This window comes from Tinamus guttatus, unplaced genomic scaffold, assembly GCF_059628265.1.
Source record: "Tinamus guttatus ecotype Peru unplaced genomic scaffold, ASM5962826v1 Tinamus_guttatus_pri_ptg000067l, whole genome shotgun sequence".
In the NCBI taxonomy this organism is placed as follows: Eukaryota; Metazoa; Chordata; class Aves; order Tinamiformes; family Tinamidae; genus Tinamus; species Tinamus guttatus.
In genome coordinates, this window is record NW_028288601.1 from 176,601 (window position 1) to 248,689 (window position 72,089).

The following is a 72,089-nucleotide window of genomic DNA, read 5'->3' on the forward strand; positions in this document are numbered from 1 at the left end:
AATGGCTAAGCTGGGAGAGCTGGATATGTTCAGTCTAGGGAAGAGAAGGCCAACAGGGGGAGTAATTGACTGTCTTCAACAACCTAAGAGTCATTATGTAGAAGACGGATCCAAGTCTTCTTGTCTGTGACCAATTAGGATGTCAAGCACTGGATCAGGTTGCCCAGAAGTTCCCTATTGTTGGAGATACAAAAACAGCAACAGATAGTCTCCAAAAGTTTATCTGACTTAAGTTATTCTCTGATTCTAGATTGACAGCGTCATTATAAAAATAGTAATAATAATAAAGGGAGTGATATAAAACAGGGCTGTAATAGTATTTTATGTTCCAGTTCATACCAGTGAAAACTGAAGAAATTTGTGCAGGTATGATTGTATCCTAGAGTAGCCATAAATCTTTCCTATGGGCTGACAAACTATTTATGTATCTGTATGGCAACCATCAGCAGAAGTATCCTGGATGCCTCAGGGAGTGTTCAGAAAGTTCTACCAGCGCTGCTAGTATAGGCTAGACATCACTATACTCCTGCTCTGGGGCCGAGTACAGGCCCCGGCTCCTTTGGGCCCATTTGGCTCCCTCGTGGAGTGTGACATATCCTGACACCCTCATAGCTGTTCTCATTTTCTGTGCACTAGGAATGGAGGTCTGCATTACGTGATCTCTTCATGGTTAAGCTCTCTGCATAGCTGTTAACTTCTAGCAGCTCCAAGCTTTTGTACCCTCCTTGTTCATAACTAACATGTTTACTCAGCACAACACCAGCGTAATGCACTGTTGTACCTTGCAAAGTCATAAATCTACAGACAGCTTGGTTGAATTGTGCAATTAGAATAATTTGCACTTACCTCACAGGCACCATCCATATTTTATACATTGTAAGTATTTATATTAGCATGTTTGCGTGGCTTTAGAGATACATGGTTTTGTTTTGTTTAATTAAATGGATTTCTTGTAAATATGTCCAGCTATTTCTGATAAAGTCCTCACATCAATGAAGAAACTCAAGTATGCTGAAAGAATATGATCTGATTTCCTGAAATATATCAATGAAATGTGTTTTTTGTTTTGTTTTGTTATGTTTTGTCATTACTGGAAAGGTATTAAGTAGCTTAAGGATATAACGGCCTATTGATCTGTTGGGGCAAAAAATCCTAAAAGTTCTGACTTCTAATGGTAAAAAGCAATACATTGCTGCTGTTAAAACACTTTCTTCTGTTGCCATAGAAGAGTTTCTCAGAATGCTATCACTCTGTGGAAATACAATTTTTGTCTTCTCTTTAATTATGAATTGATAGAGTTCCCAATACTACTTTTGTAAGCCTGACTTTGTATTTATGTTGACTTGTTTATAATGCATGTTGCCTAATGGTTAAAGTTAAATAAGAAATTTGGTTCTTTCACTTGTCTCTGCTAGCGACTCTCAGGGAAGGGCAGGCACCGCTTCATATAGGAAGGCAGGACTGGAGCCTGAGCGTCATGGCCAGGCAAATGGGACTGGGACCTCCCTGACAAGGATGCAAGTCCACAGTATGTGACCAGGAAGAGCAAAGCAGGTCCATGACAGTAACCGGGGTCAGCAGAGGTCCTCTATGAATGCAACAGATCCATAGTGATGAGGCAGGTCTAATGTCAAACTAGAAGGTCAAGTCGCCAGGTCAGAGTCTGATTCAGAATGAGGAATATAAGAGACCAGGCAGACACATACCTGCAGGAGGGACCTCAGGTGAGTGCTTCAGCCTAACTGCATCTCCCAAGAAAAAGGCAGAGCTCCTGGAAGGGCTTCTTGCAGCTTTTCCTCAAAGAGCTCTTTGTTGATTACAGTTTCAAGGCTTGGCAGATGCTTATCAAGGCTGGGGTATAGCCCCCTAGTAAGAGGGAATACACTCAGGGCCCTAACAGTATTAGAATATTTGACTTTGAGACCGTTTACTTTACTGTATTTCTTTTGGTTCAGATTACCTATCTATCTGGTACAATAATATCAACTTAATACACAACGTTGTAGAAATTAATCGATCTTTAAGTACATTGAGGTTGTAGAGGAAACATATTTTGCCACGTCACAATATTTGTCTAGCTTCTGCCTAAACCTTGATGGTATCCAAACTCTGAGCAGAACAGGTCTTGAAGGCCCTAATCTGTGGTGTGCGATGACAGTTGCTGTAACACACACTGCCAGGATCAGCTGTCCAAGCCCTGGAAACATTTGCAGCTTTTCAGATGCAGGTGGGTGACAAGCTCTTCCTTGAGTAAGACAGGCAGTGGGAGATTGCTGCTTCAATTCCCTTCTTGTCTGGAGGAGACGCACACCCTCAGTATCAGTGCTGTAACAACCCAGCCGCATGCCTGGAAGAGGACAGGGAAAGGGGTGGGTTGAAACTGAGCTTCCCTGCAGCTGCAGAAGAGGCACATGGCCCTGGGCTAATGCTGATATTGTTTTCAGTCATCTACTTCTGCTTTCAGTTTTGTTTAAATAGTCATTAAGAATAGAACCAATTCAATCCCCACGCCCCAAAACCCAACCCTGAAACAAATATTGTGACAAGCTGTCAGAAAAACTCAGAGCTTGTATCAGACTGTCCTAATGAGCAGTTCACAGGCCCATGCTGATTTTTATCCTCTTTGACAGAAGAGGGCCTCCCAGCTTAACCTTTAACGAGACACCACATTTCTTGAGAAATGGGGATAGGAACTTGAATGCGTTCAGACCAAGAAAAATGGGCTCTCGCTATTGAGAAGTAATTCAAAAGCCAGAGTCATGAATATAAAAAGAGTGAGTCAACTAATCTGGGCTAAAACACTGTTGCTGTCATGCTCAGTGAGTAGTATCTGCTTTTGCAATCTGCCTCCTTGTGATCTTTGGGACTGTTAATGTGGTAAAACACTGCTGACTGTGTCGAGGGAGCTGGAGTCTGAAATGTAAAGGTGCTTTCAAGCTGTGTCTGGGAGCAGAAGGCAAGGTGCCTACATAAACACACTTTGTGCACACTACATCTTCGGGCAATCTCCACAAGATAATTGCAGACAGAAGGAACCAAATAGCTCCTGCCTGCCTGGCTACAGGCAGACTGTCAGGTAGTGGCATCTCTTGGTCTTCCTTACATTTGGATAATTTTAAACTCAGCTGAGCACAGTGGGTACTCCTAAGAGGAAAAGATCTCAATATTTTTCACCACAACTCTATTCCAGTGAACCTGTGTGATATTCCAAAATACAATGTAATTTTTCTGGGAAGGTTATGCCCTTTCATCCTTAGGGAATATTTATTTATTTACTTTTACTGAGTATATGTATTTGTAATTATGCCTGGATTGATACTTCATTTTGGATGACCTGCCTTGCATTGATTTATAGGTTGAAAATAATTGAACTTCTTGGCTATCACACACTTTTGGTAGGATATATTACCCATGTTTACATGGAAGAGGATTTGAAGTATTTATAAATTGAACATGAGACTGCCAAGTTATGATTTTTTTTTTTTGGAAGTAAAGTTTGTACCTAATTGTTCCTAAGACATTTGTATAAACACTGAAATGTAAATGCCAAAGATGTGAATGTTGCCAAAGATTTAAATTGAGGTCAATAATTACAAATAAAAATGCTGTTTTAACAAACCCTCTTCTCCTTGCCAATAAGCTTTTGGGGGATCTGTTACATTTCCTTTCCTGACAGACCCAAAGAATGTTCTGGAAGTCTGCAGAATGTACATTTATTTGAAATTAAAAGTAAATTCTTCCAAAAAAACCCTTCAGAGTTCATGCACGACCCTTTTGAGAGGTTAAAAGCAGTGCAATGGGAAACCATTTCAGGCTGTAGGTGTGGGTGCTGTGCGGGAACGAAGGGGCCTGCACACTGCCTTGGGGTGCGTGCGCGTGGCAGCTGGGCTTGCATTGACACATGCCAGCATGCACATTTCACCACTAGTTGCAAGTAGTGAGGAGAAGGGCATAGAAATCCCCTCGCTTATTCCTTGCCTTTTCCCTCTTGTGATTCTGTACTTAGAAAATTTGCTCATTCTCACTGATCGGTTCTGTGCCTTCAATCTGCTCTTCTAGTTGCTATTTTTGCAGGATTTGGGGTGTTGCAGATTAAGGGCCTTGTCACAGATTAAGGGTTTGTCACATTTATACTGCAAACCAAGAGTAATTATGGAAGTCCTTGGGCTCATCTCAATCTTGGGCTCGCATTTACGAAAGAATTCTCTGAGATGGTTGTATAGTCTTAGCTTTAAACATAAGGCGAAGTCCCACTGCTCTTGGTGGATAATTAAGCAGGTCCTTAAGCACATGTGTCCTGTTTAAGACAGTTTGAGAAGTTAGTTAGTTTGAGAAGTTAGTCCCCAAGGCACATTTATAGATTATCCTTTTTACATATAGTACAAATAGCTACTTTAAAATTCTTTTTTTTTTATATGCTTGGGATTTTCACAGCAAAATATTTTTGAATGTAATATTCTACAGCTTAAGAAAGTCCTAAACATATAAAATAAAATAATATTCAAACACTTAGAATTTTGTTAAAATTTAGAGAATTTTAAAGTATATTTAATAAACAATAGAAAACATTGGATATATAGCAGGTCATGGTTTCTGGTCTCAGTTGCACCATTTCATACATCTCAGACTAGCTATTTCTAGTGAGATTGTAATGAGAGACCTCCTACCTCTTTTTAAATCTGTACATGCTTGCTTAGGGGTGCAAGGAGAAGCTATGTTTACTCATAGCTTTTCTACTATATACCTGAGGAATTATATGCAACCCTTTAGTGAGGATTGCAGTTCAAGGCTCTTTCAGTTGTCCCTTTGATACCTTTTCCTGCCTTCCTTTGTAGCGTGTTCCCACCGCACATTATGCCAGTTGATCAAAACCATTAATTAGTTTAATGGACACCGAGTTATTTTGAAATCATGTGCCTGGGCAACCTGTTCAACGTACCATAAGTGCACGATATTTTTGCAAGGACCCATATTGCAGCTGATGAAAGGATTAAAACCAGATTTCAGAAAAGATCTCTTTAAAAAAATCAACAACAAAAAAGAAAGCCTTCTAACGATTACAAAGCAAAATTAGAATGATGTGAAAATCATTAAGGCAGCCTGCTGTGACTCAGTGGTAAATGGACATAAAAGATACCTTACAGCGAATCAAATATATTATAAGGGGGAAAAAACAAACAAGCTGCCTTCTTCCTGTGTGCTTAGGGCTCATTAGAGGGATTCACAGAGCAATTGTGAGGCTGCTCTGCTCAACTTACTATTGGTTCCCCAGCAGAAGTAGCTATTTCTATCCTGTGCCTAGTCATCTTTTTGACTCCTTCAGAGATGTGTTGAGAGAAACCTTGGTGAAGCCCTGTGGACTTTTGACCCACGTCAAAGCTGCTTTTTTTCTGAAGCAGAACCATGCTTTCCCAGCCAAACAAACCTCTCCAGACACATAACTTTCTCCTCAAATTCCAGCTACTGATTCTTTCCACATAGTTCACTCTTTTCCCTAAGAATACTTGATGGGTCTTTCCTTAACTTTATAATTGGGAGAAAAGGCCTTCCTGAACTGTCTTTCCAAGTTCAGCCAGAGTTCCTCAGACTGCTGATATTAAACTAGCGTGTGCTTAGCACGTTCATTGCAATCATATTATGTTTTACAAAAAAACATTCTGCATTTCTTTTCCTGGAAATTTGAATCTGTCTGGCTAATCTTTGTCCAAATTCTGAAAGTATTTTTCAAGATCTGTGTCCAGATACGTGTTTGACAATCTTAAAAATCTTGTTGGAGGTTTGCAGTGTAACTAAAGATGTTACTTACTTTAATACAGGAAGTGAAAACTAGATAGAAACATTTTAGACAGAAGACTTACGTGGTAATATGTAGAATGGTTGGGTACTCTGAAAGTTGTGTGCCTTTAGGTATCTTTAACCTGTCAAACTATAAAAGCACCCTTTTACCTCCTTAAATTGCCTTAAATTTAAAAGATTAAACTGGAATCTGGAATGATTAACAATGACTGAAACCACTTTAGTTCCTTTTCCATCTATCTTCAAAATTCCTGTCTCAAGGCGAATTTTGTTATACAGATACAGTATCTGTAATCACAGTTTGTGATTGTAACTTACTGCATGTAAATTTGGTGTTGCATTTGATCAGCCCCACTCTCCTTCATACTCTCAATTCCTGTGTCTCAAATGCAATATATACATATAGTGAAGACTGAACAAAACAAATGTTTTAAATGTGTTATATGCACTGATATGCTCCTGTTTCTCCACAGCTGGCGATAAGAACTGTTGACTCTCATAAATTCGAAACATGTCCGGGTTTCTCAGGTGGGGCAAGTTATATGGAATGCCAAGTCTGGCCTAAAATATAGCCTAAAATGTTGAAATACCCATTAAGGACTTAAGTCCCCCACACAAGTTTCAATAACCCTCTTCAGAGTGTTCGGTGGTGCGACCTCATCAACACCAGCTGAATATTTCTGAGAGAATCTAAGCCTAAAACTACTTTTATAGCAGCAGCAACCAGAAATAACAGTATCAACATCAATACATACTTCATCTTCTTTAGATTAAAAAATATTTTGGTGCCCAACCTTCAAAAACCTAGCATAAATATGTTGGATGGCTTAATTCTGAATATCAAAGGCTTTGTTGTTGGTACAGTGTTGGATAAGTGCAGTGAATATCCTTTCAACAGCACTAGTAATGAAAACATTCAAAAATATTTCCATTGCAGTTGAACTCTGCATGCAATTATGAAATGAAACTTCATTAAATGTTGAAGCAAAAAGCTTCCTAGGAGAGATTTTCCCCTAGCACATCCATATATTATGGTAATTTGCTTTGATTATAAAAATGTTGATCCTCTTTGTCAGGCTCAGGGAACTGCAGCTTTTTCTATCACATGTTTATTACATGGATCTCCTCAACTCCAGCTTTGCATTTTCAAAGCTTTTATTAATGCAGGGACCAGCCAGATTTTCTGCAGGCTTGGCAGAAAATGAATAAATGAAACAATTGAATCTTTTGTTTTCTGTGGCCCAGACCTCTCCTTTTCTCTCCCTCCTTCCAACAGGCCCTCAAAAGTAGCAGGAGTGGTGTCATCGTGTTTCTTAAGTTATAGCCAAGCTTCAAACATGTGTGACCTCTGAAACTGTATCCTCTTTTCCTTTCCAAAGCACGAGAACACAGCTGATGTGCTGTAGTACTATGCTGTGAGTACATATTTTTACCACTGTACTGGGAAATGAAGTGTTTGTGATTTTTAAACACGTAGACGTTATGATCTGTTCTTTCATGTGCTTCATGAGCAGACTCCAAACTGCAATTCCAAGCTATTCTTTAGGGTCTAATACAACCAGTCCTAGTTCTGAGGTGTCAAGAGATACTGTACTCTATATAAACCATTTTTAAATCACAGTATTACAATTGTCCTAGAAAGCTAAAGCTGAACCCCACTCACAGATTTCTGAGGTGGATATTTGGGTCACTTTTGTTTTAATCTTTCTACTCTTCATATTGATGCGCTGATGTAGAAGGGAATCTCCCCTGATTCTATATTTGCTTTGAATTTCGGCAGACTCCACATCCCATTTAGGCTTGAATCTCATCTGGACAGAACTGCTCTCCTGCCAGCATGCAAAACTTCAGTAAAAGTGCCCCCAGAAACTGGGGGACACAGTAAAAAAGAGCTACAGTAAAAGTGCTCCCAGTATGCTGGGATATGGACCATGTTTCCTGCTGAAAAAGAGATACATCAGGCTGAAGAAGCAATAGTGCCTGAAAAGAGCCCAGACAGTGAGGAGTGTTTTAAGGGAGACAGTATAAAGACTGATACAAACTGGGGAAGGGAGCACTTTCGTTGAAGATGTCTTAGCATCAAAGTATGTTGATCTTGCTGTATATGGATACATATGTCTATGGATATGCTTTATGAATTTGAACAATCCTATTAGCAGCTATCAATATACACAGTACATATTAGAATCTCAGGGACTTAAGGAAGATTCAAAAGCCCTGTTTGACAATAGAGAACTGAAGAGGCAACTTTTAAGATGAACCTTGTTTTTTTTTTTTTTTTATTGTCTGGCTTAGACACCCAAGATAACTAATTTGCATGAAGTCAAGTGAGAGCCTTAAATCATAATTAAGATGTTTGTTTCCTATGTTGTAATGGAATGTGAAATTCCATTTAAGTCCTCAAATACCTGAAGATAATTGAACTGAAAAATATTTTATATGATGTAAATTCACAAAACATCTTAATTTCTAAATTTTTTGTGGCATGACTTGCCACCCTCAATAATCTGGATGGGATAATAAACAAAAACCTGGATGGAATAATAAAGGAATATATTTTACAACCGTAATGTCTAAAAAAGACCCTTCAGAAGTTCCTTAACCAGCCTTTGCAACACAGGTGCTCTAAACAGGTTGTCTAGGAAGGTGGGTTTAAATAATCTTCTGAATATCTCTATTCATTAGTCATATTCACATCTTGAACTTGTGTGGAAGTACTGAGCTTTACAGAAAACCATATACTAACTATGTAATATGAGCGATTTATATGAATATTTTATATGTATATTGTGTTATATATGTTTTGATGAAGATTTTTTCATGACTACAGGAGTCAAAAGGTCCCGCAGTAGTATCTGGGGTGAGTTAAAGCTCCTGCTGTTTTCTCTGACCCCAGAATCTATTATGGGTGTGTATGATTGTAAGCATGTCCTTCCTTTGGCCTCTGTTCAACCTTCCTTTTTCTCCTTTCTAAGCTCGTTTCGCCCCTTTTAGAAACCTTTCAGCGTGTTCTACAAGACTCCAAGCATGATGGTTCAGCTTTGCAAAAAAACACAAAGGATCTCTTTGAAATCTCTGGTTTAGATTTAATTTTATTTGTCATCTTCTATGAACAAATTACGAAATATACTTCATTCACAAATTGGAAATATTTACAGTTTCTTTACAACAAGGCATTGTTGAGGTTTTGATTTATGGCATTCTTAGAGCATTCTGTCTTTCAAAACAAAGACATTGGTGTTGTTTTCAGCACACTGTTCATTTACTCTCTGCATGTGAAATGGAAGCCTTTTAGAAGAGTAATTAGCACTCTCTTTTGATACAATCTACCGAGCAAACTGGGGCTTGGATGCAATTGCAATGCGGGAAAGAGGCTGTGTAGATGCGTTGCTGGTACCATGCCGTGTGATCTGAAGCCATCATATTAGACCAGATGCTGTTAACTGGGGAGGAGAAAAACATTCCTCTGAGCCATCTTTCCTCTGTCCCCTTCCCTCTTCTTAGAAATTCTGTGATTGGACTAAATGCGGTCCATTTTAATGATTTTTTTTTTCCTACTTTTGAGTCTTCATGAGAAGACAAATCTGAAAAGTCTATTTCAAATACTATCACAATTCTGAAAAGTTATTCGAACAAAAAACAAAAAGAGAGTGGCCAGGAATTGAATAAATATTGTATATCCGCAAAATATGTAGAGACAAATTTTGAACGTTTCTAAAAGGGAAATACAACTGTGCTGTTCTGCATTTGTGACATTTGAGCCATAAAAGCTAAGATAGTTCCATTTTCTTAGTTTCATGGAGTCATTTTTTTTCTGAAGAAAATCCTAAAAATACTTCATTCCATGGAACATTTTAAATCTGTTAATATACACTTCCATTAAAAATCAGATGTGGACCACCATTGCTTAGGTTGTCTGTCATTTCCTGTAACAAGAGTAGAAAAACATTGATTAAAATTATTTTTAAAAATTATTTTATGTTATTGGATATCTATTTACCTGAGGGTGTAATAAATATTTAGCAAACTCTGCCACGTATTCAGAGCAACTTTACATTTTATTGGCTTGATAATCTCACAGTAAAATAATAAAATCACATTTATTTTCTTCCTGCATAAATTCAGTACATTTGAAAGCTGCTAGACTGATTGTCCATAAGTTTGATGTTATTGTCAGACCACATCTGCAACACCGATGGCATCAGTGTAAGTTTTCTCACGGTGTCCTCTCAATGTGCCTCAACTCAAACTTGTACGGTAACCTACAAAGGAACAAGACGGTCATTCAGCCTTCATTTACACTCTACCCTTTTCCTATGCTGACTTACTACAAACAGATGTCATTTGCTGGGATAGACATTTTGGGAGGTAGGTCTAGATCCAAGTAGGAATTAAGGCCTGTGATGCCTGAGGGGAGACTTGGGATGGGACTGATTTTGATTTTTCCTTAATATGCCAGACCTCATTTTTTTGGCTGTTCAGCAATTGCTACTCAATTAGCACATGAGTCATCCAAAGTAAGTTGACCTGCTCATGAGTCAGAATCCAAAACCACCCGAAACAAACTTTTTTTTATTTAATTTAGATTTTGTAAGTCTCAAATTTCAATCCAAAATAGTATCTACTTAGCAGCTGACCTTAGCAGCTGACTCCTCTGACCTTCAAGCCTTTATGCTCAAAACTGCCTAATTTTGAGTGTCCCTTGGCCTATCTCACACCCAAATTCAGTCAGGATGCAGAAACAAGGTACTGCTGCTTACGCTGAGTGGCCGGCCTCAGAGTATATCCAACTAGACCACCACTGCACATAATACTGCAGTTTCAACTACTCTTCTCAAATTCAGGTAGGTGAGGTGGGCTTGCCAAAGTTATGCTGTTGGTAAAATATTTGTTCAAGAACTAGTAGGTCTTCAATGTCTGAGCAAATTAAAATTCACCTCTTCCACCTCCTAGGTGCAAGTGAAATGAGAAAGAACAGCAATTTATGTGTCACCCTCCGTGCTGACATTTCTATGAGGACAGTAGAGTAAGATTTATTTGGATAAACACAAGGAAATCGGAACAGAGACAGAAAGCAAGAAAGAATGAGAAAGAAAGAACAAAAGGAAGAAAGGAGGAAAGAAAGAAAGAGATTGACTCTGGGCTGGAGGTACTGTCTGGGTTCTTCATAGCAAAAGAAAAATTCTGGGGCCTAGTCCTTATTTACAGCTTGTCTCTTCTCTTTCTGCTTTTATTCTATTAATCTTATTTGACAGTTAATCTAATTAAACAGTTCTGGAGGCAAAGACCACAGCTTAAAGTTTCACGTAAAATGGAGAAACTGGTGCCTCCTCTCTCAAGTAATACCATCTACTTTTTAAAGCAGATTTATTTGTTTGCTGCACGTTTTCAGAAAGAAGGGGTGTGCTGCTTTTCTTTACAAAGTAGACCTTAGGTCATCAAACCAAGTGGACTTGTCAATAGTGCTGGATTAAGTGTAAGCTTCAGAGAAGAGAAGAGACATTAACTCACAGAATGTTGAGCATTTTCGGCCACCTAGGTTTCTATTTGGCAGGTGCTTGAGCTGTATGTTTTTGCATGGTGCCTAATTCTCTTCATGTACTAAACTGTAAAAATCATGCCTAAAACTGGACTTTGCATCCAAATCCAAGGGCTGCCTGCTCTGAAACTAGGTGCTACAGCTGCCTACTTGTAGGTGATTAAGTCCTTTATTGGATCTCACCTGAATATACTAGGCATCTGGGGAATGAACCAACAACTCCAAAGCCATTTAACATCAATCAATCAACTACAAATTGATAGTAATGTTCTATCAGAAGATTACTCATGAGTGAGTGACCAAGAAGTATAACTTTCCTTTTCACAGTTTTATCATTTGAATCCTCTGCAGACATTAACTATTAGAATGTCATCAGAATTTCAGAAAATATTGAAAAACATTTATCTTTTCTGATATTTCTACTCTAAAGAATAAAAGTATTGTAAGCTTAAAATGATACTGAATTCAAGAAATGAAGGAGCACACAGATTTGAAGCAGAATGAATTAATGGTGGTGACATCCAAATAGGAGCATTTGGATGTTTGTAACTAGAGTGAATATTTTAAATACTCAACTTACTTCCAAACTGCAGCATTCACCACGTAGAATTATGTCAGCATCTGGAAGCACCATTCCTGATTTGGAGTGACATCACAGCATCAGCCAACTTTGATTAGCTGAAACTATGACTTCCTTTTAGAGGTGGCACTTCCTGAAGTGACATAACAACATGGCAGCTCCCTAGTGTTCAGCGTACCTTGGAGGTAACTCTGGTGTCGGGGGAACCACCGGGCAGCTGGGCAGGTCGGTTATTTCAATACCCCTCAATCTCTAATGTAAATATAACAATTATACAATAAATATAGCACAAACAAATGCACATGCAGTACATGTCTATATTACTGTATATAAGTAGAAGTATACAAAATAGCTGTAGATATAAAGCACTTTAAAACTGTTTTCTTAATTAAGTCCTATTTTAACATCACTTTTTAAGCTGCCTTCATTATTTTTAATGACATGCTTTGAGCTAGTGCATTCAGACCTGCTAGCAGCAAGAGTTTCAAAGACTGTCGGTCTACGAAGTCCCACATGGGCCCCATGCATACTTGATTCTGCAACACGTGTGCAGTGAGTCCCACATTCATGGAGCACCCGTACACAGAGTTGCTCTGCACGTGCACCATGGTCCATCCCATAGGATAAGTGGGCATCTAGCAGTCTCCATGGCTGAGTGTTTAAGCCAGCCCATTAATGGGCAGGGAAGTGGAGCTGTACACTGCTTGGTTGCCTGGCTATCTGCTGCCAGACAAGGATGGCAGGTGTGTGGATTTTGAAAGATTTTTTCTTCCCAGGCCATTTATTTTTCTGCATTTTTTTCTCTTTCTGCCTCAGTAGAGCTTCCTCTTTGTGTTTGTTGAGGCAAGAGGCTTCCTGTTTGAAAGGTAGGGCTTAATCCATCATCTACACGACCATGCCTATTTTGCTTCATTTTAAAGTAAAAGGAAAAAGCCTATGTCTTCTTTTGATTCTATTACCCTATTTTATGTTAATGTTGTAACCTATACTATTTAACTTTTAAAATCATTTAAAACTGTTTCTAAGGTGAATTCAATCTATATTTCTTCTTGGAGTCTCAGATAAGAAAGCAAAGAATAGTGACAAAACATTTTTATTTAATGGACTATTCACATCTACATCATGAATCTGAAGACATTCTGTGGCCTGAATGCATTAATCCTCACTCTGCTGTTAGAGGGCTCGATAAATATGATACAGCCCGTTGAACTTAAGTATAATTTAGACTAGAACATGTCAGTTTAGATGAACAGACCAATTGACTTCTGTTCCCTTCTCTAGTCATTTCTGAAATGAAAGGCATAGGACATTAAGCCCAAATATAAAGCCCAGGATGCTAGTGAACATTTTACCCCTTAAATATGAATCAGATCCGTAACTCCAATAAGCTAATTTGAAGAATTGTATTCAATTAATTCTTTTGTCCCTACATACTCAGTTTTGAAACCTTAAAATTAAGCACCTAAGCACCTTCATAAGCTTCCTTTTAATGGAGAAAGGTGCAGGTGCTTTGCAGGTGGCCTCTGCAAATCATGCCACTTTCATTTATATGTCTAAATATGCCTGCAGGTGCTTAGGTTTAGTTATTTAGGTTTGCAAACTCTGTTTTGTGTGTGTGTGTTTAAATAACTTACTTTATAAGCTGAGTACTTGGGAGAGGAAGAAATTGATTAAATTCTGGAAGCATGCAATGATGTGGTTACAGAAAGCATTCTGTGCTGTTTCAGAGTACATGATAATCCATATTAATAAGGCTTCCCATTATTTATGAAGTGCTATATTTAGCAGCTAAGCCCTTGAATAGCTATACAATGGAATTATGTTGAAAATGGATGTACTTCATTGAAATGAAGGTACTGCAAATACACAGTACCTAAAAATAGCTTCATACAATGCAACATAATAAAGCTCAAACAGAAAGGCAGCACTTCATTTCCCAAACTCTCATATAAGATGGAAAATACACCTATTGCCAACTGTATACATTAACATATATGATAGCTTTTTAAGAACAACAACAAATAAGGAAACACACACGACTCACTTTTTCTGCCATTTCATGGGAGTGATGCAGTGAATGCTCTCTTTCCGAGAACATTCGCCTTTGTTCATAGCTGGCTAGCCGACAAGTGAGCCATGAAGAAAGGGTGCAACCACCAATTCCAATGCATGCAAGAGACATGGAGGCGAGATGCAAAGAGTAGAGAGCAGAGGACTTCTTTGTCAGAGCACGAAGAAATTGAAAATTTAGGATTCCTCCAATTAGTCCACAAATACAACAGGCAGAAAAAAGTATCATCTGTTAGGAAAGATAAGAGAGATTATGTCACAGATGCATTTTTCAGAGACAGTCGTTCATACAAAAAAAAATCATTACCTTGGTAGCATCATGGATCATAAAGCATTTCCCCCACAGAATGGAGGAACCAGTTCCCCCCACAGCTCCCGCAGGACTCAAAGAGAATACTGTACTCTATGGTATACAAGACTTGTTAAGAACTGTGATAATTAAAATATAAGGGTAGCTAAAATGAGTTGCCAGCTTAAAACCAAGTAAATGGAAGGGCTATACTAGTACTTCTTCTGACCTCCAGTTTTCATTCATCACACTAACATGGCGGAATGTATCATAGTTTTGTATTGTGTGGTTTCTGTTGTGCAGTTTCCCACCCTCCTCAGAAGTGAATGCCTCATGAATTTGCGCTGAGTCTCTGTTACTTTGTGTGTCACCTGGCTGTGCCTGTCATTCAGTTCTAATTTGCTCAGTCAGGCAGCGATCTGGAGGGAGCTTTTGTGGGGACTTCATATATGTTCAAGGTGAATGCACTGGATAAGGAAGCAACAGAAACAACAAATCTGAAATGCAGCTCTACAGAGAGTCAGTGTGGTAACTACGTGTTTTTTACTTAGCTAAATGTTTCCATGAACCTTTGATGTTCAATATGCTATAATTGGATGTGCAATAGACTACAGTTAGTGAGACATATTTAAAGATCCCCTATCACTTTGGACATGAAGAGGTCACCTCTGGTTCAGGATGCCTCTGAGACACAAATCACAGAAGGCCAAAAGACCTTTGGACCTCATGGGCATATTGTTAAATATTTGCCCTTTTTACTTCCCCAGATGCTGCTGGCCTGTCAGGTGTTGATCTTCGTGGACATTTGATGTACGGCTTTATATACTATGTATCTACTTAAGTACTGTGGTAGAGAAAATTGTGGAGCCTCACAGATCACAGGTATCCAATAGACCACTTCCATACGCAAGTGGGATGTGAATTTTAAGAATGTGCCATTCAGACAGTGTTTGGCAGCCTGTGGGAAAATGACTGTTCCATGATGTCACTAGAACAGACAGTTATTAGAAACTCTATGTTCCACTTGGTTTAAGATATGAGAATATCATTATAACGGTGTTTAAAATATTTCCCTGATGTTCAAAAACAACCTGAGAGATGCTAGTTTTGTATGGCCTCTTTGTGCATGGCAGGATAACCAAGAGGACAGAAATCTACCACCAGACATTATAACTTATAGTAAGATCATATTTTTGATATACAGATTGAATGGCCACAGTTGTTTTTTTGTGTAATAACATTTTGCTTCAGTCAGAAAAATTACTGTACTTCTGTTTCTTATAAAGACCAGAAAACATCTGTCATCATTTAAAAAATGGCTTATTCATGACTGATTGCAAAAAGTCATCATATTAAAAACAGTAATCAGTTACAATGTTGAAAATGAATCTTGGTCAGCAACCTGACTGAAGTAGCAGCCCAATCCTGACACATTTTACAGAAATGGGCTCACTTAAAGAAAAAAAGATAAAATCCACTGACTGATTGCTACTGGCAGTCTTTCTCTTGACTTGTCATAGATTTTATGTCAAGAGGTTTTCCAGCCAGACAGGGTAAAAATAGAGGTGCACAGCTTAAATAGGCATACTCTAAATAGAATTAGAATAGAATTTAGATTTGCCTTGTTTTGCTTGATTAACCAAAAGTAACAACTGCTTTCGTTTTTGGGACTGTTGGCTTGCAATTTTCACTGGCTTTTACAAATTTGGACACAGTAAGCCCGAAGTAAAGAGTTCGAGTTAGATAAGTTTGCTTTTCAAATATTTCTGTGTTATATGTGTATGTATGTATGTAGTGAAAAAACTTACAACAAGTCCAGATTTTTTTTTGGCGCACAATATTCCACATATGCCGCAAAGCAGAAACTGCAAAGAAAAAAAAAGTATTTCATCATTTAAGTTCTTGAGTTTAAATCCTGCTGTGTTGTTGTAGGTTAGGCAATTGCTATAGTTGTGTCAGCATTTTTATTACAAACCTTATATTTCAGAAAATTGTAACTCAGCCATACACACTTATCTGAGAAAAAAAAATGGAATGCAAAGTCAGCCTAAAGATGATTACTCATAAAAATACAAGAGAAAAGAAGGCCTGTTTTTAAGCTGATTGTATAAACAAACATAAAATAATGTTACCAGCAAAAGATGCCTTTTTATCCTTCTTTTGCTCAGAAAAGAATTTTAGCAAGATGATAGTCAGTGATCCAGATCACACTTCTGGTACTTTTGAGTTTAGCTGAGATAGTTACTAGCCTTCAGTGTGAACCACTGAAACTTCATAGATTGTCCTCAAGAGGGGGGGAGCTCCGTGTGAGAATACAGTTCAGTCACCTACACAGATGCAAGTGCAAACACAGAGCACATCTGTTGACATAGCCGAAATGACCGTGCAGAACAAGCTGTTTCAGATTCTAGATAGCCCACTATACAAGAGATAGCATGAAAAATCCTTTCCTCTTTCTTTTTTTTTGTTTTATTTTTTGGTTTTCTCATTTAGTTTTCTTTCACAAATTGATCTGACAGCTGTGGCACCTACCATTAGGCAAAAACTGATTAACTAAAACAAAAGCACTCTCTATCCACTGATATGAACATGTGTTAATACCTTTTAATTTAGTCTGCTTCACCTGTGTCAATGACCAATAGTTTTCTCTGATGTCTCATTTTTCTGCTACCAAAAAACTTTCCTCAGGGAAACAGTGAACAATTCCTAAGGGAACCAACATTGTAGGAACTACAGTAGTTGTTTGAAGGTAATAAGACCTTCTCCAAGTGTTTGGAATACTATGAGAAGATTGCCTCGATACCTCCTAAACACCTTTGGTGCAAAAGCTATGCTATTTATTCTTAGTAAAGATAACTACAGTCTTATGGGAGATAATAGTATAGTTTTAAAATTGTTTTTTTTTTTTCACATGCTCTTTTTTCACTGCAGGGGGATTTCTAGCAAAAAGCTTTGCTTGATTTAGGATTAAATCACAGGGTATTCATGGCTATTACATAAAAAGTGAATTAAAAATATACAGTTTCTGTACACCATTCAGGATACATGTAGTACATTGCGTATATATCTCATTGACCCTCCAAAATTCTGCATCTGTTCATCTACCCCCTCCCAAACCCCAAAGAGTTCCTGCAGGTAGCTAGGTCTAAGCCTTGAGGCAAGGTGGTTTTGCTCAGTATTAAGTCCATTGAATCATTAGCCCACAATTAGCATATGCACTAATTTTGCATGCTATTTACCTATATACTAAGCACAGAATATGAGCTAGAATATGATACTGCTCTGTTAATGGGAAGGTCTGTATAATGTAGGCCATGGTTCTGAATGAATCGGGAGAAACACCATACCATGGGTAACTGCTACTAGTTCATTGCTTGGAATAAGTTACCTGTTGAGGTTGTCAAAAGGAAATGGGGGCAGCTCCCTCTACCCCTTTCATCCTACAGGCAGTGGATGTCAGCTCATAATTAGCGCATCTGCCTTGTAAGGCTTTACTCGGGCTTTATGTGAAATTTTAGAGTTGCACTGAAAGCTCTGTCACTGGAGATTGACTTCAATTTAAGGCATATTTCAGATTTCACATGTAGTGTTTTGTCTTTCTCAGCACTAATGCAGAAGCCTCAAACAATTCTTTGTTCAAGACATCGCTGTAATTAAGGCTTATTCATTCTGACTTGATAAAGCAAACAAAATAATGTCATTTCTCTGTAGAGATTGAATGGCAGTAAAAAAAAACTGTAGAAAGAAAGGAAATTTTTGAGTTATAGAAACATCACAGAAAATGTCTGGAAGATACCATCAAAGATAATTTCAGCTTGTAAGAAGTGTTCCTTGACCACTGTAAAAAAAAAAAAAAAAAAAAAAAAAAAAAGAAAGAGTTCTATATTTCCAAACTAGTAATTCTGATAATTCACCTTCAGAACGGAAAGGCTATTTTTTTTTCCCAAGAATGCTCTATTTCTGCTCCTGTTAAAGTCAATGTATTTTTATCACTGATTTCAGTGGAAGAAGACTCTTCACTTCCATTTTTCAATAAGGGCAAAGTAGGGCAATCTGTTTGTGATGAACAAGTTGTTTTAGCCTTGCACATGACTAGCAAGCAACAAACAAATTACAGATTTAGTCAGTATTAAAACGCACCACTGTGGGCAACTTTGCTGTCTGTTTCAGGGACAGGACACAAAACATTTCATACCGCCAATATATGTTGTTGTAGACTTATCTCATATTACTTAAGATATTTCCCAGTAGAAATCCAATACCAGTGAATAAGTCAACCTGCAAGACCTAAGGTACTTGGGTCCCCAAAACTGGGAATGATTACTTTATTCCATAAGTGTTAAAGTGTCTGAGGAATAGAGCTGAAGTTACTATGCAAAAATTTAATCAAGTACATAATTATTTAGGGTTGGTTATGGTTTCAGACTTAGTCTTACTTACTATGATTTGCCATATTTCACATCAAGGCTAGCAGAGAACGTGAGGAATAAATATATCAGATGTATATACCTCTCCTGAGCATAGGTCTTTAGAATGGATAGATCAGTAGAAGATCTAAGGAAAGATAGCGCAAAGCACAAAAGCTACTTAGTCTCTTCAGAAGATGCAATGGGCTGTGAGTGCTTCTCCTTCCTCTCAGGAAGGATTTTCTGGGGCCAGAGTGGAGTTAGAGTTCTTCTGTTAGCTCTAATGTGGTTGCAGAGTGATGCAGTAGTGCCTGTTTCACTGTGGAGCCTGTGCGATTTGCATTGTGTCTATTTTTGCTTTCCATATGCGCATTTAAAAATCTCTCCCTTGGTCTGTTGAACCAAAGACCTCCCAGAAAAGGAGATTGTTTATTCTGAGCCTGCTTGAATGAATTTTATATTAAATATATACTTGGAACAAAACCTCAGATCTAAACACACAGAAGTCTGGGGTGAGGAGGCTGAAATCTCAATTTGGGTTCAAGTTCTGTGGTTTGGGTCCAGTCCTATTTCATGTTTCCTGAAACAAAGTACATGACTTTATTTTTTTAATGCTAGAAAAAGTGCACTTTCTTACAGTCTGAACAGCCTGAAAAAAAAAGTATGTTAGGTATGTTTTTTAGTTATACTTACAAGGAATCAAAAATTTGTTTGCATCCGTTATGCAGAAGAAAAGGAATAGCTTTTATTTTTCATGTTGAACCTAGGTAACCTTTCTTCTATTATGAGGAGACAAAAGAAATGGCAAATCTAAATCCTTTGGAAAAGAAAGAGAGTGCTGTGTATGGAAAATCTTTCTGGAGAGCCTGAAAAATTTAGAGTCCTGCTTGAGTTTCTGCATGGACTCTTTGACCTCCAGTTTGTGACATGTAGCCCAAACTACATAGGTTGCATGGAAAGCCCTCTAGCCCTCCATAAATGTCTGAGGAAATACAAGAAGCAGGATCATATAATATGATCATATAATTATTATATTATAATAATATAATATAAGTTGGAATATAGCACAATAAAAATGCAAGCATATCATACCTACTTAAATAGTCTCTCCCTTGAGTGAATAAAGCATTGAAACAGAATCAATAGCTTCAACTTTATCTACTTTTATTGGGCACCAATCCATGAAACTTAAGTTTTACAATAAGAATATATGGCTTTAGGGGAAGAGAGAGAAGACTCTGGAGTCTGAAATAAGTAATGTCTAGAAAAGATCTGTTTAACAGGGATGTTGCTTCAGCTCCATCCAAATGAGAAAATGGAATGTGCTGAGCATAGATGTGACTAATTGTAAACTTTCTTTGACATAGCATTTCAGGACAAGGGTTCAGCCTTCTTAGTGCAGGTATAAAGAGCACAAAATCTAGTCAGGGAAACAAAGACAGGGAACTAGAGAGAAATGGTGACAAGCAAAGATTGAGCCTAGATAGTAGGTTTGCCTTTTACCTCTGTAGTGAAACACAATAATCTTTGCAAAAGAGGGACAGAAAGAAAAACTAATGCTGCTCCTTTGATTCTGAAGACAGGACCATCTAGCTGTCTGCAAGTCATCAAGATCCAGAACCAAGAGATACAAAGTTTTCACAGCCCACCCTTTTGTGTCACCAAATCTGCCATGTTGAGAGGGTGCCTGTGCTTTTCCAGGAAAGGGGCTGTGCTAAAACATGTCTAAAGTGAACTGGTATTTTGACCTAGAAACGCACCATGTGGCCATACCACCTCATCTGAGGCTACAGTGTCTCCTGACTTACTAGGTTCAAATCCAGATTTAGACAGTTTAAATTCCACCCAGTTTCTGTGATTAGCGTTTCCTTTCAATTCATTCTAGGCCTTCACACATTCTTTATAAATAGACCCTGACCTGAATGTCTACCTACCAGTTTAAAAAGAAAATGCTGGCTAAACACTCAAAATCTCACAAGGCACAGAAAAAACCTACCCAGAATAGCGCAAGATGCTTTATATTATTATATTGAATCAAATATTTCATTTAGAGCATAACCACTTTTCTCTCAAAAATAACAAATTAAAAATTGTTCCCTGCAGGCTAACTAAAGCCTTAGCTCAGCAGATGGTTAAATGCAGTCTGTAGTCAGCAAATCCTTTTAAAGAGAAGTCAAACACTAGAAGTCCCTTTGGATAGCCCGTCTTCCAAATTGGTCTTTCTCTCTAAGGGGTCTGAATGCTGAAGAAAGCCTACTGAATACCAAAAGGCAGATCCTTAACTGGTGTGAATTGACCAAGTTCCTGCTTTGGTACCTCCTTCCTCATCTATAGATACAGAGCTCTCTCCAGCCTCCACCAAGCTAACTGACAGTGCTGTGGTTCATTTCATCAGGAGCAGGAACCAGCTAAAAATATGGTCGGTTTGATGAAAATACAATGCACATGTTAAAATGAAGTGGGATCACATCTGTGTTTTTTCCACATGCTAAACAATAATGTGAATTTTTGGTATTCTTTTGAAAATAGTTTGACTGTTCATTGCCAAAAGAAACTTGGCAGCAGTAATAATGCAGTAATGCTGCAAAAATTAATGTTTTAAAATTTTAGACCACCAGCATTGATTCAACAATCCAACATCATATTCTTGCTCTGGGAAACTTTCATACAGACTGAACCTTCAAATCTTGGATGGAGCAGTCATTGAAATCAAGTATTTTAAGTGCCAGCTTGGAGAAAATGTCTGTTGCCAAACTATAAATGCAGATTTCTAATGGGTAGGCAGACTTCCACTGTGCTACAACCACAAATCATGGAAACAATAACTATGCCTCTACAGCCAGCCAGACCGACATCTAGAGAATGCATATTGCTGATGCAGTTAGGCATTTGTCTTCATGAAGGAAGAAACTATAGTTCTTGAGCTGCTTAGTGAGCAATCATGTATCTTCCTTGTAAGTGAAGATAAATATCACATTTGACTAAAGATGTATTTTTTTCTTCTCATTCTCTCTATCTCTGTGTGGGAGTCTTATTTATAAAAAGTTGTTCATTTCTGCACATTAAATAAGGATTAGGGCCATGTGTATTTATATGTTTGTGAGTATACAATCACGAATCATAGTTATACTGATACAATCATGAAATCATGCCTTCAATGGAGATTATTTAACAATTTTTAAAAATCTGAATACTGTTTAAAAGATTATGTTCCTTTTTTTTTCTTTTTTTTTTAATTTGGCCAAAAGCCTTTGCTGTCACTCATACCATGTTGGTGTTTTGATGTTAATGGTTCAGTGGGCCAGGCTCTTTGGTTAGATATGTGCTATAGCACATCACATGATTGAATTGGAATGGTGGACCTAAGAAATAAACCTTGATTTCTGGTTAGTGGGAGATACTAAGTCTAGCCAGTGAAGTAGATTATATCAACACAATCATAATAAACATAAATAAAAACTAGAAATTGATAACACATTCATTTTCATTTATGGGATTATTTTACTTTTTATATCTAATAACTTGTGGCCTGTTTTTTGAAAGAACAGATGAGATATAATGTAAAATAATAAGAAAGCCATCTCACTTACTCAAGATAATTTGAGAAATGCATGACACTCGCTTGTTTTCTTCTGGCTATTAAATAACTCTTACTACCTCAGTCCAGGTCAACTTCAGTGAGAACAACAGATTTAGAATCTGCTTTCCCAATTTCCATGCAATTTTGATGTAGACATTCGCTAGGCTTTCCACTTCTCCACTGCTGTCTATTCTATTTTCTCTGGCTTGCTCATACATAATGCATAAGAGCACTTCAGCCCATGCTTAGCTTCACTTGCATCTCTAATCCCATGGGAGAGTTTCACATGCTTAAAGTTAGGTGTGTTGGTAAATTATTTGGGTGAATGGAGACTGTGAACAAAAAGAACAACCCTTTCTTTAAATAAGAAAGCTAATGTACTTCAAATGGACACCTCATAGGAACACAAGTAGTGCATGATTTTAAGATGGGAGAACTGAAGTTAAGGTTTCCATGGTGATGCTATCTTCATCCATTTCCTTATGAACTTGGGCTTCTGCTGAGTTCCACCCATATAAGTAAGGACAGAACAAGGTCAAAGGTTTTCAGTCGATTCCACATAAATTACTAGAGGAGTCATGGCATTTCTGGACTTTACTGTTTTACATCTTGGCTTATTAGAGTAGTAGTTTCTCCTCTAAGGTCACTGTCTATTTCTCGTTCGTTTCTCAAAGGAAGACCTTGATTCAACAGCTGTGAATCAGAAAAAAAAAAAAAGAAAAAAAAAAAAAAAGAAAAAAAAAAAAAGCCTTCTGCAAGACAAATCCTTTAATGTAGCCAACACGAGCCCAGTGTAAGATCCAGTGCATGAGCCCAGTGTAAGATCCAGTGCACGAGCCCAGTGTAAGATTCAGTGGGCAGAAAGGAGGTCTGTGCCGCTTTCGCATTATCACGATTGTGAAGATTAAGTGAGTTTAGGTTGTTTTAACTTGGGTCTAGTTACCCATGGCCCTAAGCATCCTTGGAGAACAGTAGGTCTCTGGCCCCTTTCTTGCCCTGTCTGACCTACGAGTCCTCTAGGGCCAAAGAACACAGTCTAATAGACAACTTGAATTGCTAGAGTGGTACAAAGAGGATGCTGTAATTGCTACCATTTTGACCAAAGATCTCTAGTTCAAGGCAAAATAAGTAAACCCTTATAGCCTTGTCACCCCACTCTGCATACTCGTGTGATTTCCCATCTCGTCTTCTGCATGAAACATAAGCATCTTGCTTTCACTTTCCAGTTGCTTTGCAGCCTCTCTCTGCTGTGTTTGCTCTGTTTCTAGCAAATGATTCCTGCCTCTGGCTGGCTCTAGGTGCAGGCATCCTTCACCTACCTGTTACATAACCAAACAAGTCCCCTTGGATTTCCTGCTGTGCTTTTGCCCTCACACTTGGGAGACAATTTCCTATAAATATCTGCAAAATCATTTCATTATCCTCTGTCTTATTCCTCTCTAAAACTTTACTAAAAAAATCTTAAATCAGTCAGACTGCTGGTATGTTAATGCAACCACCTGTTATATCAATCAGTTTTAGTGTGTTGTTTCTCTATGCTGTCTCACTTCCTTGTATCCTACTTCTGTACCTTGTTTTATATATTGATTATAAGATCATAGGAGCCAACATCTAATGTAATAGGATCTTAATCTGTGGCTATTTAGTACAAACTCTAGGGCAAACAGAAAAAATAAGAATGAATGGGACAGTTGTGCAGGAAATATGCATCATCATGAGATGGTATCAGCTGTGATTGCACTGTCACAAAATGCAACTGCTGCATAAAATACTATTATCACTGAATAGCCAGAACTTGGATTTCAGTGAAACCCAAGATACTACCCTCTGTAATTAAAACTTCAGACAGATGTATGCTTTTTGAGTAACCTTTTTTCTTCATCAGCAATCACCATAAATCTCACTTCTAAGAAGTGATTTTGATAGCTTTGTTATCTCTTAGCCAGAGTCCAGTATTATTTTGTCTTGATTGTCTTATCTTACCCGTCCTGCAGTGCAGAATTATGCCTGTACTTATATACTGCCACAGATACTTATGACACTACAGTTGTCAATAATTAATAATTATTGACAATGGGAACATTACATGGACCACTTTGTCAGAATGATCTATAAATTACATGAGATTCCACTGCTGAATAACCAAGAGGATTTTTTTGTGCGTGTTTGGCATCATATCTCAAGCAAAGCAAATAATCCTTTTAGAAATTCTGCTGTTGAATCCAAGCTGGCCAAAACAGCTTTAGAGTTCAAAAATGCCCACTCATGTTTAGGCTGAATATTCAATATTTCGTACTCCTGTTTCAAGAATATAAATAAACATTTGGAGGAAAACACTTCCTAAAAACATGTATATATTGAACTGAAAAAAAAAAAAAAAAGGATTTTGAGAAGTGAGAAATGGTCTCTACGATCATCTAGTCTCTATGACCAGAACAGTTCTTTTGTTAACCCACTATTGGTGTTTGATTTTTCTGACCAATTTACCGGAGGCTCAGGGTGCCTAGATCACGAGAACATATCTTTCCTTTGCTTGACCATTTCCTCTCTTTCCTCCGAAGAGCTCAGAACTCAGCTAACATATCCTTGGCATTACTTGAAGCACCTTTTGGCAGTCTTGTCATAAGGGACAAGGCTGTTGTTTCTAAAAGCAAAACTCATAGTCAATTCAAAGACTGCGAGCTACGGTCCGAGCTCCTTAATACACGAAACGCTCAAGGCATCAGGCTTCCCCAGGTGAGGAAATCGGTTTGCACAAAGTTCAATTGTTTACAGCAAAAATGAGAAAAGAAAAGGAGGGAGAAGAGAAGGGCCCCCCACCCCCACCCCAACACACACACACAGCTCTCCCTCCCCACGAGGATGCAGACTCTACCCCATGCACGTCGGAAATGGACCTGGTGCGGCTCCCGGCGCAGCATGCACGCGCGGAAGGGAAGGGAGGGGATGCCTTAGCACGAGCTGATCATCACCATAAAGAGTTAAAGAGAGAGTGAAATGGCTAACGTACACACACCCCGCTCCATACCGGAGAAGAGTCTCCCAGCTGCGGTTTATGCTCTGTGAGGACCAGGCTGAAACTGACCGCCCCCACGGCCACGCTGGACACCCCTAACCCTATCTCCAGCACGGAGAGCACCAGGAGGCTCCCGATGATCTGGCTGCTGGTGCACATCCTCCTCGGTCATCCTTCCTTCCCGATCAGCCGGGGAAACCGCGCATCCGCCTTCTCCTCCGGCGCCTCCGACGCCCCAAGTCGCCCCCAAACTTTTCTTCCTCCGTCGGCAGCCGGGGCGAGGCGCCGCATCCGCGGGCGGCGGGCGCTGCGCAGGGGCGCGGGGCGGCGGCGAGCGCGGCGCCCCGGGCGCGGAGCCCCGAGCGCGGAGCTCTCCAAGGTGCCGCCGCCGCCGCGGCGGGGACAGCGCGCCCGGCGCAGGCGGCTGCAGCGCCGCGCGCCGCTCAGCGGCGGCGCCTCCTCCGCGAAAGGCGACCTTGCCTGCTCGCCTCCTGCGCTCTCATTGGAATGACCTCACGGGGATTTTTTCTTCTTCTTCTGCTGCTGCTGCTGCTTCTTTTTTATTATTATTGTTATTATTTCCTTCCCCCCTCCTCCTCTCTCTTCTTGGGTTGGGGGGGGTGGGGTGGGAGAGAGAAATGTGGCGAGCCCGCTCTGGCTATATTTATGTGTGAATCTTGATGCAATGCACAGGCAAGGCCCCACGGCAGCTCCGCCCCAGAGCCACAAGGCACAGCACCTTCCTCCAGCTCCCTGCCTCCGGCCTCCCAGCTCCCCCCGACTCCATGCGGCGCCCACCGGCCCGGCGGCAGGAAGGGGACACTAGTAGCAGGGCCAACTGCAGCATGTGCTGCCAAGGCAGGTGAGAGGTGAGTCTCCTTCCGTGGGGAAGAGGCCTCCCTCCTTCCATGTGCTGCTCTCAAAACACAGGACAAAGTCCATTCTCCTCCTGTATTAGCAAAAGAGCCAGAATCTACCATTTCTCAGTACTGCAAAACTCTGTCTGCTCTTCCAAAACATTATTGCTAACATAGGCAGCTACTGTAGCCATTCTGATTGTACCTACAACAGCCAGAACTATGTCAGCCCTAAAGTGAATGAGCAACAACAAAAATACAACAAAGAAATGCAGAACTGCCACTCGCACCATATTGGATTGCTTTTGGTACTAATCTTTAATTCTGTGGCACAGGTAGGGAGGATGCTTGGGCACTCTGACAGCAGTTTAACAATGGACAAGTGCTGCACAATATGGCAACCCATAAACATTCAGTTTAGCACCATAGTTCTCCTAAACATGGATCATCAACCCTCAAGTAGTTTTATTACTAGCAGGACATGATCTAGATCATGATTCAAAACCACCAACATCCTGCAAGGTGCAGCTAATTTGCTCTAGCTATGTTCTAATTTTATATTCTAAATCTAACATGTATGGAACTTATTTTTTCTTTGTATGCAAAAATCTAGAATCCTCCCCCTGTATAGATATTCTGCACACAGACATCAGAATCCAGACAAGCAATCTGGACTTGTCTGTTTTTTTTTTTTTTTTTTTTTTTTTTATGTCACAATTTGGAGTCTAGAGCATGAAATCCTCAGAGCCCTGACCAAAAAACCTTTGTCTTATGCCTGGAGAAGACAGCCCTTAAACTACAGTAATGAGAAGATATGGGATGCTAAAGTGTAAGAGAAGAATCTACATACATGTATTATATATGCTGAGAAGATTAGGTCTGCCATTAAAGGCCAGAGTCCAGGTCTCATTTCTAGTAACTCTGCATATTTCATTGTTTGAGTGGAGTTACATTGGTGTCAAAGTCTACCCTGCTAACTTGTTTATATTCTGTAGGTGTGAGAATGAATAAAGGGGTACTTAGATACCTAACTATACTTAGGATCTAACCATTTGCCACCTCAAACCTTTGCCTGCTTTATATTTTCTCACACTTTTCTCCATTCACAGAAGTAGAATGGGTGACTACTTTACATCTAAAGGAAAGCTATGTTTCAGTTAAAACTAAATTGTCCCCTTTTCATCTCTCATGTTTTAAATGGTACCTGACATCTCTTATCATTAAAAATCAAGGCACAGCATAAAAGTTCTCAAGTTACTATATTTATGTGGGAGGATGGAGAAAGCACAGATTTTCAAGTACCCACATGGGTGTAGGAAGGTGTTTCTGCAATGACAGTATCCTTATTATGTCAGATTGCTATAAACGTTGGAGTGTGCTAAGGTACGATGATTTTCCTGCTCAGAGTATTCTACCAGAACTATAAAAACCAGTGGTGATAAGAGGGGAATTGCGTAATGACAGATATAATTAATATGTTTAATACTTGAAGCTAGATAGAGCACATGCCATATCAGGATAGAGCTCATGTGACAGAAGTAAAATTTCCATAAACAGCTTGTTTTATGTAACATTTCCATTTCAGTCATAATAAGCTGTCAGAAAGATGGGGGAAAGAGACCTTGTGAAAAGTGTGTCCTAGATGGAGATTACTTGATGTGACAGTTATTAGAACAGGGATATAAAACTGGAGCCCGGTAACATAAGAAGAGATGCTCTTGGTGCCTGCTTTCTAATCTGCAGACTTCAGAGAGGTGAAAAGCTCAGCAAGACCTCAGTCACAGTTAAGAACACCGTCCAAGAGGAGCTGTGTGAGTTATCTCTGTTTTGCACCCTTTCAAATAAAGGCAGGAAGGAAATGTAATATTCTCATCACTATCCTTTTAAAATGAAAAGATACAGTCTTTGCCCATGTAATCACTTTAGTTTATTTGTACTATGGTGCTGCATCATCATTACGTGCTGATCTAGGCAATTAACTTTACACATGGGACTATTCATGCATACATTCTAGCACATGCTTACATCTTTGCAGCATTAAGGCACTCTTTTTCACTTAACTACTTGCTGTCTCAACTGGCTGATTCTGAAATGTGTTTCCTATCTTCCTGTTTCCCCATAGTTAAAAGAGATATGATAAAATACTAAAAGAAAAAAAAAACAGTATGCCTGAAAGTTTTTCTTACATTGAACAAAGTTAAATACTGAAACTCCATCTCCAAAGTACAATTAACTATAGTCATGAGAGCTTTGGATTTTTAAATTTAAATTATTGGAATCATGAGCAAAAGTCATCAATTTGATTTTGTTTGATTTCTTTGAGGGAAAACTTATTTTTTCTTTCTTATTACTGGAAGCTTTAAAAATGATTCTTGACCAAAAAATATTAGTCACACAGTGAGATGAAAACTAACTGGATGTCATACTATTGACATTGAAGAAAAGAAAGTAAGTACAAAGATTCATTTATACTAAGTCCTTTTTATACAGCTCTGATGGTGGAAGGGAGTCTCTGTCGGGGAAACATGGTAGAAACACTAAGAGGGTTACAGTTTCTTGATTGGAAATGATTGATTTTATGCATATGCTTTTGAACATGTGATAGAGCTATGGTTTGCTTAGTTGAGTATTTCGTATTTAAATGGCTGAATTTATTCATTCCTTAATTCCATGTATCACTAAAACAGTGTTGTATAGTACATACATATGGTAGCAGAAAAAATATGGCACACATGTTAGCAGATCAGAATTCAGGCCGTTGATTCCAATTCAGCCTAGGTAAATTATGAATAAAATTGAAACTGCACTTCATCCCGTGGCTGCTTATAGCAAGAGAAATAAGTTGGCACAGTTTCAAAAGGAGAAGTATACTACCCCTAAACTTCAATATTACTTATGTGCTGGGATAAGGTGGCAGTCTTGGACAAATAAACAGAAATGTGAATAGCTTTAGAAGCTGGATTACTCCTTTACCTCATAGATGTTTTTTCAGTCAGTCTCAAGTAATATCAGTTGAGCTAAACGGTATTGACTAAATCACTTCTGCCACAGCACCCTTTGGGAAATGGAAAAATTCCATTGCTAACAAATCTTTTCACAGAAGAAAGTTGTTTTCACCTTTCTTTGCTGATGCCATCACTTTACACTGCTTTGTCACTTGGATCACTCCAATTAAGTTGACTGAAACAAAAACAGTGTATAGTATCACTCTAATGACAGCTTTTAAGTGTTTGAGGTGATATGCTCCCCTATGTTTTACAGAGAGATGTCCATTGATTTCATTCTAAAATCAGGTGTATTGCACCCTATTTATAGAAATGTGGACAAATAGCCTTTATAACAGTCCCTCTTTTTTTTTGTGCAAAATCATCTCGTAGCTGATTTTACTCCTTAGCTTGTTCATACTCCAAATTACCATGTACTGTTGCTCTAAAACAGAAAGCAAAGCCCATCAGACTCTTAGGGAGCAGAAGACAAGAATGGACTGGCAGTGATTTTGTCTGTTTAGAATTCAATAGCCAGAAAAACTTTTTATGCTGAATGGGTATCTCAGTTCCAGCAAAGCTAGGATCTGTGGCACTTACGTAGCTGTTAAGACTAAGGTCACAATTGCTTTTCTCAGATTAAGTCCTTCAGGTATTGGTTTATGACACAGACACAAACACACACAAAATTTGATGACCTAGCCTAAAACTACTGAGTTTAGGTTTCCATTTGAGAGGAGTCAGGTGATTCGTGACAGTCATTGAGTATTGATGGACCATTTTACATATTTTTAGTCCCAGGTTGCTTAGTAGAAATTGCATAGACTCTATGTAGCCATAATTAAAAGTGGATAAATTACTCTTGCTTATATTTGTTGTTACCTATATGCTAGTGACAGCAGAAGAACTGTCTACAATTACGAGAAAATCTTGTTCCTTTAAGGAATTTGATTAGATAGGAGAAGAATCATTCAGTAGAAGAGATCAGAAATCTGCACATAAATTCTAACTCTTCTTCTACTCATCAAGGCACAAATACTGATTCGAGTCAACAATAAGTGATCAACTTGCAGATGGTGGGTATATTAACCCCACCACAGACCACCCTACCACACAGATAGGGTGCATGTGAAATTATTTATGCTCATGTTACATACAAAGATATGAGTCGCAGCACCTTTAAAGTAACTTGTATAATGTTAGCTAGAAAGTCTGCAACTGAACCAGGAAGGTCTCTTTTATTCAACATCAGCGTCCCGTTAAAAAAAAATGCTCACCGTATGTTAATACCTTTCCTGTGAAAACAACAGGAAAGGGTAATTATCAGAGAAGACTAAAGTTTTCCCAGGAACTGTGACTCCCTGACTCCTCAGCAGATAAATTCCTGACCATGAAGATCTTCAGAAGTATCTGCAGGAGTTGGAGGCCTGTGTTGCCCCCAGAAGCTCTTTTCACAACTATGATATACAGTGCTGAAATGCTCATCTCTTACTAACATGAATTTAATACTTGTAAAATAGGTCCTGTCCATTTCTTGGCATAATATCACTGTGCTAAACAGGCTGTCACAGAGATATGGGGAACATTAACTAGATTAAATGACATTAGGCAACCTGGAGGATGAGTTTTATAGACCCTTCAACTGTGAAGGAGGCTTAAAAAGGAGATACAACACCTTTAGGAATCTGGGGCAGAATAGAAATCTGGTTGATCTGGTGTCTATTTGTTGCAGTGAACTCTTTTAGGAGGAGTTTAGGGGAACACGTGGTTGGCTTGGACAGTTCAGGCATAAAGGGAATGAGATGTGAGAGCATTTGGAAAATAATGTAGATTTTTCTCTCCTGCTTACCATTAGGGACACACAAAGACTTGTCACCACATCATGAGCTCTTGTACATGAGTGTTTTGATTATGTAAGAGGAAGAGGAGAGTCAAGTAATGCTATTCCTGCCACAGAAGGAAGAATAAGAAATAAGACGGGAAAGAGATCTTAGATACCCTTGCTGAGGAGTTTTCCTTTTGATGCCAAGAGGTTGTAAGTTAAGAAGTGTTGGAGCAAAGACTGTTCTGAACACTCTAACCTGACTTATAATATCTCTCATAGCTCCACCCCTGCAGCTTTGAAGCTATAAAAAGTTGTTAGAGAAATAGATGAAACACACACATCAACTCTTCAAGGAGAAGTCATTGCCATTCAGTGGCTCCCTATACCCAATAATCATTCACACTACTGACACAGTGAACATTTGGAGCAGACCATTTCTGAAACCTGCCTACAGGCTTGAAACTTTTGCACCTTAATGTGATGCACTGCCATCAAGAGTGTGAGCATACATGGGTTATAAGATACAGTATCACCAACTATGCTACAAGGATCTTAACTGACATTTTCTCAACACATCTCATTTTCATCTTGTCCTCTGTGATAAAACGAGCAGTTTTCAAATGACATTTATCTTGTCTCTGCTTGCTGAAAGTCTCCACCAATTTATTCTGCTAGTTGGGTTGAATACTAAGCATACTGATCTAAAATAAAAAGTAACACAAATCTTTATCCCAGATCATTCATTCAGGTGTAGTGCCCAGGAAAAAAAATCTTGACTTGGTCAAATTTTTGTTTTAATACATAAACCTAGGGTGTTCAAAATAAAACACAAGCGAGATAGCATCATTACTGTCTTGCTGTATAAACAGAATGTATAAACAGCCTCTGCAGGATAGTAAATTAAAGTGCTCTTTGAATTGCATGCCTTACATAATCCATCTGACATTCTGCCATCTTTCACTCTCTGGCTTTCACGTTGTGGGGTAAATTTCATACCCCACAGAAGTCCATTAAATCAAGATTTAATTAAACTCTTCCAATCTGAATGCAGTGAAGACATTTTCTTACAGTATAGGCTGTAATAAAGCATTCTCAAACCTAAAATGTCATTAAATCAGTGTCTAACTAGAACCTCAGTACATTATAGATTGACCATAATTTTTTTGAATCCCGTAGTGCATTCAAGTAATAAAGGTTAGCAAGATCTTTGTAATATCAGCCTTAATACAGCAGAGCGCTCAAGTGTTTGTTCAGAATTCCCCCTGTGAATGATACTTTCCTGAATGAGGATGGACCTAATGCAAGTACAGTTAAATATACACTCAAGGGCTTTGCTGAACCAGAGTCATTACATCCTCCATCATGTAGATTCACAAAGCTCATTTTTACCTAAATGGGAGCATGGCCTGCATGAGGGCTGGAACAAATCTGCATGTTAAGTGGCCTGACAGACTGTATTGCAGCTGGTGTTGCAGCCTAAGAAAAGTGCCGAGCAAGAAGGCAGAGCTTCTGAACCTCAGTTCCCATGTTTGCTCCCATTTTTGGCTTTTGACAAACTGTGGAAAAAGGCATGGCCCAGGCTCCAGCCATTCCTTTCTCGTATTCTTTTCCTTGCTCATATTCTTTGGATGAGTCAAGAAGAAGAAAAAAGCTAGGAAAGAACCCCAAAAATGTGAAACCAGTTCCAGTTCAGATAGATCTGCAGATGCAGAAAGACAGTGGCTATTTCCCCTTTGCCTACTCTTTTAGTTAGATCAGAATCTGACACCTACTGAGTAATTCTTTTCCTCTGATGAGATGCACTGTCCTGAGCAAGTTCATGAAACACGGGGGATCTGGGCCATTATACAAGGAGATTTGAAATGGGATTTTCTATTGTAACATTATACTTTTGTAAAAGAATGTTGCATTTTTATGGCTAAGGTAGGCAACAGGATAACACAAAAAACATAGTAAGAAAACTAAATTTAGAAGTTTTCAATGGCTAAACTAAACTTTAATTATTCCTATATTTTCATTTTTAGGCAAAAGATAGGAATTAAACATTCACAAAGAGCTCTTCCTTCAGTTGTACATTCCAATATCAATCCTTTTTTTTTTTTCTGCCAAACTAATCGTTTTTATAAGAAACACACCATATTGAGAAGATGGAAAAAGAATCAAATATGGTAAGCTCAGAGGGCGTAGAGTTGAAAGAGTAATTTGTCAATATGCCTGGAAATCATAATTTTTCTTGAACTGCTGCATAACAATGCTGGGTTTTATATGATATGATTTTATTAAATATCTATTAATATAATCCAGCTTCTTGTTCAGTTGCTAGAAATCTTTCTACTTCATGAAATACAGGTTAAATTGGGTATATATGCATAATGGTTATTAGTGGGTTATGGCTGAAACATCGCAGAGATTTTAGCCAGCCTAAAATCATTCTACATCAATGTATAAAACTGGGAGCATTATGGTTAAATATTTATCTGTAATGATGACTTTTCTCAATAGCAGCTAGATCTACTGGCTGTCTGGGAAGGCTGTCCAGTCACATCACAGTCATAGTATCAAGTCACGAGGACCAGTGTTAACATCAGGAAAAAATCAAACACACTTTGTTTTCTTTTTCACGTAATGAAACCACATCTGTGCATTATACTAAGATATGCTGCAGATTTTACTTTCCAATTCTGATCTTCCAGATCACGAAAAGCAAGTATATCAGAAAGAGTTACCACTAGTGAGACACCAGTAGACACACCTTGAGTTTTACCTTGTTGGTCCTCTGGATTACTGGTTGTCTTTGGTGCATTTGGCACCCAATGGGTTCAGTGAAATCAGTTCACATGTATGGGACAAAGAAAATAGATCTCATCACTAAAATCTCACCTCACTTAGGTACCACTGGTCTTGCTGCCACGAGACCTCTGCTTATACAGATGGGGACTGGACTGTGACCTACCTGCATGTAGTGGAACATGGCAGTGCACTTAGATTTGCGTCAGTGTTAATGGTCTGTGCTATCATACTGTACCATTAATCATCTCTCTGACTCTTCTGATTTAAAACGTAAAAATACCAAGGCATCAAAAAGGAAGAGCTATATTTCTTAGCCAAATTTCACCCCATTTTAACCTGGGGTGAGCATGAAAAGAATATAGCTCAGCAAAAACTACTGAGCAACATCTTAATTGCAGTTGTTTCAGAATAAAATACTGAGGGCAAAGGAAGAATTACAAATAATCATCTTAAAATTGCATCCATCTGGCAGCAATTACTGTAGTTGAGGAGCGCAAAATAACACATACCTTCCTAACTAGCAGAATAGTGAATACTAGCTAATAGTAACTGACGTAAATGACTGATTTGGTAATAATAATTTCTAACAGTTCTATTGCAAGAATATTTTCACCTTTATTTAGCACTTTCCATCTTGAAAAGGCATTCACAGAACTGTTCTTTGGCTTCTGACTCAAAGCTCATTCCCCAACACATGTTCTCGATACAGTATTTGATATTGTATAACAGTTCTCAATAAGGTATTATAAATCAAACTATTTTAAAAATGACATATTAATGCACACTGTGTGTGTGTCTGTGTGTGTGTATGTGGAGAGAAAGGAAATCAATGTACCTTAAAATAAACCAATGGGATCATAATAGAAAGGTACCTTGAAAATCTTCATAGACTGTCTCGCTCCTTCCCTGAAATGCCACTCTGAGCAATGCAGTCTCTGCCAGAACGAAGCAGCTTATCTTTGTGGAACTGACATTTTCTTTCCAAATTGGGTCTGTGTTGTTCTCAGAGGGACAGGCTTGATGAGACCATTGGTAGGGGAAAGGCAAGCAGTGCCTTAGGCCAGACACTCTGAGACATCTCTAGGAGACTTCATTCCGTTTTGCTTTTTATATTTCTTGTTTCACTAGGTCTGAACAGACTTTTTCTGAAAAACATAATTCCCCTCACTATTGCTCTTAGCCTCAGTTAAAACTTTTTTTTTTTTCTTACATACACACACACACGCACACACACACACGCACATACGCACACGCAGATATTTCTCAGAGCAGTAATACCTCAGGGAAAATCAGCACCCTGGAAGTTTGTTTCATTATTTGTAATTCATTTATAGTTCCCCTCACTGCAGATGTAGATTACAAATCAAGACAGGGAATTTGATATATATGGGGATAAAAAGGCACTTTTGTTTATAGGGGACTGTTTTTTTATATTATGTCTGTTTTAGCATTGCTTAAAAAATTTTAATGTTTCTCCTCCCAGGAACTGTTTTAGAAGGAATATATGCGCACCTTCAAAGAACTCTATTCCCCCAATTAGATGTTCAGATCATTTACATATGTGTCAACTAGATGATCTTCTTAATTGTTCAGGATGGAAACAGAGCCTTTCAAAAAATCTTCCTAGCATACAAAGACAGATATGCTATTTATCTATGGCCCTATGCATATGATATAGGGAAGCAGAAAATAGGGCACTAGAACTTGGAATACTGAGATGGCTTATTCACCGGAGTAAGTCACGCAAGTCTACTGAAATAGGCCACAGATTTACTAAGATAGATCTATAGTAACATTTAAAGTTAAATAAAATAAGCCTCAACTAAACATATTTTGCAATCTTTTGAATCACTATAAATCAAGAATATACAGCTGAAACTAGTTTTACATGCAAAAGTAACAGGGAACACTTCTGTAAAAAAGTGAGTCATATCTATGCTATGAATTCATGTATAAACTCTGCTTTTTCAGAGCAGCGGAGAAAGATCATTTTGCTGCTCATTGTCATTGATTCTATTAAAAAATAAATGATACTCCATGAAAATGACAGAAAATGGATCAATAACCATTCTCCAATAATTTAAGCTCAGAGAGCATGAAATTTCCTGTGTCTTTGAGTTGAAGGTGAGGAACGGTAGGTTCATTTTACAGATTTGCTGAAGAGATCTTATGAGGCCTCTCACAAGTCTCTTATTTTTGTATTCCATTTCCCATCTTTAAGATAGAAATAATCCTTGTGCTTTACTTTTTGTCTGATCTGATTTAGCATATGCCCTTTTCAGATGCTAGTTCTCGTTGTGCGTTTGTACTGTGCCTACTGTGGAGCAATTTGTTCTTGCAGAAGAAAGAAATAGTGCTGTCCTCCTGAACTGAGTCAGTAAAGATTTGCTGTGATGCCAGCTTAAGGCACAATATTCTATGCTTAGGGACAGACATGATTATGCTCCAGCCCAGAACCCGTCATCAAGAGAGATCCTCATTAAAAGGAAAGTTCCACAGCTGTTTATCAAACTAGCCAGAACTGCTTGTGTGATAGCTCATGATCACCATCATGCTTCTTGAGAACAAAATATGCCACTGATTTCCACACTTAATGTAAAATAAACTGCTACTATTAACTAAAGAGACAGTAAATTAGCTTTTCATTGTTTGGAAATCATAAAATCATTATGGTTGGAAAAGGCCTTTGAGATTGTCAAGTCCGACTGTAGGCCCTTCTCCTCATAAGAAATATATGATCACTTTTTGGTTCAAGTCTTTTCCCTCTCCATGAAGAGAAATTTACATTATTTCTAGAGAGTTATTTGCTTATTTTTAATATTTGCTACTGGTCAGAGAAAATGCTCTATGATCTTGAGAATTCCTAGCATTTCTTTAGGCATGCAGTTTCCTCCTCTAAATAAACAAAACACTTAGTAGCTTGATGAAAAGGGTTGAATTTATTTCTTGCTATTCATTACCCCAAACCAGCCAATTACTCAGTATATTTTAACTCCAGAACAACATTTTTCAAATTAAATTAATTCAAAGAGATCACGGAAAAATGCCTCAGGATGAGGTAAGCACAGCACAAACTCTGACACTAGCTATTTTAATAGATGTCACTGTCTTCAATCCCTTATGTTGTCATATAAGCAGGAATCACAATATCAAATTATTTGAGCAATAATACAAAAAGAAACAAACAAAAAAAGCAGTACAATATGAGAACAGTTGTTTAAGGGAAATATAAGTCACATTGGAATGGGTTTATATTAATAACATTTTTAATTGGAAAAAATGTGAAAGATTTGCTTAATTTTTCCTGGTTGTTTTGTTTTCAACTTTGTGTGGATTGATGTGGAAATTTTCTATACAAAATAATAACTATAATTTGATGTTGACATTCTGTGGTGAAAAGAAACATTTTAACTTGACTTCATTCCAGCAGGACAGAAACCAAGTTGGAAGCATCACAAAAAGAGCATTTAGGTTTCTGATACCTTCCACTTATAATCCTACTAGCCTTCTTGAAAAGCTATAGGGGTTAAGGTATAGGTCAGCTAGTTTGTCTGCTCTGTAAGCACCTTGCAATCAATGCCAGATGACGAAAGACAAATTAACATTTTCCATGTATAAAGATATATATTTCCAAGTATAGAGAATGTATTTCTATGTGTACTTTAAACTCCAGAGAAGACTTACTGAGGAGCAAGTCACTTCCTGCTCCATGGGCACCTACTGGTCTAATCCAGAAAACAAAAATACTTTCTTTTTATACTTAGAATAGCCTGATGCTGTTACCTTCTCATCATCTTCCATCTTCCACTTCTCACTCTTCAGTAGACAAAAAGGAGTCTCTCAGCAGATTCTTGGGTACTGTAGAAATGCTACCATGTTTTTTGTTCTACTTTGGATTCTTTACAGTTTCATTTTCTTTCAAAAAGTATTTTAGATGATCAGCTTCTTCCTGGGGCCTCTGCAGGTACAAGTCATTCAAAAACTTCCTACGGAGATCAAGTAGAGTGGAGTAGCTGCTGCAGTAAATCCAACTGCAAACTGTAGAAATTAAATGATAGCAACATCACAGAGTATATTCATTTTCTACTAGGCAGGAGTCCATCCCACGGACTTCATTGGGCTTCCAAACTGGCAGGGCAGATTGAGTTACACATCCACTTGCTATTCAAACACAACTGCAAAAAGCTATTATATTGGCAACCTAGAACTAAAACAGCTTTGGAAGAACAATCTGGATTTTCAGATGCCTTATGTATTAGCAGGGAAATTGCCAACTAAACCCTAATTGTGGATTCTTTATGACAGGTAATAATAGAAGATGCAGAGAAGAAAACAGCTTGTATTCCAGCTACCATGCTGAGACAAGAAAGCTGGCAGCTAAAAAATGAAACAAAACAAGCTCATGTTTTGAATTGAAAACAAAGGACATTTTATTTAGGTGTCACCAAGAATGCATGACATTGTGTTGTAGGTGGAAGCTGACTCTAAGGAAGTTAATAAGAATTTTCCCAATGACTAGTGGAACTATAATTTCATTCAATATCTATTTTTACATCACTTTCTCAATATCCTGCAGCTTTATAGGCTTATAATAAAACAAATAACACCCACAAAGAACACGGTCCTAGGAGAAAATATCTATAGAAATCTATCTTTGTTTCTTTGTCAAGCTCTCTGCCTTGCAATGTAGGTATGCTTCTCCCACTGACTTTGGCAGAAAGGGGGTATGCTCATGTGGAGAAGAATTTGGCCCATGATCTTGACACCCCCTTAGTGATTTGGCAGAGAGTCATCAAATGTTTTGGATAATAGTATAGATTTCTATGACTAAGTGTTGACTGGAATTTAACATTATGTGCACAACTAATCTAGGCCTTGATAGGCCTCCAAGTAAAGCACAATCTCAGATCATAAAGAGAACTAATTCTTTTAAATGTATATGGCCAGATGGAAATTTTGTGACTGCAGATGGTTTCTGAATTAGCTTTGCTAAATGTTAGGTAGACTATTTTGTTTTCATCAGTACAATAGAAGTCTCTCTATAGCTAGCTTTGTGCGTAACTGTTTTTTGTTGTAGTTCTTGTTGTTTAAAAAGCACAAAAAATGATGATTGAAACTGGAAATATGTGGCAGCATTTTTCAAATAATTCTTAGACGAGTTGCACAGATTATGAAGCCTGATCAAGTGAGCAGCTTTAAATATAGTCTCGCTGAGAATGACTTTTGCCCTCGCTGTCTTGTAGCCTTGTCAGTTATTCAGACAGGCATCTGACAGTCCCAAGTCTGGTGCCGCTTGTAAAATCTAATGCCTGGCAGCAGAGAAGTTGTCTTTGATCTCATTCTTTACCTCCTTGCATTCACCAAGCTCATGTTCAGTGAAAGTGTGAAGTGACTATAAAATGTCACCGAATCAGAAGTCATCTCACTTCACGAATAGGTGTCATGGCAACATAAGCTACCAAGAAGGGAGCACTGGACTCAAATGCTGCTTGCTGATGCATGATATTGTCATTCTTTCTCTATCTATTCTTTCAATAACATGGTAAAGGTTTGGGTTAAGATCTTTGTCCTCACAGGCGTCGTCTTGAAGTTTGTGTCCTCAGTCTCTCAAAGTTGCCATCGCTCTTGCCATATACATGTCAAATGGTTCAACGCTATAGTAGAGCAAATACTTTAGAGAATGAACACTATTTTCTCTATTCAAATTGTTCACTGCATGCCTAGGCTGTTCTCTATTTATTCACTATTTAAATTTATCCCCTGAGTGGCTCATGCAACTAATTCTTCATGTGTAAATCATCTGTGAGCTGTTCAATGTAAGCATTTATTATTTAAAATACTAGCCACGTAACGCATGTAGTGTATTTGCCATCCAAGATGGGTTCAGAATGTGTCCCGAAAGTCTTAGTCTTGGTGATATAGCTCTCTTGAATTTGAAGTTATTTAAATATTTTCTTAAAGTTCTGCTCTTACAAAAATTCCTAGACACTTACATGTTGATTTATTTACTAATAACATGTCTAGAAATAATAATTTACAATGGAAAATGAAAGGAAAAAAAAGCATTTAAAAAGGATTTATTTCATAAATAAAGGATTTATTTCAGTAAAATTATGAAAACAATTTTTTGTTTTCTTTTGTTTTGAAGTATAAATCAGTACTTTAGGATAATATAAAGGAATAGTCTGCAAAGCTGAATTAAAAAATACTTTAGAACTTTTAAATATGATGGCAATTCTCCAGAGTAGGCTCCAGGCACTTAAATGGGCTGCCAGCTACAATAAAAGGGCGCTCTTTGGTATCTGAGGATACTGGAGAAAGGAGCCATCCTCATCATGACATCTTTTCAACAGTTATAAACTGCATAGCAGGATGGAAAGAGAACTGTTCTGCATTTCTGTGTCACCAAAGCACTGTTACACACTGGAGGGTCTTCCTATAGCTGAACTTACAAATCTGCAGATTTTCCCTCACAGTACTAAATGATTTAGACCAATATACCTAATTTTTCTTCCAGGGTATTGCAAGTTAATATATGTTTAAAGACTTCTATTATGCATGGAAAAAAGAAACCAAAAAAATTATTTGTAAAACAATTTCCATTAAGTCTGTGCAAAATTTGACTTGCATACATTTATCAATGTGTGTATGCCATCTCTTTTGTTTGTTTATTTTTCTTTTTTTAAAATATTTTTCATTTAGTCTGAAAAGTACAGGGAAGTTTTCTTTCACAGCAAAATAAGAAAGTTAGATGGAAGCTGTTTTTCCTAAACTGACATCCAGTAAGAGTTACTTAAAAATATTGCCAATGTATTTTGGTGGAACTCACCTTTTCACTTCTTATTTTTAATAGGCCTATGGAAAGAAAAATCTTCTTCAGACATTGCTTCTTTTGCTTCATATCCACATTTTTTTCAGTGCTAATCCAAGACTCCTGCTGGCCTTCGGTTTTCTTTTCATTTGCTAGGTTATAAAGCATCTTCGGGAACAGGCCAAAAAGCATAGAGACAAATTCTACTCTCTCTCACCCTGATGAAGAGAGGTCATTCCATTCTCCCTTAGCTCATGGAAACCTTTTGATTTCAGTGATACTCTACTGATCACCTCACTGCCAGTTAGGGCAAGGCCTCAAGTTCTCCAACAAATTGGATGACTGAATCTTGTGAAAGAAATTCAAGTGGGGAAAAAAAAAAAAGAAATACTTAAGTTGGTTCCTTCTAATCACTTTATTTAAATTAAATTTCCTAAAATTAGTTTCTTTTTAGTCTTTTCTGCTTTAAACTCTGGAAATAGAACAGCAATGGTATCTCATTCTGGCACACACTGGCTTGGACCCACACCAAAATGCTGCCCACCCCATCCTTTGAGCAGTGGAGTAAAAAATGGCTGAGTCAATTCCCTCTGTGCCACCAACTGCACACGCTGCTCTGCTTCAACTATACTAACTCAGGGGATCCTCAAGCCTTGAGTGAATCTCTGACAATTGTCTCAAAGAGCTGAAGCTGCTAATTATTTAAACTGCTAATTACTCTTGTGGAGACTTGGTCTCTCAGCTTCTTGGAAAAGCACATATCGATCTTTTAGCACTCAGTTTTTGCACTGCGACTCATTTTAGCCAATGGGAAGTGTCTAGTGTCTGCAGAGCTGATTGCACAAGTTGGTATCAGCACAGTTTTGACAACAAACTTGTTATGAAAGTGCAGTTTGCTGGCATAAATATGCATATGCACACCTTAACAAGACTGGTAACACCAGTTTCTCTGGCAGGAAAACTCTTAAAACAGTATCAACAGCTTAGGAATTGAACTTTGCCATCTTCAGATCATCTGCAGACTTGAAGTTCCTATACATTGTGTTTGAATATCAGAAGGGAACAGAAAGCCACTCACCATGAAACTCCGTGAGGCTTTCTGGGTCTATTTGCCAGCCTGCTCTAGAGCTCCTTAGAGCACTTAGAGTCTCTAGCTTCATTAAGATCCAGCTCCTTTCCTTGAGTTCAGGCCCTCATGGACTATGAGGCCAACGCTGAAGACTGGTTCTCTGCATAAGACCTAGCTAGGTGCAAAAATAGTCAGGACTCAAGTACTGGCACAATGTCCCCCTAGGTTATGCCTTATTCATAAGGAAGACATCAGTGAGGCAAGAAACCACTCCAATGCATTTTTTCACAAACTGTTAAATAGCTTTCCAAAGAGCAAATGAATACATGTTCTGCAATAATGTTGCTAATGCTACTTCCAAAAAGAACTGACTGGTTGTTTTTTAAATACTTCTTGTATATTGGGTATATTTTTAACTCTTTTTAAAATGCAAGCAAATAGATTTGAGATCCTCCAAGGAAACAAGAAGAAAATAGTTTGTTAGCTCTAATATACCAGCAAGTATGTGAATGCAATTAATGACTAGCATCACATAAGAAATGGACACATATTTGGAGTGTTTAAACTCTGAGATGAAGCTTAAGCACTTAAAGACACATCCATACAGATGAAAATTCATAGAAGTACAAACATGTTTGTACATAGAAGTACAAGCATAAAAAAAAAAAAGGTGAACCTGCCTCTCTACTCAGCCCTGGTGAGGCCACATCTGGAGTATTGTGTCCAGTTCTGAGCCCCACAGTATAAGAGGGATGTGGAGCTGCTGGAGAGAGTCCAGCGCAGGGCCACAAGGATGATCAGAGGCCTGGAACATCTGCCCTATGAGGAGAGGCTGAGGGAGCTGGGCCTGTTCAGCCTGGAGAAGAGAAGGCTGAGAGGGGATCTGATCAGTGTATATAAGTACCTCAAGGGAGGCAGTGAGGAGGATGGTGCTGGCCTCTTGTCACTGGTGGCCACTGACAGATCTAGGGGAAACGGCCAGAAACTAAAGCATCAAAAGTTCCACAGGAACTTAATGAAAAAATTCTTAACAGTGAGGGTGACAGAGCCCTGGAACAGGCTGCCCAGAGAGGTTGTGGAGTCTCCTTCTCTGGAGATCTTCAAAACCCACTTGGATGCAGTCCTGTGCCACGTGCTTTAGGTAACCCTGCGTGTGCAGGGGGGTTGGACTAGATGATCTCTAGAGGTCCCTTCCAACCTTAAGCATTCTATGATTCTATGATTTGTTCCCTGATAGCATTTTATTGTTTATTGTTTGGTTCCATACATTTTAAGATTTTACTGGCTATATATAATTTTTATTCTAGTTCAGTATTAACTGTTGGGTTTAGTTTCTTCCAAGTATACAGAAATCTCTTCTTTGAAGAAGGCCACTAACTGCGGACATGCAGGGAGCAAACTATCAACATCAAGGTCAAACATTTGTGTTTCCATCCATTTCAAAATATATCCAGACCTTCCTTTTGCCTATGCAGAAATAACAGTATAATTCCTGCAAGCACAAGTTATGATGTCTTGCTTGTTTTTTATCTAGGCACTGTATGTGTTTATTTATAAGTAGTCTCTTTCCCTTTCACCTTAGATAAAACTCAGTATAGACAAACTTGCTGCAGCTCATCTGTGCCAGTCATCCAGAACAGCCTTTAAACTCCTCTGCTTCTTTGTATCCCTACATCTTTATCTCATTTCAAATATGAAAGAAAATACATTTTCTCTTCTGTCTTCTGTTCCCGTTTCTACTCCCCCTTTAGTTATTCCATTCTATAGCTGCACATTGTTTATTCAGAGGATTGCATAACATCTTTATTATTTAAGGAAAGGTGCTCTGAAAGCAAGAATGTTAGTATTTTATTAAATAGAAGATGCAACATTTTACTAAATACAAATACAAAGGTTATTAACTTTACTAAAAATAAATCCTGACCAGAGGAGTTCTGAGTAAAAAGAATGTAACTTGCTGTTAGACTTGGTAAACCCTATACAGTGCAGATTTTTGGAAGACTTCCTTCAGCTTTCAATTTTCAATTTCAATTTTTATTTCTTTTTAGAGTTGACTAGTATGAGCCTTACATAAGCCTTACACAAGCAACTGTCCAACTGAAGAAGCTGTTGTGTTGATGTTTCCGAAGTTCAGAAAAGCATCCCAAGAAATAAAGCTATCTATATATTTCAGATAGTGTTTCATATCACTAAGAGTCTATACAGATGAGCTACGTGAGAGAAATCTAAGGAAAAAGGAGAGATGCATACCACTGTAAAAATCTCTTCTGGAAATAGTGGTAAAGTTAGAAAGTACTTGAGGAAATGAGGCGGTTAGTTATGAAAAGAACTAACCTCTCCCTAAAAAGTGGAAAGTATGTGAAGAATGGTTTTTAAGTTTTTGTTTGTTTGTTTATCTTAGTACCTCATTTTTCCATTCCATTATTAAATCTGTGTCAATACACATGGGCTTCAGGCACCTAATAATAATGATGAGAAAGTGTTTTGCTATATGTGATATGTATAGCAAAACATTTGAACATATAGCGAAACGTATTAGGGTCCCACAGCATTACTTTGGGAAAACCTTAAATAAACCAAACTAAATTAGAAGTTATATATACTTAATAAGATTAAACTGGTTTAAGCACACTAAGAAGGAATACTTACATAATTTTTCTCTCCTCAGCATCTTAGGCCAAGGTGGTTTGCCTCAAAGCATCCAAAGTGTGCACAGGAAGAGAGAAGGTCAAGATGGTTGTCATGGATTCAGATAGCGCCATATTCATTCTTAATCTGATCATATAATAATAAGTGATTCCTGAGTTCTGTACTGAGTTAGTAAGCACCTTCAGGCTCTCCTTTTCAGTAAAATTCAGTCTTCATTCATCCCTGAATATTGCCTAGACTATTCAGATCAGTTCAACAGTTTTCTCATTGCCAGATTTAGTAAAATGGCCAAATGTCAACTACCAGTTACTCATTTACTCTTTGTAGAAGAATGAATCATATCAACAACACAATTTGTTTTTCTGCCAGGTAATAAAATGAGAAGAAAACTGCATTTTCTTATGGTCAATTTTTAATCAAAGAAAAAAAAAAGCTCAAATAATCATAGTTACCAGCATTCACATCATACAATAGGCTTCTAGTCATTTTGAGTTTTGTCTGCCATGTTTTGTACAAAATACACATTAAAAATTAATGAAATCAGCATGAAGTGACACAGTAAATCATTTCTTTGTCTGGCCACATACTTTTGTAGACCTTTCCTCTGTTCCTTTAATGCAATAAATTCCTTTAATGCAAGAAGAAAAACATTCATAATATTAGTCCTACGTGGTTGTGGGGGCAGGTGGTTTCTCTATTTTTTAATGACAGCGGAGGTTTATAACCAGACTTTGAGTATTTCATTCATACACAAATACAGGGCCGTAAGTACTTTGTGAGAGTATAAAATTCAAAATGAAAGACAATGGAAATTTACAATACAAAATGTCAACCCAGTACAGGGTATTTATATATACTGGGCATGGATAAATATTCTACAGCTGTAGCATAAGTAAATGCTCTGGGTCAAGGGATCTGCATGAAATTTTGATGATACTAAGCCAGTGACAAAATAGAAGGAGGTCCTTCAACACAGACTTTATGGGGGTGTAGGCATAACAAGGCATATTTCGAATGCTATTAAAATATAAATAAAAACATAGATAGTGGTCAGCCTTACCTGCTGTTGTAGCCCAGGGCAATCAGATGGCTAGCAGAAGATGAGATTTTTCTGGAGCAATTCTTTCAGAGACTCACTGTGATCCCATTGGCCTTAAAGCGAGGACTGTTTGATCAGTGCTGAGTGTTTTAGCATCCCCAGCTGAGGCGGCCATGAAAAGTTTTAGATGTGGTATAATAACGGCGCTACAAGAGTTTGTACTGCAAAAAAAGAAAAGGTTAGATTGAATAAAGGAAACAGAGGCCTTTCTTCTGTATTACTCAGGAGACCAAGTATCTGTCTGTATAGCCAGATTGGGCTGTAAATCACAATGCACTGCTTGCCTTAGGAAAAAAAAATCTTTCTAAATAATACTGGAGACAAACCAGAGGGATTGGTTTTTGTAGGATGGCCTGAGAAATAATCAGTTCTCTGTGCTGGTTCACAGAAAATGACAGAATGCATTCTCTAAGTGTTTGCTTATTTCAAAGAAGTTCTCTCTCTCAAATGCTGACGAAACAAAGCTACTTTTTTAGCTCCTCCATCTCTGTGGACCATCAAGGTATTATTGCAATTATTATTATTATTATTATTATTGTGTAATTATAATAAATTTTAATAAATTATTATCATCATCATCCTGAGAATGGCTGCATAAAGCAGAGGTGTGGCTTATGCAAAACACAGTGAGGAATTGCCGCTATCCTGTGAGCTCTGCTACACATCATGCAAGAGTTCAAAATATGCAAGAAGCCAAAAAAAATTGGTCATCTATAATGAGCCCAGGTAGCACTGCAGATTAATCAGTCATACAGAAACAATAAATTAAGCAGTCATCTGAACACATAAAAATTAATATTAAATTTCTCCTATGATTCAATCCGTGGGGAAATATTTGAACTTGCTTTCCAAATATCCTGCTAAAGCAATCAACCTGGACAGCTCAGCCCCCACAATAGACTTGCCTCAGGAAGGGATGTGAATGATCCCTTATGCAACATTTTGTTGTTCAGCAGAGAGAGAAAACAAAACAAAACAAAAACAAATGAACAACAACAAAAAACTCTTTCCTGAAGTCCTCTCTCTTAAAATCATCCTTGCTAGGAAGATTTTGTACAAGGTGCAACTAAATGGACTCAGTTTTTAAAGTCTTTGTCTTGACAAATCCTAATCATGCAGAAAAAGTGGAGAGAAACTGTTATTTAATAATGATAATAATAATAATAATAAAAACTGAAAATGCAATGTGGGAAATTTTTCCTTTTCAAAATGAATAAATAAAAATAACTGCTGCGCTCTAGGCCAATCAACATCCTCTTCATTTGTGTTTTTTTTTTTTTTTTTTTTTTTTTGTGCCACAAAGGAATCAATAGAGTTGTTATGTTGGAAAAACTGGATGTATAGTACAAGCTGTGTTATGCTTTCCAAAACAAGAAAATAATTGTTAGAAGCTCAAAAAATGCAGCATTTCTTTGATTACCAAGGACATTCCACAGCTTGTTAAGTCTGTCAAGAAAGCTACAAAACACCTTTGAGGAAGAAAAATAAAGCAATGGAAGACTCCTAATTTTAAGAGGAAGAGGGAAGAAGAGAGGAAGGCTATAGTCTCTAGCAGGTGACTTCCTGGTAGCATAATTTATTGATCAATGCAAAACTTTAAACAGGAAAATGAACTCTCTTAATAAAATACAATCTAAAATAATATTTAGGTCCCTCAATCTTGAAATACAGTACAATGCACTTGAAAAAGTATTTCTGGTTTCATCTCTCCAAAAACATAAAGCCACAAATTCAATCCATCGCATACATTTTTGTGCAATCTTGTAGGCTGAGAGACTTCATCTGAAATAAGGCTGAATTATAGATTAAGGGGTTTTCATAATATAAGTTGACTCTGGAGAAATGTTCCTTTCAAATCTGAGCTGGCACCGTTACAAATACCTGTTTGCACATACAGATATATGTGCATAGTAAGTCATTGAGTATGTAGCATACACATAGAAATATTGACAAGGATCATGTCTAACAAGCTAAAAAGAAATAAGGGAAAAGATGCATTGAAGTCACAGCTAGTATAACTCTATTATTGTCTGTGAAATTATACCACTTAATGCTACCATTGAGCTTCCAGCTATCAAAGTAACACAATGTCTAAGTTACTGAGAGCTTAAGAAGTGAATGTGCAGACATGTTAAACCTAAGGCTACCTACTTAAAAGAGACTGAGAGAGAGACACATAATAACCCATTAATGTCTCTACCTAACAATAGAATGTTATGTATTTTGAACTGATGTTTGAGCTAGCACAAGTGTCAATTTACACCAAATAAGGTTCTCTGCTTTTATTTATCACTGATGCCAAAAAAACAATTCAACAGATTGTTTTGTAGCTCAAGTATTTAAGATTGATTCTGTTCTGGTCTTTACTGAAGACATGTCACTGAAGTGAATGTAAAATGTGCTTCTTGGAGTATCTATGACTGGATTTGTGAATGGAGAAAGAACAGTGAATGTCATTTGCCCCAATTTTAGCAAGGCTTTTGACATTGTCTCCTACAATATTCTTGTATCCAAGTTGGGATCAGTGAGTGGTCTTGATCAGTGAAAACTAGATGGGTAAAAAATGATTGGATGGTTGTGCTCACAGGACAGTGACTAATGGGACATACCCAACCTCAAAGCTGGTAACATGGGTGATACTACAGGGGTAGTTGTCTTGTTTTAATATCTTTAACATGTTGACCTGGAAGGAACAATTTGCTGCTTGCAGATGAAACCAAGCTGAGGGATGGGAGACAGGACTGGTCTATATGTCTGAAGGCAGGGCTGCCATCCAGAGGGACCTAGACAAGCTAGTGCTGCCTAACAAGGACTTAATGAACTTTAGTGAGGATAAGTCTTTAGTTCTGCACTGGTGGAAGTACTAAGCCCTTGCACTGATATGGGCTGAGGAGCAGCTCTGCTGAAAAGACCCTAGGGATCGATGGTGATGTGAGAATGAGCCAGGAGGACCTCCTGGCAGCAAAGAAGGTGAACAGCATCGAGGGTTGCGTTAGGAGGAAAACTCGAAGGAAGTGTTTATCCCCCTTCGCCTGGTGCTTGTTAGACTACATCCTGACACAGCAGCCACTTTTGGAACCCTCTGTACAAGAAAGACATTGATGAACTGGGATGAGTTCAGCAAAATACCATCAAAATGGTCAGTGCCTAAATCATTGTCCAGTGAGGGGAGGCTGAGGGGGCTGGGTTTGTTCATCCTGGAGAAGAGGTGTCTTCAAGGAGACCTAAAATCAGCCAGGAAGGGTCTAAAGGGAAGAAGATAGAGAATAACATGTCAAGAAGTTGGAGACAGGATCTTCAGTGGTGCATGGTGGAGGGGGTGAGAATCAACAGTCATGAGATTAAATGAAAGATTTCTGGGTGATGTTCAAACTAGATAAAAGGAAAGAAAATCAATGCAAGGACAGCTGAGCAGTGGAAAACGGTGCCAAAAGGAGTTTTGCCATCTTCATCCTTGGAGATTTTCAAGACTCAACTGGAAAAAAGTGCAATAACACAATCCAAACTCAAAGCTGACCTTGCTTTTAGTAAGAAGTTGCACAAGAGACTTCCTGAAGTCCTTTCCCATCTCAAAGGCCCTATATTACTAGGATGGTGTCTACTATGTATCCATGAAAATATGAGCAGCCAAATATCTCTCCTGTAATCTTACTTACCAGCACAAAGGTGCTGTATCTCTCCCAGTGTGGAGAACTAAAGAAAGCTCTACCACACAGAAAGTTAATGTCAGTAATAAAATGGACAACTGTATGAGTTCCTAAAATTGCATTAGAAGTGATTAATTTAATATTTTAAATAACTCTGAGTCTGCATTTTAAATAAATCTGAGTCTGTATATTATAACACACAAATATTCACCATGGAATAGTTAAGTTGGATAACTCAGCACATAGATCAAATGGAGTGATTCTACCTTATTCCTAAATGAGCACAGTATTGCAAGAATATTTATAGTTATGAAGGATAATTTTCCCTTAAAATATATATATGTATATAATTTCTCCTTATTAGCTGTTTCCTTACAAGTTTTGGCAAGTTTTTCAGGAACTGAATTCAATACCAGAACATTAGCAAAAAAGAGACACAAAAGGCAATTAAATATTATGCTCATTTTTTTAAAAGTCTCAGAGAATATTCACACTTAAGAGGCCTAATTTGAAAATTTCAACAATTTTAGCTGTTGTTCACTTAAAGCTGACTTCTAAACATCTAGTGAAAGGTGAATCAAAACTCATTGCTCATCTAGCTCATGAAGTTCTGATACAGACAAGGGGGGTTCTGAGAAGACAAATATAGAAGTAGCTTGCTTTTGCTTGCCTTATTATCACTTACATATATTTCATTAGAGAAAAAAAGAGCTTTTCATTTCTCAAAATTATCATAAAAAATCTAGATAAGATTTAAAATAATTTATGTAGAAAATCTTTATCAGTATTGGCCACTCTTCAAGTTTCTTATAAGCCTTTCTTTCCATTCTAATCATCACAATCATTTTAAACTCTCAAGGGTATGTGCTTATGTAATTTTCCTATAACCATTTCCTCTTAATGTTATTGAATATCTAGATTTTTTTTTTACCACAGGGAAAAAAAAGTACTACTAATTTCAAAGTAGCATAATTTAAATACAACTTGAATGCATGAAGGACTACTCCAGAGAATTTAATATGTAGGAGAGTAATCCATTGCAATGAATATTTCATTTTCAAAGTGGAAATTAAAGACTATAGTTATAAAAAATTCACATACCATTTACAAGGCTTTAGTTAGGCTAAACGAGGAATGTCATAGACATTCTGTCTTAAGTGCAATGCGCAGCTGTCCCAGGGTTTGAGGGTTTTCCTTCTGCCCCATAACCTGTTTGCCATTATACTCAAGTCATAGAAGACAATTTGAAAAGACAAGAAACATGAAAACAGATGTTTCAACTTTAAAACAAAAAGCAGGTTAGGAGGAGAGCAGAAGGAGAGAAAGAGAATTAAAATATGTCAAAAGTGAAAACATAAAGTATAAAAAGCCAAAGGTAAAGATCAGAGGAACAAGCTGGTCAGGGACAGATCAACATGGTCACTGTCAAAGTCATCTGCTCTATCTACATCTTCATTGACACTTGACCCAGAAGTCTCAGCAGATTTTTATAGAAGAGAAGGACTGTTCACAGGCTGATCACTGTCTGGAAATTAAGAGCAATAGACTTTGTCTCAATTCCATTAGGTTTTAAAATGAGAAAGTGTATGACTGGCAAATCACATCTTTCCAGAGTGAAGAAATACAGTCTATTGACATTGCAGCAATGTGAAAGGCAGCCACTAAAGACACCAAAGATAAAGAATGGGAAGTACTGCAGCTACCCAAGCTGAGTTTTTCTCATGGTTGACTCTCACAATGTGCAATATACTGAGCACCATTATCTCCTCAGCTTAAATCCACTTATTGGAGAAGAAATGATCACTGAAAGTGAACTGTAGCTAAGTTATATTGTCTGTAGATTAGTGTGCTGCTTAAAGCTGGTCCAAACATAACTTAGAGATGCTCTAATTTAGAATTAGTACTTAAGTACTGAGTGAGAATTGCTATTTGTAAAACAGTCTATTATAACTCTCTTTCCCCTTTCCTTATCAGGTGGAAATTTAGTTTTGTATGCAGCCAAAATATCCACTTTTCCAGGCTAATCTTTATATGAAATGGGCTAACCTAAACTGACTTTTTTTGCTGGAAAGAGGTAAAGGAATCTGGCCCAAGGCAGTAGAGAAAGACCAGTACAAAATACCGGAACTTAGAATTGTTTTTTGATAGGTACAGTATGAACTGAGACATTGAGTCAATATTTGTGGAACAAGAAAACAAACAAACAAACAAAGAAGCCATAACATTATTGGTATTACTTAAATTCCAATCTCTGTTAGATTGAAACAGAAAGATTTTACATCTACTGTAAGGAGGCAGCTGCCAATTTAGCCATCATTCAGGAATCCCCAGATGGCATAAGGAAGGACGAAGCTTTTGCAAAACACACTTTATAGTTCTGGGCAGAAGAATGTTCCTAGGAGAGCTCAAACAACACTTCAGTTTACGTGAGGGCTCATTCATCATAGTGCTGGAATCACCAGCAACATCAAATCAGCTGAGCTGGTGAAAATCAAAGCTATGGAGCTCTGTTGTTCGGCCCACAGCATGGGCCAGGAAGTGAGAGTGAACTGAGTCAATATGCCAAGCAGTTCAAAGGAGTCTGATCATTTTAACTTCTCAGGAGAGTAGGGAATTATTTTAAGGCAAAGATCAACTCCCCCCCTTTTTTTTGTCTATTTTTAAAACAGAAAGAAAATCCAGTTCAGTGGACTATCATTGGAAGTATGTGCTTTCTCAGTGCTTAAAGGAAAGCAATCTTCTGCCCTGACCAGGTTCCATTATTTCTTACACCAAAAAGAGTCTTCCTGAAGTAATATAACTCTCTATGATGTTATTACTCAATGACTAAATCAGTTCTGTATTGTAGAAGGTTTCTGGAAAATTACTAAAACTTTCGATTACTAAGCTCCTGCCTTAATGTATAGTTTACAGTTAATATCCTCTTATTATTGTGCTTTTGAGTCTGGGTAGCACTGTAGTTAGACAATTGCCAAAAACTTCTGAATTTTGGTATACAATGTGCTGCACATTTGCACATTTTTCTTCTGTTCATCTAATACCTTCATCCTGAGATATCTGCCTGCCTCTCTGCTTATTTAATGCAAAAGTGCAGTGTCTTGAAATGCTTTAATCGAGACTAGCAGAGTTTTGGAGGCAGCCAGCTTGCTGTCTACATCCAGAAGATATGGGCCCCCAGAGAAGGGCCCTATGCTAAGCAAGGATTTGTGAGTAATCCAGGACTTCAGAATAGCATAGAAAGAACAGTTTTATATAGTTATTTTCCTTGAAAATGTAAGGTAGAAGGTAAATGATTGCATACTTGGCTCTCCTATCTGGGATGTTGTTAATCTTCTGAACCATAAGGGGGAGGTTTTGTTTGTTTGTTTGTTTTGTTTCTTTTTTTTTTTTTTTTAGACTGCTTAAGCATTTGCATTAATGGTTCATGAAATTCAACAGGATTTGGCCTTATGTATGTATAAATGGATGGAAAACAAAAATCTGGTATCAATATCTTTAGTTTGACCTAAAACTTCTTGCATCATTTATCCAGGGCAATATCAATTACGCAGGACAGGGTTTAACCCTAGCTTAATGCTGTGATTTGCATATTATGAGATACTGAGATGATGGATATAATTTCAGAGAAGAGATATAACAATTAGCTTTCAAAGTATTTTATCTATGAGAGTAGAAATAGAAATATATATATATATAAAACACAGAAATTATGTCATCCACCTAATGTTAACTTGTGGTTCCACCAGAATCTCCATTAGTCATTTGAAAGAAACACTTCTCAAGCAACACAAGTTGGCATATGTTCTTGAAAATTTTGAGAGCTATTTTCCCTTTTGTATTTCACTTTTTTTCTTCATGAATGCTTGATTCACTCAAATCAAGAGGATTTTGTAAGGCAATACTGCAAATTCAAAACTGAAAAAAAAAGAGGTAGTGTTTAGGTTACAGGTTTTTGAGTGGAACAAGGAAGCATGTGAGTAAAATTATGTTCTTTTAGGAGGGAGTGACAGGCAAGTATGCTGAATGATGGAGAGGATATGAAAGGAGAAAAACAAGATGTTTGTTGCATGATGTTAGGCACCAACCACAAAGCATTTTTTTTCCTGTTAAACATGTGCTGTGCAATTCAATTTTTCTCTCTATTTTTACCCAAAATGGCTTACATTATAGTTGATTTTGACCAACAGACTTTATTTAAATACTAAATTAAATAAGGTAGGATTTAGCTATCTATCTATTAATGACTTCTACAATGACTACCATGGTAGTAGGGCAGCTTGAAGTATATTTACAGCTAGCATTTTAATGTGGTGATTTTGTATTTAATTCCTTTGGATTGCTTTTGTAAATTTTAGATTACCATTTCCCATTAAGCAAATGACAGCATTTTCCAATTAAGTTAAATGAAAGCTGTAAAAAAAGGTTGGTTACATAAAGGTTGGTCTTACATTTCCTGTAATGGAATGAAATTCTCACCCAATACAGAACACACAGAATCAATGCTTTAAAACAAGCTGACACATTGCAGAGCAAGCTTCAAAATTACAAAGGCTTTCAAGCAAGAAGACTCAGGATGAACTGAAAGAATTTTTGCCTAAAAAGTCAAGCAAGAGACATATTTCTATTGAAAGAACTATCATAGAGATTTGTTCGACATTTCATCACAATGAGCCAGCATAGCTATAAGCATTTGCAAACTGGGTATAGCTCTGGCAGCAAGGCTATCACTGTGAGTTATTCCATCTACTATGCAGAGAAAATATCTAGGTAACAATGCTTCAGAAATGAAATGAAGACAAGCGTGAGACATGTAATTCCGATGAAATTATTGAATACTTGTGCATTTGGTTTTGTACCAGTTTCACTAGCTGCTACTTGTAAAGCCAGGATTCAAATTTTGGTAATTTTTTTTCCTCATGGTTTCCCAGGGGAGGTTGATTTTTTCCTAAAAGAAATGGAAATGTCATGATTTTTTGATTTGCCAGCTATATCAGAAAAGAGATAAAAGTCGGTAGACCAGGGAAAAAGGAAGAAAATTAAAAAAGCATTTGTTAAGACCTAAAGGAAAGCTATGCATCTTGGACACTTGAAATTTTCTAAAAAAGAAAAAAAAATGCAATAGAATAATTAGTGATGGAAACATAGGAAATATAATGAAGAGCTCTTTCTATATGTTAAACAAACCTTTCCTAGAAATCTTTGCCTAATCTTCTGTAAGAAGATTACTTTTCCATTTAATTCATGAAGTCCATGGACCTGCCTCAGAGAAAGAGTGCAAATTAGCAAGTCGGCTGAAAGCCAGAGAGAGATTTTGGGAAGCAACTCTAGTTCATCTATGTAGCAAAATGTCCCAGGAATATTGGCTTGTTTATGAAAAGTATTGGAAAACTTCACATTCAGTCACTTGGAACCTTGTTAAAAATGTTCAACATGTCACAGATTTGAGTATGTATTCTACACTGTTTTCTCTAACCACTATTGCAAATTCTAAATTTGTGTAAAAGATCCTGGTAGCATTACAGTTCCTGTGCATGCAATTTGCAAAAGATGACACTCATATTTTAAATATGATAGTCTTCAAGTTGCAAATTATATGAATTGAATTCTAATTCTTGGTGTCGTTAAGATATACTTGCCAATTGTTTTGTTGTAGGTTATATATATAGGCTGGAATAGATGAACTAGAGGAGCGCACATAGCCAGTAGTCCTATCAAACATTGTCATTTTCTTGTATTCTTATTTAATACTTCAGCAAGTTGTAAAAGAAAGATGAAAATGGAAAGATGTATTGGCTAGGAGAGACAGGACAGACAAGGGTTTTTGCAATTTATAGTTTGTTAGAATTAAGCATGGCTGATTTTAGGAACTTTGCTCTACTTACACAGTTCTTTCATCAGTGTTGTCTTGAAAGTTGTGCATAAACTTGTCTTTCATTTTCAGTTTGTATGGTTGAAACTGTCATGGCCTGATGCAGTCTAAGGCAATTCATAATCCACAGTGATCTTGATCTTTCACTTGATCTTTCGAGGTTTATTTTGTCAGGTCAGTGACTGCTACCTGCACAGGCTGGTATTCTAAATAGTACATGTAATTTCCTCTAAAGTAGTGTCTCTATAGATTTTGGAAGTGTTGATGCATGCAAAAAAGAGTTATTTAACACTTGGTTGTGTTTTTGCAACACTGAAGCTTCTCTAAGCAGAGACAGTGCTGTGATCTGCATGAAGATTGGAAGCCAGACTTTTTGGAGCTAGGTACAATGTTTCTGAAACTATTTTGATACCCCCACCAAAATTGATGAAGATACATCTTGCATATATGTTACCTGCCCATGCTCATGTGCTACGCTGAGTTGTTGACATGATGAGGATCATGGTAGCTACCCACAGGGAATGAACATCTGCTTCAGCTTAATTTTGAACTACATCTTTCCTAGATTTGTTTGGTGGGTGTCGGGGGCAATGACTCCAGGACCAAACCAAGATGTGGAATATGCTTGTCACGCTTGAGCTCCATGACACTGAAGATAGTATTCAAGCTATGTTTTAGGTGCAATTGTCTCAGCCCTAAATTTGCACATAAGTTCATCCAAGTAATCTAATTCTGCAGCTGGAAATAGAGAGACATGCAGGCGTATGTGTTTATCTCTCAATGCTGATCACTTTGGTTGAAACCTACGTTTTAAAACTGCTGTTAGTGCTTAGCTGTGACATTGTTAGCAGTGGTCACAGCACAGAAATATCTTCCACTCAAGTCAAGCTTAAGAAAGTGCATGCTGAATTAGGCTAGTTACACCTATACACCTATAACATTTTAAAGACTGGAGTCCTTCCAATACCAAGGCAAGTTAATTTTATGCCACTTCTACCTTCCTTGAAATCATTCAAGAAACTCTTCTTCATTAGCAAGTATTAATATATTAATGTGCTTGTGTTTTATTGTATTAGCATGATGTTATTCTGTCTTTGACAATTTGCAGATTTCCTTTGTTGAATGTATAATTTAAATGTTGAATTTAAAGTTAAAATAAAAACAGAAAAGAAAAAAGCTTTTAAATCTGGAACTCTTCCTGCACATTTCAGTAATGCTGTAATCTGTAACTGCTACCCTTTGATTTGCTTCTGTGCTGAAAGGTTCATAATTACAAGGTGGGCAGTTTTGTAAATTTAATGGAACATTCACTGCCATTCAGAAAAGTGATCTCAGAACTGCAATCACATGAATACAATTGCTGAAAGGACAATTTCACAAGATGCAGCACGAGATTACAACATAGCTCAGCCATCTTTTCCTTAGAAGTCAGAAAGGCTGTCCAAAGCAGTCATTCTCTAAAGAGCAATAATGTCAGATGAAGTCATTAATGTACTAATAATTCATTTTGTGGAGTTTGTTACAAAATCATTTTCATGATTTTATTCTTATGGTTTTTTTCCTTCAGGTGAAATAAGAAATATGAATAAGATATATGAAACTGATCATATTCCTCTAGTACAAATGGCTTCAGGGAAAGCATGGCTAGATAAAAATTATAAGACAAGATAGATATCACTAAAACATTTCACATTTTTTTATTAAGTAACCTTGATGGGGTGGGGGAGGATGAAAAAAGATAGAGCACTGAATATCGAAATAAAAAAGAAAGAAGCATTTACGTATATTTCTGATCCTTGTAGTTTTCACTCGGCAGTTTTTCTTTCTGTTTCCATGTCACTGGGAACTGGAATAGAATAAGCCTAATTTTTCTAAATACATCCAGTGAAGATCCTGAGCTATGTGCATACTGGCTACCTTGCCTTTGGTTTTGCTTTGTGCTTGAGGCTTGTCAAATAGAATTTTATCTCCAGTCCTACAATAAGGTTATGTAATTAAATACATATGAGAAGAAGATCCAATGAGTAAGAACACATAACTTCATACAGTTTTACTGGGCAAATTAATTGCATTTACTTTCTTGAAACTTTACTTTCTCAGCTGCCTGAGCCACAATAATTATCCAGCTGCCAAGTAACTTTTGATTGGAATGTTCAGGCTGGCACGTTCTGTAAAAGACAAATCGTACGTAAATCTTTTACAGAACATCCCAGTCTGAACATTTCTATGTTCGGTACATTAGATAAAATGTATGAAAGACACAGTAGTGTCTTTTGCAGCCTATGTATTTATTTATTAAGAAATTTATGACAGACAGGCAACTCATGGTGCAGGTGTAACCAGGTAGTGGAATGACATTACTTTCAGTTTCTTAAAAGGACTATCCATTCATACAAATGCATCCCTATGTTTTATTGCAGGCTTATTATAATATCTGCTGCCATGTGTGCAAAAAGACTTCATAAAATAAATGGTAAGTGTTCAGGTAAAAACGTACCAGTAGAAATAGTGAAGTTGTCCATCTTTACACTGCCAATGGCCAACACTGTGTATCTCAAGAACTGAATGCAGTCAAAGCTTGCATAGCTTTGCAGCTCTCACTGTCTGATGGAGACTGCTTCAATTCCTCTCTAACATCTTAAAATGTGGAATATATTTCCTTCATCTCTGAAAGAGAGATCATCAAATAGGCGTAAATCCAAACAGTGATCTACAATGTGCAAGTCTAACACTTCAAGAGACCAAAGGAATCTTCAGAGTGAAGTTTGTGGGGATTATTTGTATAGGATTGAGAGAGGAAGAAGGATTTAATAAACAGCATTGGATTCTATAACAAAACTATTTTTAGAGAAGAAGGATTCCTGGCTGGAGTCTATAGTGCAAAATAATAATGGAAATATTGCTAGAGTCAGGGTTTTAACACACAGTGATCCATGTCTAATAGTGATTTGGGAAAAGTTAGCTGACCTAAATTCATGACAGGATCAGAAGGAACATATTAAGTTTTGGTCAGTGCTCTGCAGTTAAATATATGATTGTTAATGTTAATTTTCGAGCTACAAAAGAGTTATGAAATGCAGTTAATAAAGGAGCTAAATTTAGAAAAGTTTTCCAGACACAATTAAGAGCTAATTCCTTAAGAAACTAGGGGAAAATACAGAAAAAAAAATGTAGCTAGGTAAATGCTTCGAAATAAAGGGAGTCACAAATTGTGGTAATATTGAGATCAGAAAGCCTGTGCCAATCTGATTCTACTAGAGCTTAAAAGAACATTTTGAATCTTGGTCTCTAACCAAGAATTTTGGTGTCATGCATTAGAGTTGAGACTTGAGTTAAGTTTAGGGTTTATAAACTCAGGACATTCTGACCAACCATTCTGTAGAATATCTGATTAAGACCTTGGAAATATACAACATTTTTCTTCTGTAGAAGTCTGCTATTTTATAGTGCAAAGCTTTGCATATGTTCAAGACTGCATATAAATGATCAATAACTGGAATCGAAACAGAAAGACATGGAGATGAGCAGTAAGGTTTAGAAATCAGTGGAGGGCTGACCTGCTGACCAGTTTACCACACTGCTCCCCAGAATTATAGTCAGTTCTGAACTATGGGTTTGGTCTCAGATTAGTTACTTATTAACCAGATCTCTACTGACTAGATAAGGACCTCATGCTCACAAGCAGTAACTTGTATTAAAATGCCTATTCAGATATCTTAATCTCAAATTGAGTCTTGCTCTAAATAACTGGTTCTGACTGTGCAATTCACTTGTTAAAAGCAATGGTTCCAAAATGATGCAGCAGCTAAAAAACTGGAACTTAGTAATACTCAGTACTAACCCATGAATAAATAAATAAATAAATAAATAAATAAATAAATAAATAAATAAATAAGATGCCCTCCCCAAAATCAACATAATCTCTTAAATCCAAATACTGCAACTTTTAAATTTAGCCCAACCATGTTTTCTAACCATAGTATTAAAAACAGTCCTCATCTCGTCGCATTCCCTATCCCAAACCCCAGGTTTAATTCAAGGTCAATAAAACGGAAAGCATAATCACTTTGTTTTTGAGTACTGATATAATGTGACAAGCCCTAAAGTCATGTTAGTGAACATTTCTAAACCAAGAATTAGCAACAGCTCAGAAGATCCTGAATTTCAGAATCCTAACTAAATTCTAATCCTTTTCTTAACTATCAATCCAAAATTAACTACAACATGTAACTCCATACCACTATAAGCTAATCTTGTACATATGTTAAGGTCTAGGCAAAACTCCTTGAAAATATCCACCATTTTTTATATTCCTTTGGGTCCTAAAGGAGGCAGCCTTAAACCTTGGTCAGTTAAATTGATTCAATTCTACAAAAACAAAAGTTCATAATTCCTTCCATATCTGGAACAACGTGATGCAAATGTTATTTTGTATTGAATTTTGTGCAGTAGCAATAATTTATCCAAAACAAATTCACAGCTAAAGACAGGGTTGGTGAAGACTCAGGAATGCACTGTGTGGGAATCACTGCTGGCTATAGGTAGGTTAACTGATCTTTATACCGGCCCAGTGAGGTTCTTTGGGACCTTTGGAGACATATTATGTTACTGATAATACACTGTCTCTTGCAAAGCCAAAGCATTAAGGTCAAGAATAAGGTTTAGTTGTGGAAATACAAGTGGCATGAGAATATCACTGCTTCAAAGTCTTCCCAAATGAGTATCCTGAAATTTGATTCTAGTCTAGGACCCTAACTCCAGTACTGCGCTTAGTTCAATAGTAATAGACCAAATCCAGAAAACTCTAGGTCCTTTAAGAAAGATTACCACAAACATCTACACTGCTGTTCAGCCCTCTCTGTATTTCCAAGCTTTAATCTAATTCAAACCCAGGGCAAGAAAGCCCTTAGTGTGTTTCCCTATCTGACCCTATCAGAACCATCCAGTTGCCATTTAGGATGGCAGACTCATGCAACCCCAGCAGTAACTGCAGTCAGCGTTTGCTGTCCTTCCAAGTGAAACCCTAACTCTAAACTTAACCCTAATCCAAGATATTTGTTCTAGCCCCTATTCAATTTGCTAGTAAATCCCTACCATCGAATTCAAGGAGGGAGAGAAGGCTTGCTTTTAACAAGTGATTCCTTTCGAGCAGAATACTAAGTATAATCTTCTAGCTCCTATCGGTACCCGTCCAAACCCTTCAGATAACCCTGCTGCCAACTGAGAGCAGCTGTCATGAACTACCACTTTTATCAAAACAAAGTTTAAGAATATAAACGGCCTACATGCACCTCAGTAACTCCCCTTGGTATTCTTCTTGTTTTTCCTTTTTTCTTTAGTCATTCTGGCTGTGTGTGGAGAATACTCATGGAGAATACCTTACAGTAGCTGTGCTTGTCTGTTACAGCTCTATCTAGAAGCAATGTAGAAGAATAAAAAGTAGCTGTGGAAAGAAGATGAATAAGCTACAAATAAGAACAGCAGCACCGATTACAGTGCAGCAAGGCAGATGTAGATTAGACAAAAATAAAATTTTCACAGGGTTTGCACAGCTAATTACTGACTTGAGATGATACTGTTTCACTAGGGGAAGAAGGGAATACATGTATCTGTACAGGAAAGCAACTGATACGACCTTGCCCAGGAAAGGGAGGACTAAGAGTCCCTCCTAACTTTCTTATCTATGATTTGTGCCTAAATGACAGGGTGATGCAGAAGTGAACTATGGCCATAACTAAACATAAATCAATAAAAAACACAAATATAAACAAATGTTAAAAAATCACTTAGGTCTGCTGTTTAAAAGAAGGTCATGCAAATAATTTTTAAGTTTCAAGATGGTCATTGCATGTCCCTATGTACTGAGAATTCAGAAATAATTCAAGTCTCGATGATGTTTCAAGTCCTCTAACATGTTAATATTGGCTTACCTCATATTGTTTTCAGTCTAAAATTATCACTTACAATGTCATTTATAACATCCCTCTGAAAGCAATAACTTGGTGGAATAAGAACCGTTCAATGTCCCAGTTCTCAAAATGGCACTTCACACTGGGCAGGGAAGGGCTGTTCAACTCTCTAGAAATATAAGCAAATATGTTTTGTTTCATTTCAACAGTCTCTGATCATGTCTCGAACAGGCAAATAGTTTGCCTTTCACAGAAAACAGTTGGTTAGATGCAACCACAAAATGTGTTGCTTTGATCACTGTGAAAAACTGAATTTTGTTTATGTAATGTTTCCATTAGTAAAGATACTGTGATTTAATTTTTAGCACAGCTAGTAAGATGCCACAGTGCAACAAATGATTTTCTTTTTTGAATTTTCTCTAATGTTGATGAAAGTTTAAAAAGAAAAATCTAACAACAATCAATTCTGGATCTATATATTCAGCCCGGGCTAATTCTTTTCAGAAAGAATTGAAGGCTGGACATAATCAAAGAAGAGATTTTGGCTGGAGGCGCTTATGCCTCTTCTAGTAATAAAAATTGTGTGCCTGGTGGAGTATGTAGCTCAAATATTCAGGGCCAAACTGAGTGCCATGCTGTAATCAGGAAGGATTTTTTTCTGGGTCAAACTGACAGAGAACTTTTGGGAAGGTAGATAGGGAGAGTACCATGATATTTTCTCCTCTTCTCTGCCTGTGGCATATCATAATTTTTGCAATTTAGCTTTCAAAAGCTGGAAAGTTTCTATCTATTCCAACCAAAGAAAGCCTAATGCTCCCATAAGGTATGTATTTGTGTTCAGAGATTGCAGATAGCATGTTAAGTGAGGTATGCACACTTGCCTACTTTCCCTACCCTAAGGAAATTTAAACATGTTTGAGCAGGTTGTCAGAGCAGAATAATATATAAGGAAAATAAGAAAAAAAAAAGGGAGGAGGGGGGGAAAATGTTGCCAAAAATGCTGTTGATATTTGATTTGATTTGCTTTGCTTATACCTGCAACCTACGCAGTTTGCTTAACACTTGGACACATGCTTACTCACAAATGTTAATGTGAGCAAATATTCATGAATAAGTCAGAACTGAAAGGAGTAAGTCTGAACTGAAAGCACAAAACACATGTCAGAACTATGTGCTCTAAAAACACTTGTAGTAATTTCAGGTATATGAAATTTTGGTTATCCCATCAGGAAACAAAAATAACAGAAGATAAGATCAGTAATCAGATCATGGTACCAATAGTGCTCACAACACTCATGAATAACATATAGTAAATACTAGATTGCAGACAAATTTTTATCTTCTGGTAATGGCCATTGTGTGCTATACTAACACATACGGAACACTCCCTTCCCGAGAGGCTCACTATCTAATAAGCAGATTTCAGCAGAGCGTTCAGAATAGCTGGACACATAATGCAACACTTTCACTGATGATTTGTGAACTAAAAATGGCTGCACTCTTCCTCTGTGTTATTTTCAGTAAATCACTCTCTACATTCCTCTTGTAAGGTTGCAGACCTCAGCTGTCTTCTGCCCCTGCAAAGAAAATGTAGAATATGTAGCTCAAAACACGGTTTGCAAAATACACCTTGGATTAGATCCTGTATACCTACTCTTTATTAAGGGACTGGAAGGTTTTTTATAGTATTCGTGATAGTACTTTGCAGCAGATGCTCATCTTCTCCTAATCACTTTTCTCTAAAATATTTCCTAATCTCAGCAGAGGCATAATTAAGCAAGATTACTACGCAGCCAAAAAGAAGATATCCCTTGCTAGGTATTTATCTGGAAACATTCATTATGAGTCAATACATTTTCACTTCATTTTCAGGCATGTTCTTGTAAGAAAGATATGGATATATATTGCTGTTATGTTGCAGCATGAATACTCATGAGCTCTAAGTATTCAGATTGTTTGGAATGTATTATTTCCAATTTACCAAAAATACTGTGTTATAAGAGGATGAGATTTGGAAAAGAGGTGTCTAAAAATAGAACTGCTGATCCCACAATGGTCGTTACTTTACCCTCAGGCTTTATGCCTAACTGAACAGAAGTGCTTGCTGAGGTGCCGATGCAATAACCTCATTGAGTTGTTATTTCAGGCTTATCACTTCAGCATCAAATGCAGACTCTAGCTTTGAAATCTGCATTTCCTAGGCTACACAAAAGGGCTATGTTCAGGGCACATCTTCTTTTAAAATAATTTCAAGATATAATGAAGACTAAACATGTAGACTAAATATATGCAGTAGCATGTCTGCATTAGACAAAATGCTTAGGACAGAGCTCTTTCTAACAGAAGGGAGTTCATTTTATTCTAAACTATCCTGTTTGGTTTTCTGTGAGTGATTTTTTTTTCCCCTGGATTCTCAAAATATATTCAGTCCTACATTCTGGTACCTTCCACAAACTATATTTAATATGCCATAATCATAAATCATATACCACTCAATACCCACAGGCACGATCTGTTCTAATTCAATTGGTTAGTTGTGCTAAATGCTGCAAGGGTCCCAACCACCCAGCTGAGGTGAGCCTTCACCATCTGCTTCAAAACAATAACAGCAGACGAAAGCTAACATAGCTGACATGCAACTCTTTCAAGGAGAAAAGAAGCCTCGGGCTGCTAAATGTCAAAACTGCTTACTTCTCATCCCACCCAAGTGCGGAGTCAGCTGTGTAGTTTGAAGATAAATGACCCAATGAGCGTAAATAGAACTGCTTTGGCAATTTTCAATGCCTTAAAAAAGAGTATTTTAATCTCTGCTGTTGCTTCTTTTATCAAACCCGTAATGCCATCCGAAGTATAAAGCTTTGTTTCCAAACTAGCAATGCATAATCCTAGGAGCAAAACCCAAATAGCTATGAAGTTCCAACAATTTCCTAACTGCTCTTTATTTTCTAGCAAAGGTATGCCTCAGCAGACACAGAGATAGCCTTGCAAGAGAGTCAAAATGGCTGCTGAACTCCCCTGTAAAATTCCTGTACACGAATACAAAGGAGCATGGTTTGTTTCATTTTCTTTTCCTTTTCTCCTGCTCATGGACCATAGTATTTCAACACAGACTGGTTAGCAGAGTAGCGCTTGGGATGCTTTTTACTACCCGACAACCACCAAACATGAACTAAATCCTGGCATGGGATCTTGTTTGCAAAAGTCCTTAGATCTCATCTTCTCTCTTTGTCTCTTCTTTCATTCACTGCTAGCATCCGTGAAAATGTGCAATAAACAGGACAGGTCATATTTCAACCAAGTAGCACTTTCCTCAAATGGATTTACAATCCATGTATTTTGCAGTCACTTGGAGGAGGAAATGAAATCAGTATCAGTAGACACTTTGAAAAGCAGAGCGAAAATACACCGTGAATTTAGAAGACAGGAAGAAAGAAAGAAAGTGAGAAAGGGTTTAGATGATAATCCATAAAGCTGAAGGTTCAGGCTGCTTGAATAAAGTGTCACCATATTCTACAAATATGTTGGGAAGCGATCCAACTGGCATCTAACATGTGTCTATATTTCAGGCATCTACTGCACCGGTCCTCCAAAAATAGACACGTGAATTCCTTAACTAGCCAATATGACTGAAGTTTTCCAGAAGGAGATCCTGCATAGCTAAGTTAAGATTCCTGCAGCAGATGGACAGAGCTGTTACAGAGGCCTTCATGATCTTGGCATTACCAGAGAGACAGGAACCTCTGAAGAATGTGGTAAGGATTGATATGAAATTGCTTATTTTTTCACTCAGGTATTTTCACTGTTTATTTCCTCCATAAGGACATCCTACTGACCCAGTTAGCTGTTTTTGATTTCAGTTTTCCTCATATTAGAAACTCTTTTGAAACTTCATAAAGAGATGCAGAAATGGCACAAGGATCTAATAGAAACAATCTGTAGTAAGAAAGCTTTTAAGTAATTTTCCAATGACCTCATAAATTCATGATTTTTGTCAGTTCCTAGCCTGATTTTTTTAAACATACAAGTAAATATATTACTTCTAACAGTAAATGCCATGTAAAGATGCCAAATTTCCCTCACAACACATAGGTAGAATCTTAAGTTTTATGCACATAGTCTCAGCCCCATTTTTTTTTATGTGTGTGTGAAAATTGTAATGGATATTTGCCCACTCAAGCAAAAAGAAAAAAATAATCTTTCATATTTTGGGTTTCCTTTGTATTTTTAAAGCACCTTGAATCCTAAAATCTTGGCAAACTTTTCCAAACATCAGTCAAGTTTTGCAAAGGTTCTTCAGAAAGACTAGTATAGCCACTGCTAATAAGGGACTTCTGATTTTCGATAGGGGTTGATAAACAGTATGTTTTTTTTTCCCCCATCAAATGTCAGCCACATGCTCCATATATATGCTGGTGGAAGTGGGATTGCTTAGATCTCACAGGCCAGGGAGAGATAAAAATGTGAACATGAAATAGTTGTTTAAATTAATAGATGGAAACCAAACTATGCAAAATTATTAAACTAAAATTCTAAACTCCAGATGACTTGATCCACATTCAAAATTCATTCATAAGCACAATTCATAAATAATTTAATCAGAAGGATTACTGTGTAAACTATTACTTCAGCTGCAAGCAGACAGTCCAAGTGTGCTGTTTGCTTGTGATTCTCAAGTCAGAATGGTATCTGCAGAAAACACATGGTATTTCTGTTACAGATTTTGTGATTTGAAGTGGCTCAGTTCCTTCAGGTTTTGCTTAGTCAACCTACTCATTGTCTCGATGTATGGCAAAAATGAACAATTCAGATCTAACATCAAAAACTTCTGATTACTTAAAACTAGTCCCTGTCACTAATCTGAGTTTAGAGACAGATTTTATGTGTATGCATTTTATTATGTAGAGTGGATCCCTAAAATACAACAGAAGTCACCTGAAATAATGCCTATATAGATTACTTTAGCTTTTGAATTGTTTCAGGATTCCTTGATGCATGGGTCACAGAAAGTACAAGTAGGGTAGCTCTAGGAGCCCCTTTGCATCCCCATATCAGACAGTAATAAAAGGAAATGTATCACCCGTTCTAAAATTTCTTTCTATATAAGCATCTTTTCTTTCTACACATTTTAACTTCACTAATGCCACATGCTCTAGGTGACCCTGTGTGTGCAGGGAGGTTGGACTAGATGACCTCTAGAGGTCTCTTCCAACCTTAAGCATTCTATGATTCTATGCTTCTAAACTGTTAGTGAAGTATATGTTTTACTGGATTTTCTTTACCTCTGTACTTCCTATTTACCTAAGAAATATGGTTTACTTGAAAGCAACAGAAGAACTCCTAAAGCTAATTAGTTAAGAAACAACACAGAAGGATTAGAATTTTGGAATGGCGATTTTTCTGTTGTTCTTAATAACAGAACAGTAACGAGAGTTTTCCTTTCTGCTTCTGGATTCCTGACAACTATATTTGCTCTATCTGCAGCTTTCTTTAAGTAAACATTTACTTGACTCACATTTCTGGAGAATGTTGTCATTCTCATCCTAAATGAAATTTTTTTTAAAAAGTCTTGTTCACTAATTTAGTCAGAGCTCTAGTCTGTAAATTAAATATGATATACTTTCTAATGGATCTTAAATACATTTAATCAATGTTCTGCCTAAAAATCCTCTTCAAACCACAACCCTTTCCTCCCACAAGGCAGTCATAAAATTTACTTCATAGACAAGCAAAGCATAATTTAATTTTAATGGGAAAAATTGGTATTTTGAAGAAAATCATGTTAACCTAAATTACATTTTTAATACACCTTTTATTAAACCTAAAGGACCTAGAATTTTATAATCTTCATTTAAAATTATTTACTTAGGATATTAATCTGTGCAAACTAGAGTTTGAATGAGGTATATACAGTCATGTGAATTATAGGTTTCATACCTATATGAAAGAGTATACACTAAGCTACAGATGCAAACATGGAAAATTGGAAGATAACAACTCCAAGGCCATAAAAAAAATCTCCTCTGAACAGGAGATGGCTCCAGCTATCCATACCCAAGGGACTCTAACATTTCCTTAAATGTAATGTTATAAATCATCATTATCATTAAACTATAAATTATGAGGAATCTTTCAGGGAAGATTTGACATCAGAAGAGCCTACAAGGGCCATTAAGCCTCTAGGCCTGTGTAATAGAGAATTCACAGCTGAATAGTGTGCAGGCCCACTTCACCTGAAATAAAACATGGAAGGGGTCTTTATCCCTTGGTGACTGGAAAATTCCTGTCATTCCTCATCTTTCTGCATGCTTTCCACATTTTTCAAAAAAAGAAAAAAAAAAGCTTTCCCCACTTGTGAAAAAGGTAGCCATACCTGCTTTAACTCCCGCTGCAGATTCAAAGCTGTGCCTGATGCCAGCAGATACATTCCTCTGTGCAGCCAGGAAGGATGTTTAAAATAGACACCTTTCTTTGGGTTTCTCAGGAGGAGCTACCTAAAATTAGCTATGACTGGTGAATTTTAGGAATTCCAATCAGATATACCTATGTGTCACAGGGGTTTGCACGGAGCCTATAAACCTGATAGAGATGTTTGGATCCCATGAGGCCAAAATCCTTTTGTGCATGTGGTTCTGTGGATGTGGTTATCTTTGTAGCAGAGAAAGAAACTTCTTTCTTTAATGCCCTGGACTATCATCTTAATAACTAGAAAAAAACACATCCCAGCTCTTCTAATGATCCTATCCTTTTTTTTTTTTTTTTTTCATAACACCTATTACAGTGAATTGTGGACAAAACTTCAGAGAAATAGCAACATAATGAGACAAGAGAGTGATGATAGAAAAAAAAATCCTTATTTGCAGTCAGCCTTTTGAGGGAAGGAATGGAGTGGGATGGATGTGAGCATGGGCTCTGGTCATTAGGCTGTAGAGTCAGCCTAATTTATTTATCTCCCACAAAGTTCATAACAAAACATTCACCGAGACAATGCAAATGTTTCCACTCTAAAACACAGTAATATTCTGCAGTCTTTTTACTGTGAAAAAAATCTAAGTGCTGAAAAGTCAAAATACTTAATACTACCTTCAAGAAGAAGTCTTCTCTATGTCAAACAAATAGTAATTAATTAGAAAATAACCCCTGCTGTGCTGTGTCTGCTCCCTAGCCAGCTGACATCGCTTTCTGTCTTCTTGGCATATTATCTGGTGCCTGTAATGATACTTGACAGCACTTCCCCCACCTCTCCCACTGTTCGAGCTTTAGATCCAAAATTCAAACATACGAGAAAACAGAATATACATTGTCTGCAATAAGAAGCAAGAGATCGTCATTATTTTAAGTTTTGGACCAGAGATGAATGGGTGAAGGATGGTCAATCTATGGTTAGACAAGAAGCTGAGTTCTGCTCTCTCATAGAATTTTAGTCTAATTGACAAGTCCTCCCTATATAATTTAAAATATAGCGCATTAACACTGTATCATATTTCACTACATGGAACATAAAAGAAGAATAAGGAACTGTGCACTATAGCTTGGTTGCCAAGGTGCAAGTAAAGAACAGTAGGAAAAGAGTTAGTCTGGGCCGACTGCTCATGGAGACTACTTTATATGTCCTGTGATTTGACAAGACATGAAGTTTTCTTTAGAGGAGTACTCCAACACTATGGAAATGCCTTGCTTAAACATTATATCTCTATATAATGGGACATGGGAATATGTATAATGGAAATATAATGTGGACAACTCCCACACAATTTTCATTTTCCTGATATCTCAAGCTTAGATATATTTGCTTTTTATTCACCTAACTGAGCTTGCATCAAAACAACTATTCCCAAAGCATATTATATACCTAACTCCTCTTGTGTCAAAATGAAAATACAAGTTGAGACAGAAATGACTCTAACATTATAGGCTTGACTATTTTTGCAGATTTTAGGGAAATGGTTTTGCACAGAGAAATAGTGCTGGTGCAGCAGGTCTCGCACTGCTCATTTCTGTTCTGCTTTGCGTGAGCCATATACTTGACCTCACTGAAGAAAGCGTAAGACAATTTCATATTGTGTGCACAGCATTTGTTTAATTCAACATCTGATAGAGGCCTTCAGACAGACCAATGGCCAGAGCCTGAAGTACACAGAATGTATTGGACTCTCTATCTTGCTTTATGGGTAAATAACGTTACAGAAGATTGCAGAAAATTTACATTGCAGAAAAGCAGAAAAAGGATTCCCAAGTACAGCAGACAGCCCTTTTTCATTTGGCTTCCAAAGTGGCAGTGAGGCAGCTCACCCCACACCAGCAGGTTTATGAATTGTCAACTGGAGATTTTCAAAATGGGAATGGAAGAAAGAGAAGAGAGGACAAAAAGAAGAAGCCATATACTGAACGTTTCAAATTCATGCAAGTATTTATTAAATATACCTAAAGTTTTTCAAACAGGAGTTATCTGGGTTTATACTTCTAAGAACAAGGGTAGTACCTGAAAATATAAACGTAGGAACAGAAGGAGGATAGTACTTGGAACAGAATTCTTTATACTCTTGAAGGTTTTTTGATTTCCTGTATTCTTTGATTAAGGAACAAAAGCCAAAGTTGGAGAACCAGTGCCAAAACCCAGAGCAGACAACAGTCTCTTCTGTATTCACTCCTAGTGCAGAAAAAGCAGAAATTTTTCCATTTTACACATCCTTCACAGATTGCTGCAGTGATGCCACCAATCCAGCAATGTGCATACCTCAATACAAATTAGTAAGTGCTTTTATTCTTCCTTTTGTCATAAAATCTCTGTTTGGGAACACTGAGCACATATTTCATTTCAGCACATCAGAGGCCGACTTGACAGCAAGACCCAACTCAGTGTACCTCCTGCAGTTAGCAACAAATAACTTGCAAGCAGTTTCTCAGATAACACTGACATTTCATGAGGGCACAGAATTTTGCTAGTGTGCTGTCCTACTGAGGAACTCTTGTCTGCCAAACAATAAAAATCCAAAGAGATAAATCCTTGCCCAAATATCACTAATGGCAAAAATTCCTGTTCACCTCACTGAGTGCCCTGAGACCTTCAGCCTTCATAGATCAGCTAAAAATATATCATTAGTCACAGTGGATCATTTTGTTGCTGACTGTTAGTAATTGATTTTCTATTTAGCTTTAATGTCAAACTTGCAAAAGTTTCCAAATTAACAGCAGTGATTAAAGCAATAGGAAAAATGACAGAGAAATAAATAAAGCAAAACTCGGAAGATAATTTTATCCTATCCACTACTTGTAACTGTATTGTAATACTGCCATTTAGCACCATTATTTTACACTTACTTCCTACTTAATATTTTAGCTCATTACATATTTTAAACCAACCTAATGTTTACACTTTTTGATGTCTGATTTTTTTTTCTAATTGCAAGAGATATAATCAGTGTCAAGAATTGTACTGGTAATTTTGCTAGGGAGAAAAAAAAAGACAAAAAAAGAGGTTGATCTCTCCTCCTGCTTACTAAGGTTATGAGCATGTCATACAAAAACCAGAAGAATCTCAAAGTTCTGTTTCAAAGGGAAAAGAAAGCTTTCTTCAGGGAGTTTATCAATCCATGTGTTTTTTTTTTCCCCTGGATTGATTACCATACTCCATGCTTTCCTTTCCTTTTGCCTTTTCCTACCACTTGATTTTACACCTACTTTTTTCCAACTCTGTGACACAAAATCCCTCTTCCCAGAAATCTGCTACTTTCACTTAAATGCTTTTAGCAGTTATCTCAGATGATTTTTGGCTTTCTTTTTTTCCTTCTACTCTGTGAAATGCTAGTGTTTCATCCATCTAAACCAGAGTATACATTCCCCAGAGTAAAGAAAGTGGAAGCTTAACGTTCAAGAGTGTTTCTATTACACTGGTGACAAAACCATTGATTTTACTGTCATAACTGATCACAAATGAGGGGACATTAGGCCTGTTTTTTTGACATCCTGAGAATATTACATAAGCATTACATGAGACTTGTTATGTCTATGTGTTGCTGCACATACAATAATCAAGGGAGCCATCCATTTGGAAAAAAAATGTTAATGGTGATTAACATTAATTATGCTAGAGCACAACTATTTACAAATCAACCAAATTTGATAGTGTACTTTTTAAAAGATACTTAAAGAACCATGGGCAATAAAATAATCTAATATTGACCACTGTGCAAAATATCCTGGAGTCAGGCACCATTTTCTTTCCATATAGCTTTTGTTTTCTCCTTCCCTTCATATTCAAAGTGGTCTCTTAGAACTAATTCACTCCAAGTCTTTTTCTCTGTTCTTAACAGAAAAACATTTGTATACTAATGGATACAGAAGTAAATCTAAAAGTAACAGATGCCTGTTAAATGGTTTAACAGAAAATACTGTATAGTATAAAGTATTTTTAATCTATCAGAATTAATCATTGATAGCGTTTCTGTTGAGGCAGGAGATCTGACTCTCTTTGCACCTACACCCAGCCAGAGTCAATGCTGCCACAAAGAACTTGCAAACATGAGATGATCAGTGTCGAGAATGATTATTCAGTAGCATTCAGGGGATCTTTCTATCCAAGTGTATCTTTTGGCAAGATTAGGACACTTAAGACAAATGAATACAAGAGAAAACAAGATTAACTAATCTCATTTCACTGGTGAGGCATAGATCACTGAAATGACTTCACACAAATCAAAAGGCAAAGGAGTGAAGCCAGACCTCTCAAAACTCCCAAATCTGGTTCATTTTCTTTTATCCCACCCTCCTATCTATTGCTTCAGACTGCCATTCTGCTGCCAGATTTTCTTCTTTCAACCAGCAGGTTTCAGGAAGAATATCCTCACGCACTTTGCACTTCATAGCATTTTCTTTCTTAAATGAATCATTAATGCAAACAGGATAATTTACTGCCAGTGAAAGTCTAACCCTTATTTGTGACTGCAGGTTTTATGTATGCATTTCCAGCATGAGGAACTAAGAGTTTAATAATATAGCTGTCAGAGTAGTTAAAGTTAGTAGAGCTTTAAAAGTTGCCTCTCAACAAAATGGTGTCCAGATTCCCATAAAGGATAGGATAACAGATGCAAAGCAAATTCTAGAGAAACTAATCCACAGATCTTTGGCCCCAGGCTTTTACCACCTTTTCCTCTAATTGCTTCTAATAAATAAAATGAAAGTATGAATGATGGAGGAAAAAAAAGTATTGACCCAAAAGGAGTTCTGTGATGGGTACTCACATCCTGAAAGAAACATTTCCAATTCAAATCAAGGATGCTTCATTTAACATGTCCATTAAAAAAAAAA

General features: G+C 37.4%; 1 protein-coding gene across 7 annotated transcripts; it reads right to left on the minus strand.

Annotated features, from left to right (window-relative positions):
- Positions 1-8,872: 8,872 nt before the first annotated feature.
- On the minus strand, positions 8,873-25,601 carry TMEM196 (transmembrane protein 196). 7 transcript variants are annotated; one of them, XR_015913081.1, is made up of 6 exons: positions 25,271-25,601; positions 16,083-16,139; positions 13,960-14,214; positions 12,094-12,167; positions 9,925-10,058; positions 8,873-9,722 (listed from the first exon to the last, which is right to left on the minus strand). XR_015913081.1 is itself a non-coding variant. In XM_088519686.1 (5 exons), exons 1-5 carry the CDS (start codon positions 25,433-25,435, stop codon positions 9,716-9,718), a joined length of 558 nt encoding a protein of 185 aa, XP_088375812.1. In that variant the 5' UTR covers positions 25,436-25,601; the 3' UTR covers positions 8,873-9,715. The 7 variants fall into 7 exon arrangements, 6 of the variants coding, with proteins under 6 accessions (XP_088375812.1, XP_088375814.1, XP_088375813.1 ...); XM_088519686.1 differs by lacking the exon at positions 9,925-10,058; XM_088519685.1 differs by lacking the exon at positions 8,873-9,722 and having other exon boundaries at positions 9,836-10,058; positions 25,289-25,601.
- Between the last annotated feature and the right edge of the window lie 46,488 nt (positions 25,602-72,089).

Coding starts and splice junctions, on each gene's coding strand:
- TMEM196 (XM_088519682.1), bottom strand. CDS start 25,435: ATGTGCACCAGCAGCCAGATCATCGGGAGCCTCCTGGTGCTCTCCGTG. Junction 16,140..25,270: donor CGGTATGGAGCGGGGTGTGT/GTACGTTAGCCA, acceptor TTTTCTTTGCAG/TTTCTGCTTTGCGGCATATG. Junction 12,168..13,959: donor CCCATGAAATGGCAGAAAAA/GTGAGTCGTGTG, acceptor TATTTACATTAG/AGATTGAGGGGTATTGAAAT.